The sequence below is a fragment of the Pistacia vera genome, unplaced genomic scaffold, assembly GCF_008641045.1.
Source record: "Pistacia vera cultivar Batoury unplaced genomic scaffold, PisVer_v2 Contig570, whole genome shotgun sequence".
Classification (NCBI taxonomy): domain Eukaryota; kingdom Viridiplantae; phylum Streptophyta; class Magnoliopsida; order Sapindales; family Anacardiaceae; genus Pistacia; species Pistacia vera.
The window spans coordinates 2,094,922-2,167,010 of record NW_022196413.1 but is presented as its reverse complement, the minus strand read 5'-3'; the positions used below and the strand labels follow the sequence as shown (position 1 = coordinate 2,167,010).

General features: G+C 33.8%; 5 protein-coding genes across 7 annotated transcripts in view; 1 reads left to right on the top strand and 4 right to left on the bottom strand.

The window, feature by feature from the left end:
• Positions 1 to 924, bottom strand: part of LOC116108964 (pentatricopeptide repeat-containing protein At3g12770-like) — a 1,884-nt gene extending 960 nt beyond the window's left edge. Inside the window, exon 1 of the mRNA XM_031395200.1 lies at positions 1 to 924. This exon is cut by the window's left edge and continues 960 nt beyond it. Coding sequence (XP_031251060.1) covers positions 1 to 924 — 924 coding nt within the window.
• A 2,213-nt stretch (positions 925 to 3,137) lies between these two features.
• LOC116109018 (myb-related protein 305) lies at positions 3,138 to 4,357 on the bottom strand. Its single transcript, XM_031395273.1, has 3 exons — positions 4,109 to 4,357; positions 3,893 to 4,022; positions 3,138 to 3,809 (listed from the first exon to the last, which is right to left on the bottom strand). Exons 1-3 carry the CDS (start codon positions 4,260 to 4,262, stop codon positions 3,308 to 3,310), a joined length of 786 nt encoding a protein of 261 aa, XP_031251133.1. The 5' UTR covers positions 4,263 to 4,357; the 3' UTR covers positions 3,138 to 3,307.
• A 32,843-nt stretch (positions 4,358 to 37,200) lies between these two features.
• LOC116109074 (membrane protein PM19L) lies at positions 37,201 to 38,281 on the bottom strand. The gene is made up of 3 exons (XM_031395332.1): positions 38,130 to 38,281; positions 37,847 to 38,024; positions 37,201 to 37,619 (listed from the first exon to the last, which is right to left on the bottom strand). The coding sequence occupies exons 1-3, from the start codon at positions 38,257 to 38,259 to the stop codon at positions 37,382 to 37,384; spliced, it is 546 nt and encodes a 181-aa protein (XP_031251192.1). The 5' UTR covers positions 38,260 to 38,281; the 3' UTR covers positions 37,201 to 37,381.
• A 20,946-nt stretch (positions 38,282 to 59,227) lies between these two features.
• On the top strand, positions 59,228 to 65,812 carry LOC116108901 (histone-lysine N-methyltransferase family member SUVH9-like). Of its 3 annotated transcripts, none has more exons than XM_031395148.1 (3): positions 59,228 to 61,123; positions 65,570 to 65,676; positions 65,768 to 65,795. In XM_031395148.1, the coding sequence occupies exons 1-2, from the start codon at positions 59,390 to 59,392 to the stop codon at positions 65,582 to 65,584; spliced, it is 1,749 nt and encodes a 582-aa protein (XP_031251008.1). In that variant the 5' UTR covers positions 59,228 to 59,389; the 3' UTR covers positions 65,585 to 65,676; positions 65,768 to 65,795. The 3 variants fall into 3 exon arrangements, with proteins under 3 accessions (XP_031251008.1, XP_031251007.1, XP_031251006.1); XM_031395147.1 differs by having other exon boundaries at positions 59,228 to 61,459; XM_031395146.1 differs by having other exon boundaries at positions 59,228 to 61,459; positions 65,570 to 65,812.
• Positions 65,813 to 68,148: 2,336 nt separating this feature from the next.
• LOC116109006 lies at positions 68,149 to 71,400 on the bottom strand. The gene is made up of 4 exons (XM_031395260.1): positions 71,100 to 71,400; positions 68,940 to 69,010; positions 68,549 to 68,684; positions 68,149 to 68,425 (listed from the first exon to the last, which is right to left on the bottom strand). Exons 1-4 carry the CDS (start codon positions 71,257 to 71,259, stop codon positions 68,340 to 68,342), a joined length of 453 nt encoding a protein of 150 aa, XP_031251120.1. The 5' UTR covers positions 71,260 to 71,400; the 3' UTR covers positions 68,149 to 68,339.
• Between the last annotated feature and the right edge of the window lie 689 nt (positions 71,401 to 72,089).

The following is a 72,089-nucleotide window of genomic DNA, read 5'->3' as shown; positions in this document are numbered from 1 at the left end:
ACCATTGATCATTGCTGTCCAAATATAAACATTTCTATGCTTCATTCTATCAAATACCCGTCTACCCAGAACAAGATTATTACTTCTCGAGTACATATCAATTAGACAACAGTCCAAGTGAAAATTCCAATCTGAAACGATATCCAATTCATTCCTCATAATATAACAATGAAGCTCCCTACCATAGTCCCACTTCCTAGCAATATCATCTTGACCACCACATAGAGGCAAAAGACTTGAAACGGTAAATGCATCAAATTTTACTCCATCAATCTGCATACACTTAACAATTTCCCACAAATCTTTAGCAAAACTACAATCCCCTGAATTTGCATACCCTGAAATCAGCACATTCCAAGAACTCGAATTTCTTTGCGGCATTTCATCGAACATATTCTTAACTTCACTATATTTTCCACATTTGTTATACATGGCCATAAGAGAATTGGCAAGAACAATATCCAAAACAAACCCAACTTTTATACTCTTCCCGTGAATCAACTTCCCTAAACTCAAGTCCTTAATCTCACCACTAACTTTTGCAATTGTTGCAAGCGTAAAATCATCAGGAGACACATTACTATAACACATATCATTAAATAAATCGAAAGCTTCATCGTAATCATGATTTTTGACATACCCATTTATCAATGAGTTATATAGATACACATTCTTGGGTTTAAAAGAGTTAAAAACGAGTTGTGAGTGAGTTAGATGACCACATAAAGCGTAGGCAGTGATGAGCTTTGTGGCTAAGAAGGAGTTTGAAGTGAGGCCAAAAGAGAGAATTTGAGCCTGGGATTGTCTTGTAAGTGGCAGAGATTTATGGGTGACAGAAAGATTGAGAAATTGAAGCAGAGCGGCAGAATTGTAAGTCCGGGAGAGTACAAGGGTAAATGTGTTGCGTGCAGAGAGGAGGATCATCAGAGAATAAAGTGAAATAAAAATGAAATGTGGGCAGTCAGCATCCACCGAGTTCAGATGTCTTCAGTTCACAACGTTGTATCTCAAATTTTGGTCCGAACTACTGCTTCTCACCTTATGAAAAATGCATACGTCTGGGTTGTGCTATTTCACTGAAGAGCATTAATTCTCATTTGTGCCCTGTTTGGCCGGCTGTTGCAGGGATGGGACTGGATTGAAGTGCAAGAAGGGAGTAGCAACTAGTAAATGGGGCAAAATAAACCCACGCCGCCCCTTCAGTTTATGCCGACGAGGGAGATAAATGGGACAAGACATAAAAAATAATTCTCACTCAATTTTCAAATAATTAACTAATTCATTATTTAATGAAAATTTATATTTAATAATAGCTGTTAGGATACAAATAATTACTTCAATAATTAAATTAATTATAATAAATCAAATTATCATTTAATTATTATCTTATTCACCAAATTATTATTTTTTTTAATATTTGAAATTATATAGTGAATTTTTTTTAATAAAGTGATGCTATTGACCTTTACAATTTATCTATAATTTATCTTAATAAACCCCACTTTTAAGTTCATCCCATTAAAATTTTTAAATATATATATATAATAATACATTTTTTTTTATTTAATAAAATGATGCTATTGACCTTCACAATCTATCTATAATTTATCTTCATAAACCGAATAATGCTATATTTACACCACCTATTACACCATTTTCATTACACCACTTTTAAGTTTATCTCATTAAATTTTATATATATATATATATATATATATATAAAGAAACCCCATCTATTTACAAAATAACCCTTATATTTATATTTTTTATTTTCTCAATCTTTGTTATATATATATAACAAAGATTGAGAAAATAAAATATATCTTTCTTTAACATATCAATCAAGCATATAAACAATTATGCACATGGTTATCACATGTATTTTCTTAAAAAAAGAAAAAAATAATAACAAATCTATAAATTCTGTAAATATGCAAATCAATTGGAACTTAGAAACAATAAAATTTGATAAAATAAACCTTAAGAATTTAATGCATATATGCTACTGATCGAACTAATTTTATCTTGATTATTTCAAAATACAACTAATCCTCCTAAACCCTAGAATTACCAATTAGGTAAGAGTTCTAATGATCATTCCTATTAATAGTTATGTGGATTCGAATTTGAGAAACTAAGTTAGAACATTCTCTTGCTCTTTTACCAACTGGTAGAATCAAACTTAGAAGATCATATTAGATCTTCATTTATTGTCTTACCATTAAGTCATCCAATAATGGTTTTAATACATAAATTTTGCTGTTACAGTGAAGTGATTTTCTACTTTTCTATATGCATATAAATAAAAATAAAAAAAAATTCCCAGCTAGACCGCAATCAAAAAGACTATGATTAAATTATATGGAGGATTTAGGATATTTTTGTTCTTAGATAAGCATGTTTACTAATAGAATGTTATGTTTATACCTTAGCAACGTATTAATTTATAACAAGATTGAGGAAATCACAAAAGATTGCGCATGAGGTTAGTGCAATTAACAGAATCTAGTTCCAATCTTAAAATGGCATCATAGATTGATATAAAAATTATAAAAAATAACTTTATAATATACAACCAAAAACTGTTTATAAAGAATGTGTCGACAAACATGAACTCAAAAAGGTAACCTAGAGTTGTACTAATTTTAAAGTACTCTGTAAACTATGCTTTCATGCTTTTTGGATGATAATTCTTTTGTTCTTGTGCAAGTGCTTAATCCTTAATACCTTTAGTCATCAATTTTAATTGAGTATTTCCTATCAAATCATCTTTTATTTTAGATAACAATACTAATTAATGATCGTTTCGTACCCGACTGATTGACATGGTGTCTTTTTCACTTTACTGTTTTATATATTTTTTAGTGCATATATAAAAGTATATTACAGTTTATAAGAAGGCACGTTACTCTATTAAATAAGTTAATCTTTTGAGTTTGATACCCGATTTTTATAATATCTGATATCAAAACTAAGATCATCGGATCTAGTTTTGATTGATTTAATTAGTAATTTTGTTAATTACTTTATTCCTCCATAGAGTACTACTTGTTTGATTGATACGTTTATGTAACTTGAATCTAATTATTTGTCACGAATCAATTATCAGATGAATTTTAGCAAAATTAGATCATTTTATTAATAAAAATTATACATAAGTTTGGATTGCACTTCTTGCAACCCAAATTTCACACCATCAACATTAATCCAAAGCTCCCGCTTTTGTTAGAGCCATCTCGTTTGATGATGATAAATTACTGAAATTAACTAAGTGGCATGCACTGATTAAGAACACAAAATTTAAAGATTAACAAAAGGGAGAAACTAAATTGTGCAAACTGGCTTTGCCGACCACACCAAAATTGCCATGAAAATCATCCAAGTTCCACAAATTATCCCACAGAAACTCCTCAGTTAAGGGCTCCGTCACAACCGCATTGCCGCCAGGCATGGAGTAGAACCACCCCTGTTGTTGTTCTTCACTAGTATGAGGATATGTTGCCCCAATTTCTTGCCTCGGTTGAGGAACATAAGGAGCTCTGTGCTCATTTTCCTCGAGCAAAAACATAATTTTTTTCATGTCCAATTGATTGAGTTGTTGCATTTGTTGCTGCGGCTGCTGTTGTTCCTGCTGCTGTAGCTGCAGTTGCTGCTGCTGTTGATGAAATTGTTGCCTTTTCAGGAGACGATTCTTGGCCTTATCAGAGTTGTCCGGAGACAGTTTAGCCTTTTTCTTGAAATGGGTTCTCCAGTAGTTCTTGATTTCATTATCAGTCCTCCCCGGCAAGCTTCGCGCAATTGTTGACCACCTAAAGTAATTAAGTTAGCGATCAACTTCTTGTAGTTAATCTACATGAAGCAAACTGTAAAAATTTCTTGATCAAATATTTACCTGTTCCCCCATCGAGCATGTAACTCTACAATTATACTCTCTTCATGTGGGGTTATCTGCCCCCTCTTCAGGTCCGGCCTCAGATAATTCACCCATCTCAATCTGCAACTCTTTCCATTCCTTCTCAATCCTGAACAGCCAAAAACAGATTTTTCACTAAAACTGACGATATTACAACATAATTGATGAAATTGTTTCAGTTAAATATTAAAATACCTGCAAGCCGAGCAACAGAATTCCATCGTCCTTCACCATGCAATCTGACATATTCAATCAACAGTTTATCTTCTTCAGCAGTCCAAGGGCCTTTCCTCCATCCCTCTTCAATGATGCCCCAACCCAAGTGACCAGCCATCACTCCCCAAGACATGAAGGTAAAAGAAAAAGAAGCTTAAAGCCTTTGGTTTGATTTATAATATGCTTGAGCTCCTCAGCTAGCTAAAATGCCTAGGTAAAGTTATTAATGTCTTCCAAATTCTATGGCATTTGAGGTGAGTGTATGTCGCATATTTATATACGCACTAAGGCACCCCCGCTGCTGCCTCTTTCCATCAGTCAATTTAGTGTCCTTTTCAAATCATCTATATCCATTTCACTGTTTAAGCTACTTGTTTATCTGTACAACACCATCATCAATTGTAAAATGACTTGAAAAACCCTTTGTTTTCATCAAGTTCCCATACTAAATTTCCAATCAAACGGCTGTGGTGTGTTTCTGATTAAAGGACCCATTTGGGAAATAAAAAAGAATGTTAAGGCATTGGGTGACATGTTCTAAGAAGGATCAAATCCAAATAGAATACATTTTATTAATGGTAAAGTGAGACAAAAGAGAGACACGAATCTCACGGCCTTAGGCCACGTATAAACTAGGGCTTATGCTTCTAGACAATAAGAATTCATAGCTCTAAAGCACGGTATGAGAAATAAGACATAAAATAAAAGTGGGTGGTGGATTTTTTAGACTGAAAATTACAGGAGGGCGTATGAAATTTCTCCAGGTGTTGAGTTTGTTTTCTTCTTAAGGATATTGATACATGTAATCTCCATTAATTCTTAATAAAATAGAATTTGTTGGATTCCATATTGGGTACTCAGGACATTATTTTATTCATACTATTGATGGTTTTGGTACGTCATTTACAGGACAGGTGTCATATTTCATTACGTTTTTATAAGAGATTTTGTCGACTAGTCATTTGATGGTATGCATTTTCCATACTCATACCTTTCATTAGCCACATGTAACCTACCAGCTTTTTCTGGTTTTTTTTTTTTTTTTCTCCTTCTTCTCTTTTTGTCTAATTTGATTATGTTCCCAACAATACTTCAAAAGGATTTGTATTGTAGCATACATAGAAACAATAACATCTAGAAGGATCAAAGTGTAATACTCAATGAACGAGGAAACTAAAGTATAACATTACATCTATTTAGAAAATTACATTTAAGGGTGTGAAAGGGTAAATTTTAATGTAAAAAATATCAAATTTAAGGCTCAAATCCTACATCTCAAATGGATAAAAGAATGTATTTAACCACTCACTTCTGGTTGGATTGATTGAGGGGAGGTTGTAGGGTTGAAAGGCCAGGGGATCTTAAGTTCGAAGTGTACCAAATAGATGACCAATCAATTAATTTACCTAAAAGAAGGTATTTTTAAATGTGAGATCGATGAAATCGAATCTGAAATGAATATTATGAATAACAATAACGAGTGAGTATACATGTATGTACTTTCTAGGTGATTTCGAACTTTAAACTTGTGATCAGGTTATTGAAGCTTGAGATTATTTGGTTATTAAAATAGATTGGAACTTTGAAATGTGGCATTGTTTAAGATTATATGAAGTAAAAGACAGCATGTTAAAAAAAAAAGGGGATGCCCTGAACCATCCAATAATTTGGTTGTCAGTGGGTGAGGTGCACAAAATCAGATTCAGATTAAAGATAAAAAGACTTTGTAATAGTAGCTTGACCAGTCCATTTTTGCCACCTATAACATCAACCTATTTGTAAAAAATAAAAAAAACCCATACAATTCAAGCAACTGACCATTATTGACCATTTGTCCTTATCTTTTAGCAAACGTGTCACCACCACATCACCCATTTTAGTAGCATGGAAATTGTAAATGTTGCTTAGTCACGACATCAAACTCACATTAATTAATTATAATTAGACACTAAGTAACCATCCTTGTTTTGTACGGATTATTTACTAATAAAAAAAAAAGTGAATCTTAATTAATATAATACTTGTACTGCTTAAACTTTGTTTAACAGCTAAGCATGTGTGTTGATCTCTTTAGTAGTTAATTAATTTTTCTTTGATTAAAGGAGTAAAGGACGGAAGATTTCATATTTCATTTTTTGTATTTATATTTTTGTTTTCTCTTTTGGTTGTCTTTTCAGAGTAGATTAGGATAGAAGTTATGGGATGCTGTGGGGTTACAAGCAAGCATTAATTAAGGTTTTATTTTTTCTTTCTTAATTGGAAGGGAATGTTTTGTGGCATGCCTACGAGTTTCTAGAAACCCTTTTCCCCATTTTTATCATAATAATTTTCACATAAAATCTCAACACACATGCTCCATTAATGACCGATAACTGTGAAACCAGTTATAAGATGAAGATTGTTCGATCAATTCTATTAGAAATCTTAATCCCTTTTAATACAAATATTTATATGGATTAATTTATAGATAATATAACTCATTGATGTATCAAAGTTTTTTTTTTTTTTTTAAATGATAAAGGATGTTCGAACTAATTTATGCGTACCTTAATTAATGTCTCAAGATTTTGAAACTACCGATCGAGTAACAGCTTTGGTGTTTACTCTTATTAACAACCGAAGAAAGACTTGAATTCAGAACTTTTTTAGTAATACACTTAAGAATCTCTATCGAACCACTCGATCATCTAGAGATGGTTCAAAGAGTTTTTCTTGATATAAATAAATGTTATGTTTTCATTTAAAGAAATATTTAAATAGTTTACCATAATTATCCATATTTAAAAAAAAATTATTATGTAAATGTTTATACAATAAGTAAGAACTAAAGATAAATAAAAAACAAAGAATTTATAATAATTGGCATAATTTTATTAAATAATCTTGATTTCTAACTGGTTTCACATTTATCGGTTATTAATGGACCATGTGTGTTGAGAATTTATGTGAAAAATACTTAGAAAATCAAGATTATTCAACAAAAAAAAATTATGTCATATATTAGAAACCCTAATATATTTTAATACAGATATTTATAACATAAAGTTTTACATATATGAATGAATTTATAGGTAATATAACCCATGGATGCAACAAAGAGTCTTTCCGGATTTATACATAAATTAATAATTATTATCTTCTCTATTTAAATAGTATAATACATATAAATATCAAAGACGAAATAATGTAAATGGTTTACAGTAAAAACGAAGGTGATATTAGAATTTCTAGTCAGATTTTCACTTGGAGAGGAGCCAATAATAGCGAAAGATTTAACTTTATGAAGTTGTAGTTTTGATAAGATCATGATCTTTGTGTTTTGATTGCATGAAACCAAAACGAATATTACTTACTGGTATTACTAGTATAATGTGCAGTAGAAGAAGATTTGATCGTCTTGATTTTGATAAGATAATTAAATGGTGGTATATAACTATTTTATGGATGGAAAAGGAAATAATACTAAAGTTAGTATGATCTCAAGATCTTAATTATACAACTTGATTATAATTATGCAGCAGACAATTGGGTTAACATAATTAATTTTATCTTGCTTTACAGTAAGTACAATAAAATAGATGGGATCGGGATCGGGATTCATTCAATTTCAAATTGCCCTCCTGGTACTTTATCGTAGTGGAGATTATATTATATATAAATTTATTTATTTCGTCTCTCTACATTCCATGTACTTTTTGTTTGCTCTTTTTATCAACTTAATTAATTACATTTTCATTAAATAATCAAGTAATTATGCAACTTGCAACTACACTTTTTTACGCAGTTATATATTAAAGATGCTTTTCCGACTATTTTTGATGTAAATAACGTTTATATCACATCATTTAAAGTAAAATATTTTAATATATAAAGTTGGGATAGGGATATATAATATTATTCTTTTTTATAATTGAAAAGTAAATTTTTTTTTTTTTTTTTAACAATTGAAGTTCTAAAATCCATTAAATAGTTGAGAAATGGCTAATGTTGCCGAACTCCCTATGGTTTACCTTATTTTTGAAACGCCTTATATTTTCAAAATTATCACTAATCTGCCCTAAAAGTATTGTCAACCAACCCCTTTTAATGAGTGATAATTCTGAACTATAGCTAATCTTTTAATTATAGTAACTGTTATGCGGTAAATCTGGAGCGAATAATTCCTCTTTTGGCCTGGAGATATCTTGTGATATGGACTTCACAATCAAAGCCAAATACCTCGCTATTGCTTGTTTGAGTTTAATTTTAAATAATCTTATAACAGGTGCTATATAACCCCAATGATAATCTATTTAAGAGGGAGAGGATTCCGGAGAGAGAAACTAAGACAGAGACTAAGAAAAGAGAAAACTCAAGAGGGGAAACTCGTTAAGATAACTCTTTGTAACTCAGAATAACTCTTTATAACTCAATTCGCCAATACACTTAATAATATAATAGTGGATATAGGTTTTGCATGATAAGCAACCGAACCATTTTAAAAATCTTTTCTAATTCCTTATTATTTCATAATTATTAATGTACGCTCATCATCGCATTGCATCCACCATTGATCCATTAGGATCACGCACACATCCTACGTGGTTCTAGCATTGTCAATCATGTACACAAGGTCATCTCAAGAACATTTGTGACCCTAGGCAAAAGTTATTTTGGGGGCCTTTTAATAATATAAGCATATATTCAAAAAATTATTTCAAATTTATTTTTCTTGCCTTTTGAGATTCAAAATCACTAAGAGAGGTGGACAACGACCGACGGGCTAACGGGGTCAAGTTAGTGGGGGGTTTTGGAGAGCAGATGTTGGAGAAGCGATGGGTGGTGAAATGGTTGATTTCCAATGCCAAGATTGACTGGAAAAGACTTGAGAAGTCGCGACCCAAAAGGTATCAGCGGTCGACAATTGGCGAAGTAAACGGATGAGGTATTGGTGAGAAGGCTGAGGGGAGAAAGATGGTGGTGTTGGGGAAGGCCAACGATGCCAAGTACATGTCGAAAAGGCCGAAAATGGATGTCGCACGCAGTGGAGCTAGGTTGCGAGATTCGTAAAAAAATTGGTTAAATCGAGGGATATCAAGGCCAGGAAAATTCTTGGAAAATGATAAAGTGATGGTTCCAATCGATTTTGGTGAGAAAATCGATCGGAATCAACTCCAAACAGCCGACGGCGGAAGAGGGGTGGAGATGATTTATGTGAATGTCAAATTCTGGGATTGAATTGAGGGTGAATAATTTGAGATATATAAATGACCATTTTAGCCTTTCAATGTTAAAAGAAATTTAATGTGTTAATTTAAGGGTATAAATTAGAATATATGAAACTAGAGGTACAAACTTGCTTTTTCGTCAAACTTTGGATGGGAATATAGGACCCACAATCACACGTGGACGCCTTTATGTGGGTGCTTGGCGAGACATCGAAAGACGAACCGGGTCTGCTCTGATACCACTTGTCACAGGTTAGGAGTTTCACACCCAAAAGGCCAACCTATTAAGTGGAGCGACTCAACCCGTTTATAAGCTTAAGACCTCCCTAATACACTTTCGATGTGAGATTCGTTACATTCTGATTGAGTCCCTCCACCTAATAGGTTAGCCTTTTGAGTGAGAAACTCCCAGCCTGTGACATTAAGGCCCCAAAAAATAAGGCATGTGACACTGGGCAGGTGCCTCATCTGCGTACCCCTTGAGCCGGTCTTGCATGTGCATCTAGTTGTTTGAGTTTATTTCCAATTCAATTTTTATCCATACAGGAAATTAGCCTTGTCATGTGTCAAGCCATTTTTAATATAACTATTATACTCAAAAACACATATTGTAGAAGAGCTTGAAAGAATGCATTATACGTTAGTGTTTTCTATTTTTATTGTAAGGTAACAGTGATACGTATGAAATATAAATTAACCAATTATCATCTCTAACTTCTTATATAGTTTCCAAAAAAAAAAAAAAAACACTTAAAGTACCGAGAAATCATCAATAATATCCTTTTAGATTCGAAAGACTAGTCACTTACCTCCCTTTAACCTTGAAATCTAACATTAAAAATTAACAATTTAGGAAGATGTAAGTGAAAATTTTATAAAATATAAGGAGAATTAAGATTCAGAATACCTCTGAGGTCTTACTGATAATTTCTTAAACTCGAGGGAGGTCAAGATAATTTACCAAAAATTAATAAGACGAAACCAACACAAACCACAGCACGTCGCAGGAAGAATTTATAATTTACTGAAAAATATTTTTCACAGTTTTTACTTATCAAATATGAATTAAAAAATACAAATAATATCTAAATTTTAATTCCACTTAAACTAGTAATCTTATTGTTTAATTAAAATAAAATATTAACACTTTCTAATGATATATAATTATTAACATAATAATATTTCTAATAAAATTAATATCTTGATTTAATTTGCATATTCTCATAAAATATATATTTATGTGCAGTGGCAGTGGCAGTAGATATTATAAGGAAATAAGGAATATAAAAGATGAAATTTGATGATATATTAATATATAATTATCAATCAGCTAGCAGTAATGAGTATTCTTTACATATAATATAACATAAAATTGATGACATTAAACTATATTACAATAAATAGTAATTAGTAATATGTTCCATAATTAATGAGATTAATTAAATGATTTAAATATCTAAATTTAACTATTTTCCAGATGTAGATAGCTAAGAGTATCTCCAATAGTGTTTGTTATTTTGAAGAATATCTTTTACATAAATAAAGAACATCTTCATTGATTTTTAAATATAAAGAACAAATTTTTTATTTAAATCCAATAGACTTTTAAATTTTAGGAGAGAGAGTATGTTTCTTTCTAGAAAAAAAGCTTAATAGGAGAGATAAATTATAAATAAAGTGTATAGAAACTTGCAACTTATTATTTAAAATTAGGATAGAGAGTGAAATTTGACTAATGTTTCTATGAATAAACTCTTTATAATAAAGAGTTTGGGTTATATAAAAAGTATTTTGGAGATGCTCTAATCAATAATTAAGTTTATTATATGATACAAAAACAAAATTTTCTTACTGGTTTTCTTTTTAACCCTAGAAAAAGGGTTTGATTATTTTGTTTTGTATGCTAAATAATTATATGAAATTTTACGTTATTGTTGATTTACAGTTTTAAAGTAATGAAAAATTGCTGAATTATCATGCTATCTATGCAATCAATCAATGAATTTAAATGATCATAAATTAAATTATACTATGTATTCCAACAATTTTTAAATTTCATAGTTTTGATTGTATGTGTTATACAAATCATGTGATATTAAATTGTATAGCACACTCTTCTACATCAAATTACAAAAACAAACCATCTATATAAGATATTAACTCTTTGAGGCGATCAATTGATGAGGGATACTTAATGCATAAGTTAGAATTTAAATAAATTATCATGTTAGAATAATGACACAACACAGTGATATATATACAGTATAAAGTCGTATGAATAATTTATATAGTAAATAAATTTAAAAAATCCATTTGTAAATATCTAAATGAAAAGGTCATAACATTAATTATTAGAATGACCATTGTCCAATCCCCATAATGGTTGTCATTGATCCACTGATAATTACTGATGACTATTTATCATAATAATTAGATGATTAAAACGCAAAGAAAAGTCTTTATTTTAAAAAAATAATAATAACTTAGTGTTGGTTCTATAGCAACATAAGTTCTGTTTAATTTATTATTTATTATTATTATTTTTTTTTACCGATAGTATATGAGTCAGCTTATATGCACTTTAACTAATCTTCGAGATCCTGAAATTGTCAATTGAATAAGAATTACAGTGACTACCCCTATTAGCAACTGAGGAAGACAGAAACTCAAGACTTCTTAAGTAATACACCCAGGAGTCCCTATCGAATCATTTGACTACCCAAAGATAGTTAATTCTATCTTGTTTATTTTTATTTTTTATATTTGTGTCTTTAGACCCTATGCTAAGATGTAATTCATTATAATTTTCCAAATTATTTATCATTAAATACATTTGTGGACCAAAATAAAAAAAAATATATATGATATTTATGAAATTATGACCAAGACTGAATGAGAGAGCTCACTGAAGATATTATTCACTTAAATTAATTTAAAGTAATTAATTAGGTAAAGCTGGATATGAATAGGCTGTAGTGCACAACAACAACATTTTGAACTACAAAAATTTGACTTGAAGTCTCAGAGAACGTTGACCGTTGCTATCAAGGCGGGTATAAAGCTTTTAATTTGATAATTAATTAATTAATTAAAGATTAAAAAGATCATTAGTTGATGTCATTCACAAATAAAACTCACGATTGAACACTAACCAATGACCAAATGGGTCAAATTGATTCTCCAAAAACCTTTGACTCTACCTGCCACCATGAACATGGCCAATCGCAGATACTGCTTATTGCTTAATCAATTGGAAGAAGAAGCAATTTTTTATGCTTTTAGCATGTCTTTGCGTTTCATTTTCATCACTTTTTCTTCTATTTCTTAGTTGTGATCCACAAAATTATCCCATTTCGATCACTTCAAACATGAATCATGATATATTCTGCTTACTATTTAGACCTAATTTTCATGATAATCAACTCTTAACCCCATTACCTTTTATTAATTAAGTGTTTAAATTTATAATCATTCATTACTCATAGAGAATCAAAGATTCATATCATTGAATTTTGCATAAAATTAATGATCAAAGTGTGATTAATGAATGGCATATAAAATTTATTAGATTAGATAATTTGGAGTGTTTGACCAAAGTTTTTTTTTTTTTTTTTTTTTTGGTATTTAGGGGTGTCCGAGCCAGCTTGTACACACCTCAATTAGTCTTCCGAGACCCTGAAGTTAACGTCAATGTAAACCTCCAATGACTACTCTTTATTAGTAATTGTAGGGATCCAAACTCAAGATATTTTGAATAATACATCTAAGCATCTCAAACGAACTATCAAACTACCTAGAAGTAGTTTGATTGACCAAAGTTAGTGTCATGTATAATTGCGACTCAACTAATAAAATTTGGCTACTGTCTCCTATGACTTAGACAAAACATGCAACACAATTGCTATCATAACATCTAGAGATTAGGTTAAATAAAATAATAATCAAATACATTAATGTGTTCTTTATCCTAATCTTTCACTTTAAACAAATTCAATTCGACTGCCGATATATCAAGATCAGTACTTTTTGCTATAAATTTGACCCAAGTCCTTAGGCTTTTTTGGGCGCACGAGTGTGTCAACACTTTGCCTTTGTTATTATTGTTAGTCAAAATCTCTTTAGCCTTTCGGTAGGCAAATATTGCCATCATCCTTAATTAATAAATAATCAATTTTCCTGTTGCTTCTTTCTGTGATACCAAGCAAGAAGAGAATACTTTTTTAAAGACTAACTTATTAGGTGGAAGAAATCAACCATTTATAAGACCAGGACCTTCCCATACTATTATACTCAAAAACACATTTTGTAGAAGAGCTTGAAAGATGCATATACGTTAGCGTATTCTTTTTTATTGTAAGGTAATAGTGATACGTATGAAATATAAATTAACCAATTATCATCTCTAACTTCTTTAATGGTTTCAAAAAAAAAAAAAAAAAACACTTAAAGTACCGAGAAATCATCGATAATATCCTTTTAGGTTCGAAAAACTAATCATTACCTCCCTTAACCATGAAATCTAACGTTAAAAATTAACGATTTAGGAAGATGTAAGTGAAAATTTTATAAAATATAAGGAGAACTAAGATTCAGAATACCTCTGAGGTCTTACTGATAATTTCTTAAACTCGAGGGAGGTCAGAGTAGTATACCAAATAGTAAGACGAAACCAACACAAACAGTGAACCACAGCACGTCGCAGGAAGAATTTATAATTTACTGAAAAATATTTTTCACAGTTTTTACTTATTAAATATGAATTAAAAAATACATAATATCTAAATTTAATTCCACTAAACTAGTATCTTATGTTTAATTAAAATAAAATATTAACACTTTCTAATGATATATAATTATTAACATAATAATATTTCTAATAAATTAATATCTTGATTTAATTTGCATATTCTCATAAAATATATATTTATGTGCAGTGGCCAGTAGATATTATAAGGAAATAAGGAATATAAAGATGAAATTTGATGATATATTAATATTTATATCAATCAGCAGCAGTAAGAGTATTCTTTACATATAATATAACATAAAATTGATGACATTAAAATATTACAATAAATAGTAATTAGATGTGTTTATAATTAATGAGATTAATTGATGATTAAATATCTAAATTTAACTATTTTCCAGATGTAGATAGCTAAGAGTATCTCCAATAGTGTTGTTATTTTGAAGAATATCTTTTACATAAATAAAGACATCTTCATTGATTTTTAAATATAAAGAACAAATTTTTTTTTAAATCCAATAGACTTTTAATTTTAGGAGAGAGAGTATGTTTCTTTCTGAAAAAAAGCTTAATGAGAGATAAATTATAAATAAAGTGTATAGAAACTTGCAACTTATTATTTAAATTAGGATAGAGAGAACAAAAAAAAATTATGTCATATATTAGAAACCCTAATATATTTTAATACAGATATTTATAACATAAAGTTTTACATATATGAATGAATTTATAGGTAATATAACCCATGGATGCAACAAAGAGTCTTTCCGGATTTATACATAAATTAATAATTATTATCTTCTCTATTTAAATAGTATAATACATATAAATATCAAAGACGAAATAATGTAAATGGTTTACAGTAAAAACGAAGGTGATATTAGAATTTCTAGTCAGATTTTCACTTGGAGAGGAGCCAATAATAGCGAAAGATTTAACTTTATGAAGTTGTAGTTTTGATAAGATCATGATCTTTGTGTTTTGATTGCATGAAACCAAAACGAATATTACTTACTGGTATTACTAGTATAATGTGCAGTAGAAGAAGATTTGATCGTCTTGATTTTGATAAGATAATTAAATGGTGGTATATAACTATTTTATGGATGGAAAAGGAAATAATACTAAAGTTAGTATGATCTCAAGATCTTAATTATACAACTTGATTATAATTATGCAGCAGACAATTGGGTTAACATAATTAATTTTATCTTGCTTTACAGTAAGTACAATAAAATAGATGGGATCGGGATCGGGATTCATTCAATTTCAAATTGCCCTCCTGGTACTTTATCGTAGTGGAGATTATATTATATATAAATTTATTTATTTCGTCTCTCTACATTCCATGTACTTTTTGTTTGCTCTTTTTATCAACTTAATTAATTACATTTTCATTAAATAATCAAGTAATTATGCAACTTGCAACTAAACTTTTTTACGCAATTATATATTAAAGATGCTTTTCCGACTATTTTTGATGTAAATAACGTTTATATCACATCATTTAAAGTAAAATATTTTAATATATAAAGTTGGGATACGGATATATAATATTATTCTTTTTTATAATTGAAAAGTAAATTTTTTTTTTTTTTTTTAACAATTGAAGTTCTAAAATCCATTAAATAGTTGAGAAATGGTTAATTTTACCGACCTCCCTCTGGTTTACCTTATTGAAACTCCTTATATTTTCAAAATTATCACTAATCTGCTCTAAAAGTATTGTCAACCAACCCCTTTTAATGAGTGATAATTTTGAACAATAGCGAATCTTTTAGTTATAGTAATTGTTGTGCGGTAAATCCGAAGCAAATAGTTCCTCTTTTGGCCTGGAGATATCTTGTGATATGGACTTCACAATCAAAGCCAAACACCTCGCTATTGCTTGTTTGAGTTTATTTTTAAATAATCTTGTAACAGGTGCTATATAAACCCAATGATAATCTGTTTAAGAGGGAGAGGATTCCGGAGAGAGAAACTGAGACAAAGACTAAGAAAAGAGAAAACTCAAGAGGAGAAACTCGTTAAGATAACTCTTTGTAACTCAGAATAACTCTTTATAACTCAATTCACCAATACACTTAATAATATAACAGTGGATATAGGTTTTGCATGATAAGCAACTGAACCATTTTAAAAATCTTTTCTAATTCCTTGTTATTTCATAATTATTACTGTACGCTCATCATTGCATTGCATCCACTGCTGATCCATTAGGATCACGCACGCATCTTACGTGGTTCTAGCATTGTCAATCATGTACACAAGGTTATCTCAAGAATATTTGTGACCCTAGGTAAAAGTTATTTTGGGAGTCTTTTAATAATATAAGCATATATTCAAAAAATTATTTCAAATTTATTTTTCTTGCCTTTTGAGATACAAAATCACTAGGAGAGGTGGACAACGACCGACGGGCTAACGGGGTCAAGTTGGTGGGGGGTTTTGGAGAGTAGATATTGGAGAAGCAATGGGTGGTGAAATGAGTGATTTCCAATGCCAAGATTGACTAGAAAAGACTTGAGAAGTCGCGACCCAAAAGGTATCAGCGGTCGGCGATTGGCGAAGTAAACAGATGAGATATGATATAGGTTTTGGTGAAAAGGCTGAGGGGAGAAAAATGGTGGTGTTGGGGAAGGCCAACGATGCCAGGTACATGCCGAAAATGGCTGTCACATGCAATGGAGCTAGGTTGCGAGATTCACAAAAAAATTGGTCAAATCGAGGGATATCAAGGCTAGAAAAACTCTTGGAAAATGATAAAGTGATGGTTCCAATCGATTTTGGTGAGAAAATCGACCAGAATCAACTCCAAATGGCCGGCAGCGGAAGAGCGGTGGAGCTGATTTATGTGAATGTTGAATTCTATGGTTGAATTGGGGGTGAGTAATTTGAGACATATAAATGACCATTTTAGCCTTTCAATGTTAAAAGAAATTCAATGTGTTAACTTAGGGGTGTAAATTAGAATATATGAAACTAGAGGTACAAACTTGCTATTTCGTCAAACTTTGGATGAGAATATAGGACCCACAATCACACATGGACGCCCTTGTGTGGGTGCTTGGCGAGACATCAAAAGATAAATCGGGTCTGCTCTGATATCACTTGTCACAGGTTAGGAGTTTCACACCCAAAAGACTAACTTATTAGGTGGAAGAAATCAACCCATTTATAAGACCAGGACCTTCCCAATACTATTATACTCAAAAACACATTTTGTAGAAGAGCTTGAAAGAATGCATTATACGTTAGCGTATTCTATTTTTATTGTAAGGTAATAGTGATACGTATGAAATATAAATTAACCAATTATCATCTCTAACTTCTTATATAGTTTCCAAAAAAAAAAAAAAAACACTTAAAGTACCGAGAAATCATCAATAATATCCTTTTAGATTCGAAAGACTAGTCACTTACCTCCCTTTAACCTTGAAATCTAACATTAAAAATTAACAATTTAGGAAGATGTAAGTGAAAATTTTATAAAATATAAGGAGAACTAAGATTCAGAATACCTCTGAGGTCTTACTGATAATTTCTTAAACTCGAGGGAGGTCAAGATAATTTACCAAAAATTAATAAGACGAAACCAACACAAACCACAGCACGTCGCAGGAAGAATTTATAATTTACTGAAAAATATTTTTCACAGTTTTTACTTATCAAATATGAATTAAAAAATACAAATAATATCTAAATTTTAATTCCACTTAAACTAGTAATCTTATTGTTTAATTAAAATAAAATATTAACACTTTCTAATGATATATAATTATTAACATAATAATATTTCTAATAAAATTAATATCTTGATTTAATTTGCATATTCTCATAAAATATATATTTATGTGCAGTGGCAGTGGCAGTAGATATTATAAGGAAATAAGGAATATAAAAGATGAAATTTGATGATATATTAATATATAATTATCAATCAGCTAGCAGTAATGAGTATTCTTTACATATAATATAACATAAAATTGATGACATTAAACTATATTACAATAAATAGTAATTAGTAATATGTTCCATAATTAATGAGATTAATTAAATGATTTAAATATCTAAATTTAACTATTTTCCAGATGTAGATAGCTAAGAGTATCTCCAATAGTGTTTGTTATTTTGAAGAATATCTTTTACATAAATAAAGAACATCTTCATTGATTTTTAAATATAAAGAACAAATTTTTTATTTAAATCCAATAGACTTTTAAATTTTAGGAGAGAGAGTATGTTTCTTTCTAGAAAAAAAGCTTAATAGGAGAGATAAATTATAAATAAAGTGTATAGAAACTTGCAACTTATTATTTAAAATTAGGATAGAGAGTGAAATTTGACTAATGTTTCTATGAATAAACTCTTTATAATAAAGAGTTTGGGTTATATAAAAAGTATTTTGGAGATGCTCTAATCAATAATTAAGTTTATTATATGATACAAAAACAAAATTTTCTTACTGGTTTTCTTTTTAACCCTAGAAAAAGGGTTTGATTATTTTGTTTTGTATGCTAAATAATTATATGAAATTTTACGTTATTGTTGATTTACAGTTTTAAAGTAATGAAAAATTGCTGAATTATCATGCTATCTATGCAATCAATCAATGAATTTAAATGATCATAAATTAAATTATACTATGTATTCCAACAATTTTTAAATTTCATAGTTTTGATTGTATGTGTTATACAAATCATGTGATATTAAATTGTATAGTACACTCTTCTACATCAAATTACAAAAACAAACCATCTATATAAGATATTAACTCTTTGAGGCGATCAATCGATGAGGGATACTTAATACATAAGTTAGAATTTAAATAAATTATCATGTTAGAATAATGATACAACACAGTGATATATATACAGTATAAAGTTGTATGAATAATTTATATAGTAAATAAATTTAAAAAATCCATTTGTAAATATCTAAATGAAAAGGTCATAACATTAATTATTAGAATGACCATTGTCCAATCCCCATAATGGTTGTCATTGATCCACTGATAATTACTGATGACTATTTATCATAATAATTAGATGATTAAAACGCAAAGAAAAGTCTTTATTTTAAAAAAATAATAATAACTTAGTGTTGGTTCTATAGCAACATAAGTTCTGTTTAATTTTTTATTTATTATTTTTTTTTGTTTGACCAACAGTATATGAGTCAACTTACATACACTTTAACTAATCATTGAGACCCTGAAACTACCGATGGGATAAGGACTACAATGACTACCCCTATTAGCAATCGAAAAAGATAAAAACTCAAGACTTCTTGAGTAATACATTTAGGAGTCTCTATCGAATCACTTGATTACCAAAGATAGTTAATTCTATTTTGTTTATTTTTATTTTTTATATTTGTGTCTTTAGACCCTATGCTAACATGTAATTCATTATAATTTTCCAAATTATTTATCATTAAATACATATGTGGACCAAAATAAAAAAAATATATATATATAATATTTATGAAATTATGAGCAAGACTGAATGAGAGAGCTCACTGAAGATATTATTCACTTAAATTAATTTAAAGTAATTAATTAGGTAAAGCTGGATATGCATAGGCTGTAGTGCACAACAACAACAATTTGAACTACAAAAATTTGACTTGAAGTCTCAGAGAACGTTGACCGTTGCTATCAAGGCGGGTATAAAGCTTTTAATTTGATAATTAATTAATTAATTAAAGATTAAAAAGATCATTAGTTGATGTCATTCAGAAATGAAACTCACGATTGAACACTAACCAATGACCAAATGGGTCAAATTGATTCTCCAAAAACCTTTGACTCTACCTGCCACCATGAACATGGCCAATCGCAGATACTGCTTATTGCTTAATCAATTGGAAGAAGAAGCAATTTTTTATGCTTTTAGCATGTCTTTGCGTTTCATTTTCATCACTTTTTCTTCTATTTCTTAGTTGTGATCCACAAAATTATCCCATTTCGATCACTTCAAACATGAATCATGATATATTCTGCTTACTATTTAGACCTAATTTTCATGATAATCAACTCTTAACCCCATTACCTTTTATTAATTAAGTGTTTAAATTTATAATCATTCATTACTCATAGAGAATCAAAGATTCATATCATTGAATTTTGCATAAAATTAATGATCAAAGTGTGATTAATGAATGGCATATAAAATTTATTAGATTAGATAATTTGGAGTGTTTGACCAAAGTTTTTTTTTTTTTTTTTTTTTTGGTATTTAGGGGTGTCCGAGCCAGCTTGTACACACCTCAATTAGTCTTCCGAGACCCTGAAGTTAACGTCAATGTAAACCTCCAATGACTACTCTTTATTAGTAATTGTAGGGATCCAAACTCAAGATATTTTGAATAATACATCTAAGCATCTCAAACGAACTATCAAACTACCTAGAAGTAGTTTGATTGACCAAAGTTAGTGTCATGTATAATTGCGACCCAACTAATAAAATTTGGCTACTGTCTCCTATGACTTAGACAAAACATGCAACACAATTGCTATCATAACATCTAGAGATTAGGTTAAATAAAATAATAATCAAATACATTAATGTGTTCTTTATCCTAATCTTTCACTTTAAACAAATTCAATTCGACTGCCGATATATCAAGCTCAGTACTTTTTGCTATAAATTTGACCCAAGTCCTAGGCTTTTTTGGGCGCACGAGTGTGTCAACACTTTGCCTTTGTTATTATTGTTAGTCAAAATCTCTTTAGCCTTTCGGTAGGCAAATATTGCCATCATCCTTAATTAATAAATAATCAATTTTCCTGTTGCTTCTTTCTGTGATACCAAGCAAGAAGAGAATACTTTTTTTTTCTTCTTCTTTTTCCTTTAATCATTTCCTTTTGAATATTACATGATAAGCATCATCATTTTTTTTTTTTTTTTTTTTCTTTTTTCTATAATTTTTTTATATTTTTTTTTTTTTTTTTATTTTTTATTTTAATTTTTTTTTTTTTTTATATTTTTTATTAAATTAAAAAAAAAAATGACATTTAGTCATGTAACTGTTTATGAGTGGACTCAAATCTCCAAAACAAGTGGCATAAAGTTGTAGTCTAAAAAAAGATGGGGTAGAATAATAATCCACAGTAAGAAATATCGTTTTCGGGACCTTTAAGCATTAGGTAAACAATCACTTTGATTAAATATGATAAATGGAAAGTGGAAGCAAGGTGTAGTGGAATTTGATGCAAGCAAATTAAGATCTTTAATCTTGTCTTTTACTACTTGATTGAGGAGAGACCCTTTGCATTTGGCTTTTGGCCCTTTTTTATTTAATTCAGTGCCTATAAACCGTCCTTGTTTATGCAACAAAGACCAGCCAAACGCGGTTCAGTTGACTAGCTAGTTGGGCTTGATGACTTAGATCTTTGTAATCAATATGATGTCATATATTATCACCAACATTCTTCTTTAATATCAGTTTTTATTTGAATAAATACAAACATTCTAATTACTAATTAATATTTAAAAAAAAAAACATATTATGTAGTTGTTATTAGCAATGTTTTAATAAACCACCCGAGGTGAAATCCAATAAAGTGGCTGGGTTTTAGCTTTATCAGTTGAACCGGTTTGACTGGTGGGTCAAATCGGTGCCCAAATGTTTGAAATTCAACAAAAATACTCTTAAAAATTCTATAAGTTCCTACAAATTTAAAATCTTGCATAAACACCCCAAATAGGGCCTGTTTCTGGCGATGACAACACTTCCCATTACCACGAAAACACTCTCTCAACCTCCTGATCAAAACTCATCTCACCCATAATTATAGGGTATAGGGTGAATAGTTGAAAGTGATAACCCGTCCAACAAGGGTCTCGGTTCAATCGATTCAACCGACCAGGCCGAGCCAGGTATCAAAACACTGGTTATTAGACTATAAATCATAATAAGAATAAATATTTTTCTAAATTCAAGAAAGTTCATACGAGAAAATGTAAATTTATTATCAGAAATTTCTAAGAGTTGACATTCGCTCGACAATAATGGTTAATAATGATAATGATGCTACTATAGAAAGTAATGATAATTTAGAGTTATAATTTCTTTCTCATTATCAATTTCGATTGACTTAGCTTATGAGAATTCATACGCGGCCATGATAGATTCGAAGAATGCTTATCAAAATTGAAAACTTAATCTGTGCAAAGGCTGAGACTGAGAGCAAGTGGCTCTTTGTGTCAAATCATTTATTTTATTATAAATAAGGTTTTGTCAAAGCAATACCACACATCCTAATTTTATAAACATGGAATCAGCTAAAAAAAAGATAAGTTTATTTTGTCACAATAAGATATACATGCTCTCTTCACCGCACATTTATGATTTTAATTAAAGTTCACATCTCTTATACTACCCATCAAATTAATCTAATGAATAAAATTCAATATTGTTGACGCTTGATTTTGGACGCCAACGACTCGCACGTGGGAAATGTTGAGCTGACTTAGGAGACACACGTGAATGAATCCATGAGATTTGAATATGGAGATGAGATTATATATGTTGCAGAAAACATAAATAAAAGATTGGTAAGAGGGGTTTTTAGTGGTTCGGATGCAACAAGCGACTCCTACATCCACTGTTATTTTATTGATCTCTGACTATTTCTATGATTTTTCCCGTAAGGCATACAAAGATGAAGAAACACAGTGTTTAGAGAGAGAGAATGAAATGAAGCTCAAATCTCAACCTAGCCTCCTTCTTCGGGAAGAGGAGTGCCCATTTATACACCTAAACACTCAATGTAATGAGTGTTTTGCAAGTTGTCTTAACATATGGAAGGCTCTCATCCATTCATTTCTTGAAAGGAGATATGGTTGGTGTGAATATCTTTGAGCAGATATGGGCTTGGCAGTACATTTATTAGGCTGACATAAGCGTGACTTTTGAGGCATAACAAAAGCCCCCCAGTTTTTGAAGTGTGTAATCGCGCTTCAGAAACTCAAGTGTTTGATCTGAATGGCTGCAATCTCGAACTGAAGAGCTCAAACTGAAATCTGTTGGGAAAGCGACCTGAAATCTGTTAGGAGAATGACCTGATATCTGTTAGCAGCTCGACCTGAAATCTGTTAGGAAAACGATCTGAAATCTGGTAGGAGCACGACTTGAAAGGTCATAACGAGCTCAATCTGAGCAAAACGAGCTCAACTTGAAAGCAAAATGACCTCGACCTAAGAGGTCAAAACGAGCTCAATGAGAAAAACGACCTCAATCTGAGAGGTCAAAACGACCTCGACCTGAGAAGTCAAAACGACCTCGACCTGAGAGGTTAAAACGACCTCGACCTGAGAGGTTAAAACGACCTCGACCTGAGAGATTAAAACGACCTCGACCTGAGAGGTTAAAACGACCTGAATGAACAAAACGAGCTTAATCTGAGAGGTCAAAACGAGCTTGACCTGAAAAGGTCATAACGAGCTCGACCTGAGAGGTCAAAACGAGCTCAACTTGAGGTCAAAACGACCTCGACCTGAGAGTTCAAAATGACCTCGACCTGAGAGCTCAAAACGACCTCGACCTAAGAGGTCAAAACGACCTCAATGAGTAAAACGACCTCAATCTTAGAGGTCAAAACGAGGTCGACCTGAAAAGGTCATAACGAGCTCGACTTGAGAGATCATAACGAGCTCTACCTAAGAGCACAAGAGATCAGTGATCTCAGCGTGTGATCAGTGATCTGAACACGCGATTTGAAGCTAAAGATCAGCGATCTAAAGCCGAGGATTAAGACGGCATGGGCGCGCAATCTGCGATCTGGCCACGCGATCGGAGAACTCTGATGCGTGCGATCTGCGATCTGGCCACGCGGTTGGAGAATTCTGATGCGTGCGATCTGGCCACGCGATTGGAGAATTCTAACGCGTGCGATCTACGATCTGGCCACGCAATCGGAGAACTCTGACGCGTGCGATCTGGCCACGCGATTGGAGAATTCTAACATGTGCGATCTGCGATCTGGCCACACGATTGGAGAATTCTGACGTAGGTTTGAGATCTGAGCACGCCATCAAGGAATTTGGATGCAGGTTTGAGAATTGGACCTGCATGGGCCACCAAACTGTTGACACTTAATTTTGGACGCCAACGACTCGCACGTGGGAAACGCTGAGCTGACTCAGGAGACACACGTGAATGGATCCATGAGATTTGAATATGGAGCTGAGATTATATATGTTGCAGAAAACATAAATAAAAGATTGGCAAGAGGGGTTTTTATAGTGGTTCGGATGCAACAAGCGACTCCTACATCCACTGTTATTTTATTGATCTCTGACTATTTCTATGATTTTGCCCGTAAGGCATACAAAGATAAAGAAATACAGTGTTTACAAAGAGAGAATGAAATGAAGCTCAAATCTCACCCTAGCGTCCTTTTTCGGGAAGAGGAGTACCCATTTATACACCTAAACACTCAATGTAATGAGTGTTTTGTAAGTTGCCTTGATACATGGAAGACTCTCGTCCATTCATTTCTTGAAAGGAGATATGGTTGGTGTGAATATCTTTGAACAGATATGGGCTTGGCAGCACATTTATTAGGCTGACATAAGCGTGACTTTTGAGACATAACAAATATCTTACAAATATCATAATGCATTAAAATCTTAACTTATCATGTATATATATATGATTCCAGCACTGATTTCTTCTGAGTATTTTTAATGAATGAAAAAGTTATAATCATAACGTTTGAGTGCCCTAGGGTGCAAGCGCTAGAATTATAGGGTATTGGAAAGGTCAAATGTTGTAGAATTAAGCTAATTTCCATGTACTTAAAATTAACAGATTTTTTAGTTGAATTCCACTTAATTTTCAAATTGACTTATCATCGTTATTATTGTTGTTGTTATGCAAATAATCATCATCAAGATTCAAGATTATGGAATTATATGTAATTGTTTTACATTTTGATAATTATTAATTATTTTTGTATATAGTTCTTTTATAATTTTATAATATAATTAATAAAGTTTTTTATATAATAAAACAATGAATTTGGAGAATTTTATTAAAATTTTAATAGTTTTAATAGCGTTTATTAATAAAGCAAAAGATGAAAGTCGAATATAATTTTTCAAGTTAAAAGTTTTAAATCGAACTAGAGCCAGCAGTTTGGTTGAGTTTATGGGCAATCAAATAAACCGAACCCTTCTCGTAATTTTTAAAACCGCTAAGAAGAGAACTAAACCGGTTTTTCAATTTATTTAAAAATATTGAAACGTGTCAGCAATTAAGTGGAAGAATATTCTATTATCATGATCTTGCCCACACCAAATCCAGAATAGTAATCCGAAATCCGAATTTGATCCTTCCTCTGCATCCTACGGCCCGCATCCAACATTCTCAAACTTCTTCACTCGCCAGTGCTGCCGAAACGACTACCGGCGCAGCGACACCGGATACCTGGTTCGGCACTGGCTGCTGGCTCCTTGAAAGGTTCTTTTTTTTTTTTTTTCGGCAATAAAAACTCTCTTATAATTTATTTATAAAAAGATATGTTCTCTTCAAATGTATTATTTTTTTTTTATTTTATGTAATTTTTGTGTGTAGGTTCTGCAAAAATTCTGGTGATAGTAAGTAGTTGGTTGCATTTTTGTGTAATAAAGTTACTTGATTGATTCTTGGATGAATTATATAAAAAATTAACCAGCATTGGAGAATACTATAGACAAGGGTTTAAGAAGAATGGACTTTGAGGTTGAGTGAATATCTTGGCATGATAGATGAAAATAGATTTTAAATGACCACATTTGAAATTATTTTTTTCCATTTCCCATGGGAACTAGATTTTTGTTGAACATATGGAATTTAAATCTGACATTTAATTCTCATAGATAAGGGTTTAGGAATGGCTTAACCTCTATTTCTTTTTTTAATTACTGTTCGGTTGGTTATCTTGTTCTTGTTTTGGTTATGCTTTTTAATTGGTCAATCTTTAATGCAGCTAAACAGGGCTGAACAACTTGTGCATACCCAAGATTTGCCGTAACGATAATTGGTACCTAAAAGGTTTGAAAACGACAAACAGATACCTTNATGAAAGTCGAATATACATTTTCGAGTTAAAAGTTTTAAATCGAACTAGAGCCAGCAGTTTGGTTGAGTTTATGGGCAATCAAATAAACCGAACCCTTCTTGTAATTTTCAAAACCGCTAAGAAGAGAACTAAACCGGTTTTTCGATTTATTTAAAAAATATTGAAACGTGTCAGCAATTAAGTGGAAGAATATTCTATTATCATGATCTTGCCCACACCAAATCCAGAATAGTAATCCGAAATCCGAATTTGATCCTCCCTCTGCATCCTACGGCCCGCATCCAACATTCTCAAACTTCTTCACTCGCCAGTGCTGCCGAAACGACTACCGGCGCAGCGACACCGGATACCTGGTTCGGCACTGGCTGCTGGCTCCGGGAAAGTTTCTTTTTTTGTTTTTTTTTTTCCGGCAATAAAAACTTTCTCTTTTAATTTATTTATAAAAAGATATGTTCTCTTCAAATGTATTATTTTTTTTTTATTTTATGTAATTTTTGTGTGTAGGTTCTGCAAAAATTCTGGTGATAGTAAGTAGTTGGTTGCATTTTTGTGTAATAAAGTTACTTGATTGATTCTTGGATGAATTATATAAAAAATTAACCAGCATTGGAGAATACTATAGACAAGGGTTTAAGAAGAATGGACTTTGAGGTTGAGTGAATATCTTGGCATGATAGATGAAAATAGATTTTAAATGACCACATTTTGAAATTATTTTTTTCCATTTCCCATGGGAACTAGATGTTTGTTGAACATATGGAATTTAAATCTGACATTTAATTCTCATAGATAAGGGTTTAGGAATGGCTTAACCTCTATTTCTTTTTTTAATTACTGTTCGGTTGGTTATCTTGTTCTTGTTTTGGTTATGCTTTTTAATTGGTCAAGTGACTTTTTGATTTCATGGGCACTGTTGTTTTTTATGTTTTTTGGTTAGTCTAATATTATGTTGTATAGTAACTTCCACAGTGTTTATAATTTTTTTTAATGTTCTTTGGTATATTTACCTGTAGAGAATAATATCGTACCCCATTGTTAGAACCACAAGTCCATATTATCAGTATTGTGTAGGATATAAGACTAGAGCAATTGTTAGGCATTCAATATATTTTCTTTGTCATTTCCTTTGATGTACTACTTGAGTGATTTAATCGTGGGCTAGGTAGTTGTTTAGGAGTCAAAAAGCTTTGCTGTCTACTTTTGAAGCTCAGAAATTGGATGAAAGTAGGAGGGAACTTTATTTTTTGTGGGTTTCTTCATCTATGATAAGCAGTGGACCTAATTCGAGATATAAAAAGTGGGAAAGTAAATTTTCTACTATATGTGACTTAAAAGCAATATTTTTAACGGAAGGCCATTATATTTACAATACTTGAACTATTAAATATGTCTTTGTCTGATCTAAGCGACTATTCGTTTCCTGCATTTTTCTGTTCTTTTTTGTTATTCTAGTACTCATTCTTGATCTGATGTTAATATACACGATGCTTAAGAAACTAGGTGTTACTGCATCTTTTTTACTGATTGTTCCTTATCTTTATTCCCTATTTCGACTCTCTTTGCAGATTGGAAAAGAAAAGCAAAATCGTATTAATGAAGCCAGTCTCAATGCTCATTTTAAAATCTATCAGCAACATGATTATTGTTTAACAAGTTATTTGAGCTCCTCCTGTAAAGTTCTATAGTACCTCCTGATGATGTGGTAGACTTGGTCTTAAGACATTAGCAATTATGAAAAAGGTTTTGCAAAGAAAGTAGTAAGAGAAATATCAGGAAGGCTCTAAGTGACCAATTAGAACCTGAGAAGTCTAAGAGAACAGCACTTGATTTGTTGAAGCAAAACTTATTAAAGGAATAATCAAATGAGGATCACAATGAAACAATAGAGGTTAAGCCTGTGGTGTCTGGTCTCGAAAGTTATGATGGATCAGTTACAAATGAAGAGCTCCAGCAATGACTTGCCACAACATTGAGGAGGTTCTTGGTTGGTCGATATGAAAATTACCTGATTAAACAAAGTTAGAAGCCCGGTGCTGAAGAAAAGTACAGCATGGTTTGGTTTCCTCTTGCATTTCATGTATTTTCGTAACTACCAACCAAGACCCTTTACAAGGAATCAAACGTCATCTTCCAACCAAGACCCCCGAAGTAATCCAGCAACTACGCACATCATTATCAACTGCCTTCCTTTTGTCTGAATCAAGTAAGAACAGGTAAAATAATTATTGAAGACTCATCTTCATGTCATCCTCATCATTCTCATGTATTTTCTAAAAATAGGTATACATTCTACCAAAGCACAAGGGATTTTTTTTTTTTGGGTGAAAGCCTCGAGATGCCTCACACCCGAAGGCATGAGAGTAATTCCCAATCAATAATATTATACTTACAAAGAAATTTTACAAATATTTTCATACAAAGTGAGGTGGCAAAAAATGAATGGAAGAATGAAACAAAAAGTCAAACTCATTAAATTCACTCTTTTATTTATTTTTTGTCACATCACTTTGTATGGAGATCTTTATAAAATTTCTTTTTAAGTGTAGTATTACTCATTCCCAATTTGGGCTCTGGCAAATGCCTCTGGCCACAAACTGCTTCCAGTGAGATTCAAACCCCTAACATTGCAGGTAAAGTTCACTCACTGGGAGTTTAGTTATTGATACGCCATCCATTACTAAAAGATATCAGAGGCAAGGGAGAAGGACCAAGGGCATGACTAGAGGCCATGGGAAGGGCGTGACTAGAGGCCATGGGAATTAGTTAGGATTTTGTACACGTGTCTTAGTTTAGTAGGTTGCTTTGGGAAAATTCACGTGTGCATATAAAAAGGGGAGTCTCGCTCGTAAAAGGGCAGATTGTATTTTTGTAAAAGGAATCCTGTGGGAGGTCACTAACTCCTCGAATTGTTAGCAACTATATTTTCTAATTTTGTGTTTCAATTCTGCATTACTGTTATTCATTTCAAGAACATTGTATCAATATAATATTTAATTGAGTGTTTCATGTTGATTCTGTGTGTTGAGATCGCTGGATTGTTTGAATTGTGTTGCTGGAATTATTACTTGAGTTGAGGTCTATATCAAATTGGTATCAGAGCTAGTGTTTTGGGGAATGGTTAAATCGAAAATGGAAAATAGAATGGAAGGAATGAAGAAGGAGATGGGAACGGTGAGGGGAGATCTGGTAAGTTTGAAGGAAGACATGGGTAATCTTAGGACTATCTCCTGGAACTCAGGGAATGGATGAGGATAAAAGATGAAAAAGAGGCTAGCCATAGTAGTGAGAAGAGTAAGGTGACAAGAACGGAAAACTCTAATGGTGAAGGTAATGGAGGACATACACACTTGGAGGAAGGAGAAAGTAACGGAGGCGATAGGAGAAGTAAGAAGTTGGACTTACCAGTATTTAATAGAGAAGATCCATACGGTTGGACTTTCAGGGCTGATAGGTATTTCACTATTAACCGATATGCTGAAAAGGAGAAAATGGAGGCTGCTGCCGTATGTATGGAGGGTTGGGCTTTGAATTGGTACCAGTGGATGGATGCCCGAACGCTAGTGAGAAACTGGGCAAACTTCAAATCCGCTTTGATTGATCGGTTTCGACCATCATTCAAGGGGACTGCTTGTGTGTAATGCTTTCTTTCTAGCTAGTATACTCGTAAAATAATCACTAAAACTCATTAAAAATATATATAAGAAAATACACATATATATACGAGTAATAAAGTCTGGGCCCATATTTAATTTTTCTTTATATACAAATATTTACAAAATGTTCTCAAAAATAGCAACTTGAAAGTGTAGCCCGACCCTTTCACTATGTGACGTTTCGAGTGACTGCAACTCACCTATTTCCTTCAAAACATTAAAAACAACGTAGTGAGCACTAATGGCTTAGTAAGTAAACCCACTATACTACCCTTCTCTCTCTCCGTTGCTTAAAATTCCAAATTTTCTTTCCTTACATCACATTTCCCGATTATTCTCTATTCTTTCCCTATTCTTCTCTCTATTCTTTCTCTATTCTTTCTCGGTTTTTCTCTCTGTTTTTCTCTTTGTTTTCTAAATTTTTCTCTACCCATGATAATGAGCATGGTATTATGCATATTCATGATGCAAATGCACAAATTATGCATTTTTTTTTTTCTATTTTTCTTTCTTAGTCTTTCTTTCTATTCTTTCTTTCTATTTTTTTTTTCTTTTTTTTTTCTATTTTTTCTTTCTTTTCTATTCTTGCTGATCGGACTCGGTTGAGGTATGGCTTTGGAGCCTTGGCCGTGTGAGTGAATTCTCTAATTCTGGGTACAGTCCTCATCCACACACACTTCTAACGGACTGTACATTTCTTCTTTCTGAATTCTGAGGCTGCTCACTAAAGGCAGCGTGCATGTGGGACTATGTCACTCACGGCTCCCCATCGCAACAACCTTCTCTTCTTTTTATCTTTTTTACACTTCTTTAAGAAAAAAATTCAGATTTAAATATCTTTAATATTCTCATTTCTTTCTATTTTCTCTTTAACATATTTTAGTGCATTTTCATGCTCTTATGAATATGTATGCTTGTAGATGATTTCATGCTTATAATTCTTTCTAACTTCACATATTTAAATGCAATTATGCATTATGGAATGCAAACATGTCCTTCTCTACCATCTACAAACACATCCCAAGGTAACACATAATCATACTCATACATGCACTTCTCCTTGGCATTTCATCAAACAATTCATGTGCACAAATCAACACTAATTTGGCTACACTTTTATCTCTATTTTAGGCCACCAAAAATTTGGAATAAACTCCTCCATAATTAACACCAAATCTGCCCAAAATACACACTTCAAAATTTTCACTTCAATTCTTCCAAATATAATCCAAAATTCATCCAAATAACAACTACACCAACACAACTCTCATGGATAGGTTCTAATCATTATTCAACACCAAATCCATCAACAATTCTACATATACACAATATATGCATAAAAAAAGTCTACACAACATAACTTAAATCATACTTAGGGTAGGATTTACTTACCTTTGATATGAGCAAATTCAACCCTTAAGAATCTCCTTTGATCAAACTCTCTTCCTCTTAAATCCTATGAGCATAAACCAAAACAACACTTTAAAACTAAAATTCACTTCTTAGTGCAAGGATCTTACCTATAGAAGCTAAGATTGAAAATCCACTCAAAAACACCAAAACCTTTGAATTTCCTTTGAAGAAGAATTGAAGAATTTAGAGAATATGGAGGTGAAAGTGGCTGCAAATGGTAGAGTGGCTAGGGTTTCACTCTTCAATTTGATATAACATAAAAATTATATATAGTTTCCCATTTTGCCCTTGCACTTTCTTTAAAATTTTATCTATCCCTTAGTCAATTACCATAATGCCCTCATTTTTATTGTATTCTCATGAAATTTCATCTCTTTTACTCCCACAATTTCAACTAATTTTGAGTGGAAAAGACCATTTTACCCTTAATCAAGTTTAAGGCATTTTCTTCACATTTTCTTAAAATAACCTTAGCAAAAATCAACTAAAGGCATAAGAACATAAATTAAATTACGTACTCCATGTGGGCGTTACATTGTGAGGCTTTGATCCCACTAAAACAAGAGGGAACCGTGACTGAATATCGTGAACAATTCGAAGCTCACTCAGCGCCACTTACAGAGGTAGGAGAAGAAGTGCTAGTGGGCAGCTTTGTAAATGGGCTTAAAGAGGAATCAAGGCTGAGTTAGTTGAGTAAGCCCAAAAGTTGTATGAAGTAATGGATTGGCCCATAGTAGAGGAAAAGAATTGGGTCTTGGAAAGGCTCAGGGAAAAATTAACAAAAATCAGAATGCAAGGCTGGACACTTATTCCGGGTTAGCCCAAGCCCAGACATCCAACCCAACAATTTTTTTCGACCAATATGGGAACCAACCTTAATCGACAGCCAGATTTGGGCAAAACACAATCAGTCCAATTCGATGAAGGGAGAATCAACGGAATCATCGGCAACCAACTTTCGAGGGGACAATTTCCGGCGGTTGAAGAGCAGAAATACAATTGAAAAGGGAGAGAGGACGTGTTTTAGGTGTGATAAAAATTCAGCCAAATCATCGTGCAAAAGAAAGACTCTACAGATTTTGCTCGCATGGGAGGAGATGTGATTGACAAAGGGAACCCACACCTGTTACCGAAGAAGAACCGTCATGGAAGGTAATCCCTTAGCTTTCTCAATGCATTCAATTGTGGTATTACTTCGGATAAAACGTTGAAAATTAGAGGTCACATTGGAAAGGAAAGGTAATGTGGTTGGTTGATAGCGGAGCGTTACATAATTTATCTCATGAGCTGGTGCAAAAATTGGGGATACGGTGGAAGGAGGGAAAATTTTCGGCGTAATGGTAGGTAACGGGGTACGGTGAGAAGGAAAGGATATGTGAGGAGTGCACATGCAAATACGGGGGTGAGGGTTACAAGATTATTTTCCTTTTGATTTAATGGAGCTGATGTGGTGTTAGGGGTATCGTGGTTGAGTTCTCTGGGTGACGTATGTGTGATATGGAGGAACTTAACCATGATTTGAGTGGATGGGAAACGGTGTTATTGAAGGAAATCCCTCTTGGTAAAAACTGTAGTCTTCTTAAGCCATGCTCGGGTCGGTGCAAACAACAGGGCTGGTTATTTGGTGGAGTTCTACTCATTGAAAAATAACCAGAATTAAGAGGAAGTGGACCCTAGGGTATTGGAAAAGTTTGAACACTTGTTTGACCAACCAACTGGGGTACCTCCTAAAAGGAGGATGATCATCAAGTCTTAAGGAAGGATCTCAACCCCCAACATTAGAACCTAAGGCCTTATTTCAAAGAACGAGATTGAGAAGTTGGTAGGAGAAATGCTAGTGCTGGAATCATCCAACCCAGCACCACCCGCACCAACCCCGCTGCAGCTGTGTTATTGGTTAAAAAAAAGATGATAGCGGAGGTTTTGTGTGACTATAGAGCCCTTAATAGCATCACCATACCCTACAAATTCATCCTTACCATTGATGAGCTCCAAGATGAGTTAATCGGGGCAACAACTTTCTCCAAACTTGATTTTAAGTCTAGATACCACCAGATTAGAGTCAATGATGAAGATATACCCAAAACAGCCTTTAGGACACATGAGGGCCATTATGAATTTTTATGATGCCTTTTGGCTAACCAATGCCCCATCCACCTTCCAAGCACTTATGAACACTATTTTCAAATCCCTCAGAAAATTTGTCCTAGTCTTCTTTACGACATCTTAATTTAACAGTCCAACTGAACACCCATATACTTCACCTCTCCAAGCCTTTAAAATTTTGCAAGAACATAGTTGGGGTTAATCACAAGAAATGTTTTTGGTTAGGGGAAAACTGGAATATGGGTCATTAGTGTCGCCAAAGGAGTTGAGGTGGCCCTCAAAAGATCGAGGCAATGGTGACGTGGCCAGTTCCGACTAGTGTGAAAGCTAAGGGGATTGGGTCTCACTGTTACTATATGGAGGTTCGTGAAAGGGTATGGAACCATCGCAAAACCATTAACTCAGCTTCTTAGAAAAGATTTAGTTGGATGAAAAGGCCACAAGCCTTGAACACTAAAAACTCCATGATTACTCCCAGTTCTGGTCACTCCTAATTTTGCTATTCCATTTGAGGTCCAGACAGATGCATGGGCAAAGACTTGGGTGAGGGTGGGCCAACAATCTTGGCCAATTGCATACTTAAGCAAGCTTGTTCTCCCCAATCCAAGCAAAAGTCAGTTTATGAAAGGGAGCTCATGCCATAGTCTTGCAGTGCACAAGTGGAGCCATTACCTTTGGGTAACAAGTTCATAATTAAGACTGACCAAAGGAGCCTCCAGTTCCTACTGGACCACGTATGAAAACACCAGAACAGCAAAAATGGATCTCAAACTCATGGGATTTACCTTCGAGATCCTGTACTACCGTGCATACTAATAAGGTGGCTGATGCCTTATCTTTGGGAAGAAGAGGTGAATAAGCCATCACAATGGTACAGTTCACAGATTATGAAGACCTTACCTCCGAGGCACACATGACCCCAAGTTGCAAACCATCATCCAAGACTTGTTATTTGACCCAAGTTGCAAGCCTCATTATCAACTCCACAGAGGCTGCCTGCTGTACAAAAGCAGGTTGGTTTATTCCAAAATTGTTAGAGGAGTTTCATTTTAGCCTTGGTGGTGGTCATTCGGGTTCTTTAGGACCATAAGAAAGTGGCGGGTATTGCTTATTGGGAAGGCATAAAAAGGGATGTCCAGAATTATGTCAAAAATGTCCATTTGCCAAACAAACAAGCACTCTCTTGAAACCTGGAGGTTTGCTACACCTTACCTATTCCCAATCAAGTCTTTGAAGACATCACTAGGAGTTTCATTAGGGGATGCCGAGATCCAAAGGTTTTGACATTTTTGGTCGTTGACAGGCTAACTAAATATAGGCACTTTATTTTGCTGTCTCATCCCTATAATGCTAAGGAGTGGCTGCATTTTTGTGAAGGAGTCGTAAAACTGCATGGTTTCCGCACTTAATTTTAGATAGTGACAGGTTGTTTATGAGTCAGTTTAGCAAGAATTATTCAAGCCAAGCACAACTCTAAAGTTCAGTTTCCCTACCATCCTCAGACAGAGGGACAACCGAGGTAGTTAACCGTTGTTGAAACTTATCTTAGGTGTGTTTGCAGTTCAAAACTCGATAGTGGCCTAAATGGCTACCCTGGGTGAATTCTGGTACAACACTACATACCACAGTCCACCAAGATGATCCCTTCAAAACTCTCTATGCAGGGAACCACCATCTACTAAAATATACTGAAGCCCTTCTTCAGTGGAAGATGTTAACAGGCAATTGTTGGAGAGAAATGCATCCTTAATGACCTTAAGAGTAATTTATCGGTAGCCCAAGGACACATGAAGCAGGCTGCTGATGCCCACAGAAGAGACTTACATTCCAAGTAGGGGACTTTGTTTACTTAAAGTTGTAGCCATCAAGTTCAAGTCCTTGGCAAGAAGTAAATGAGAAACTGAGTCCTAGATTCTATGGCCCTTTTAGGGGGGTAGCAAAAATTGGCCAAGTGGCCTACAAATAGCACTACCAGCTACTCGCACGCATATACACCAGTTTTCCACGTCTCCCAACTCAAAAGAAGTCTACACAGTTCAATTCCCACTCAACCTGTACCCCCTTTCTCATGAAGATTTGGAACTTGTAGTGCAGCCAAACAGTGCTCTCTTCTCGCACTGTCGATGGGTCCAAGGAGGTCCTAATTCAATGGAAGGACCTTCCTCCTTTTGAAACCACTTGGAGTCTTATGATGATATTGTCCACCAATTTCCTCAATTCTCCTTGAGGACAAGGTGGCACTTCAAGAGGGGGTGGGGTTGGTATATTGATGATACACCACCCATTACTAAAGATATCAGAGGCAAGGGAGAGGACCAGAGGCCACGGGAAGGGCGTGACTAGAGCCATGGAATTAGTTAGGATCTATACAAGTGTCTTAGTTTAGTAGGTTGCTTTTGGGAAATTCATGTGTGCATATAAAAAGGGGAGTCTCGCTCGTAAAAGGGCAGATTGTATTTTTGTAAAAGGAATCCTATGGGAGGTCGCTAACTCCTCGAATTGTTAGCAACTCTATTTTCTAATTTTGTCCTTCAATTCTGCATTACTGTTATTCATTTCAAGAACGTTGAATCAATATAATCTTTAATTGAGTGTTTCATGTTGATTCTGTGTATTGAGATCGCTGGATTGTTTGAATTGAGTTGCTGGAATTATTACTTGAGTTGAGGTCTGTATCAGTTACCAGTTAGACCACAACTCATAGTTCAAGGGACTATTCTCTAAGTGCCCTCATTTCTGTATCTCTTTCCAAGCTGGTGATATCGTTCAGCAGTTGATTTTTCATTTCATCTACAGCAAATGTTTATGTGATGGACCATCTGTGCATTCTGGAGCTAATCTTGTACCAATTATATTTATTTTCATGCAGCAAGTCATCCTATGCTTTGCAATCTCAGGAAAACATTGGTACTTGAAATGCATGTATTGAAGCGGATGAAATGTTATATATAGATTCATCGGAATTCACAATGTACAAGTTCTTGTAGCAAAAGAATTTTTTTTTTTTTTTTTTTTTTTTATCTCATGTTTCAAGATCATAAACAACAATCCCTGAGAAAAATTTGTAAACTTTTCGAGTACATGAAGGATCACTTGTAAAATTTTCCGTATGCCATGTCCTGATAAATCATATGGCAGGGTGAATGTGACTCTCCCACTTCTATTAATGTGCTTTGACACTTGATAGTTTTCGTACTCACTGTAATGTGGAAAATTTAAGGATATGAGGATCCATCTGTTTGTTTTGGGTGTGTGAAATTAATGGGGTAAAACCCTTCAACTTTATAGTACATTTATGCAAATTTCAGTGACTGAAGTAAGCGACAATGTTGGCGTATAAGAAGAAAAGTCTAAACTGGAGTTTGTGTGGTTTGATGTATAAATGGCCAACAGTTAGAGCTTCATTATGGGCTGTGGTATTCCTCTTGTAGTTATATGGGTTGCCAGTCATTGTTTTATCAATAACAATCTCGGCCAGGCCTTTCAAAAGAAAATATATGTCTCTTTAAGAAGAAGAGTTTATGTTTGCCTGCAAAATAGTTGGACCACTTTTAACTCTCTTTCTTTCGTCATGAATCTTTGATTATCTGGGTTGAGTTTTCACTTTTAAGACAACTCTTAGGTAACAGTTTATCAAATTTTAAATTTTAAATTTCAAGTAATTCTCTTCAAAAGTCTAATTCTTATTTTTTTTTTTTAAATCAGAAAAGAACAGAATTTAAGATTAATTAAACCCAGCCTGAAAAATGTCCTGGCTGCTTCATTATACTTGTAATTAGAGAAAAATATGCAACATCAACACTAGAACACGAATTAAACAAAGACAGCAAAGCCAAATTCATTAAAAATATTCCAGTGATACAACACAGAAAAAAAAAAAAAAAAAAAAAAAAAAACTAAAAAACACTACTTACAGACACCAAAAGTGGAATAGAAATAAAAAGGATGAGTCCAAACGAAAGAGACGTAATCAGCTAGCAATAACTGTTTTGGATAATGCAGATGATGATACATAAAACCATCAACCCCTACATTTCATTACACTGTTTTCTGAATTCAAACCCTAGAGCCAGCCACTGCACCACCTCCCTTGTGCCCTGCTGGGCCCGCACCGGCCGCCCCCACGCCGTAGTCGGTGTCTCTGTACCCGGGTCCATACCTGCTGCTAAACATTCCAGCATGAAGCAACAAGAGATAGAGAAATTGAGTGAATGTTAGGATTATGATAAATGCCTCAAGAATCCTCAGTCTCCACCCTCTGTGCCCTCCTACGTTTATCTCCTTGCACGCCAACCTGCACAAATTGCAAACATTCAAACATTTTAATTGCTTGAAATTCTATGTTGTATGAATAACTCATCGATGCAATCACAATACGCTGACGCCATCATGCGTCGGCGTATGAATTTAATATGTTGACGCAGATGGCATTGGAGTGATGGTATTCGAAACAGACTACAGAAATTTGTCAATACGCCGACACCTTGAAAAGATTAAGATGAAGTAAAAAGATTAAAATACCCAAAAGCTAGAGCAGTGAAGGCCCATGCCACTAACGAAGACGATCCTGCTGAAGCTAGACTATCATTTCTCCAAGCTCTGATGTGGTTGGCTCCCACCAGCTTTGAAGCTACCCCAGTAACAGCGGCTAATATGGAAAAGATCAGAAAGAACATTGTTGCACCATTTCCTACAAAACCTGAAAATTAAATGTATTTTTGGTCAGTACAAATAATTAAGTTCAAAACGAAAACAAACACACACACACAAAAGGATATATCATAAATATAATCTGAAAACTTACTAGGGTGATGAGTTTGGCCATTGATGAACCTGTTGAGACACCAGCTAGAAAACCCGAGAACGATAAGATACATAATCAGGTTGAGAAACAACAATGGAGCCGCTATGTTTCTTCCCACAGTCTGAGCCATTTTGATTCAGTTTCTTCAAACTTCAAACTTCAAACCGACAAGAAAATTTCAACGTCGTTGTTTACTTTTTGCAAGCCTGCAAATTCTTGACTACACCTCTTCAAGTCTTTCTTTGTGCTTTCGGTAAGGCTGAAGATCCTGGTCGCTATGTTAATATAGAGGTGCTAAGTGTATGGAGAAGTGATACGTGGACGGCAATTAGGGTTTGTATGCTTGCTTCTGGGTACAGGTGGTGGGACATGTGTCAAAATGGGTCTGACGTTTCCCATGAAGCTGTCTTTCTTGGGAATCTCGAAGTTTATTTAGGAACGGTGCATATCCATAACCAAAATGGATGTTGTCTCCAACTTTTCTTGTCGGTAAATATGATTGTCAGATGATCAACGGCCTTGATTAATCTTAGTTGGTGAAAGACAAGTTATTACTGGAATATTCAATCATATATGAACTGCCATAATGAATGAAATGCATTGAAGAGATTTGGATTTACATCAACCTTTTGATATTTTCTTTTGCAATATATGTTTACAAGTGTATAACAGTATAAGATATAAAGAGAAGCTTATGGTAAGGATTAATGTGTTACATCAAACTATTACATTTTGTAAACTTTTATAACAACGAAACACTAATAGTTTCTAAATACAAAAAATAAAAAAGCAAAAAGCAAAAAAGTTGAAAGGAAAATAATTGTCTACCTTTTCCTTTCACATCTGTTAAATATAAAGCGAGAAAAAGAGGGAAAACCCTATTTCCTAGCATTCCTCCATATTTTTTTTTAAATAAAACTTATTTATTAAATAAAATTTAAAGTTATACCACTTACTGTTGGGCCCATCTCAAGTCATTGGGCCTCTTAGGCTGTATTTTTATATATTTTTACTTAATATAACGTGAGATATGATATACAATAAGGTCAATCCAAATATATAATGTCATTCATTTTAGATCTCAAGAATTTAAGTTATGATTAAAAAGTACTCTTACATATTCGTCTTTGCCTAATTTTTTTTCAATAATTAAAAAATTATTCCAAAATTCATCGTTTAATTTCATAATCTACTTAATTTTATATTGGCTGGGGCTTTTTTTTTGTTTTTTTGGGCTATATATATATTCTCCCTTATAACAATGCGTTTTATATCTTCAATTTTTTTATTTAATGTTTTCCTACTTTAGGATTAATTGATTATCATCGAGATAGGATTCTTAAAAAACAAAAAAAACTTTTGGACCAGATAAGTAAAGATATATTACACTAGTCTAATTTTTCAATGTTTAATAGCTAACACTATGTTATACTCTTATGAATACTGGTTTAATGTAAAAGTTATATATATTTAAAATAAAAAGAAATTTAACTAGTGAGGATGATGAATATAAAGAAAAAAAATTCTAGAAATGTCTTTTGTCTACACTTTGATTTTTAATTGGGGTGATTTTCATTGCATTTTTATCATGATATGCTAAGAAATATATTGTTGCGCACAATTAAAGTAATCTGATTGACCTTGACGGAATCGAAACCGATAAATGGGTGATTAATTAAAATCAACAAGAAAATTAAGTAAAAGGACAATAACGTTTTTTAAAGTGGTTTGACGAGATATCTCTCAAGCATACATCTATTGTTCTTGTATTAGATATAAAAGATTACAAGAATAAACTCTTTGTTCTCTTTCTAAGATTGCTAACCCATCACAGTGAATTTTTTTGTGGTTATATATACATGAATTTGATAACGGTAAATGGGAGATTTTAGGGATTGTGGCTTAAACATAGGAAGTTAATCCCATGATTAGCTCAATCGCGCTAAATCTATGATTACGTGATCTGATGCTAAACTTATCTCCTTGATTATATGGGATAAGACTTATCTGTGATCTATGAGACAACTGTCTAGATAGCTCGCTTTGTTTGTTGCACTGAGCTTCATTTTCTCCGAGTAATCTTTAATTTTGAGCTTGTCGTAAACTCTCACACAACATTTGCTCCTACTTTTTGGAGGTCGTGTCAAGCTTCGAAAACTACGAGTTCTTAGAGACATGTTGTCAGGGTGCAAGTTGTTGATGGATCAAGCTGACTTGTGTGTTAGGCCTTGATAAGCTTTGCTAAGCTTACGGGTGCAGGCTTCTTGGCGACCTATTGATGGTCAACAGATGACCCAGGACGAGCTTTGACTTGTTACGATCATGCTCTGTCTAGCGATGTAACCAAGACTTGAGAAATAACACCTAGTTGGCTTTAATTTGAATTTGGCTCTTGAGGGCAAAAATGTAATTTTTGTATGGCCACATCATGCATTTAATGCGCCAACAGGTGAGCAGTCACCCTGATTGCACATTTAATGTGGTAGCAGGAACATGCGCATGCCAATTGAAATAATGGGTTACGACATTTCTCTTTTCAAAACAGTAGTTATGCTATCATTGTAGATCGCTACCACATGGCCCAAATAAACGGATGAGATCGTTGAAGAGATTGAAGGGTTAAGATCTTTTGCGAGAATGAACGATCACAATCATGTCCCGCTTAAGGTGACTTGCTATAAAATGAACTCTTAGCCAAAATTAGAAAAGCCCTTGCAAAATCTCCCTTTTTTTTTTAACTAGAAAAATTGGTCTCGATCTCGATTGCGCAAATTCTGATTTCATGGTGATTTTCCAACGACTCTTCCTAGTTTCTATTCTTAAGTGAGTTTTTGTTCTTCACTACTTCTTTCATTCTTGTTTTTGCTTGGCATTGTTGTGGTTGCTATGTTTGTGATGAAATGGATTGAACGGAAGTTCTCTTTGATGAGTCTTACATCAGGAAAGTTGTGTAGGGTAGTCAGAGTCTAGGCTAGTTGTAGTAGCTCATCATTTGGGACTGTAGGCAAGTGTAGGTAGGTTAACTATCTCGGCTTAGATAGCTCATAACACTTATCCTTTTCAGGTATCTAAAGACAAACTTATCAACATGGAATCCATGGACCAAAGCATTGAGAGGTTTTTCGATGAAACCTCCACAATAGTTCGAACTGAAATCAAGGAAAGAGTTCAAAATAAACTCGTTGCCAAAGTCTTGGATAGGAGTTAGTCTAGTGGGGTAGAGCTCGATTTTGATGTAAATTCTGATGAAGATTCTGTCAAGGTAGTTGAACCTGAGGACGTCGTGCCTCTAACGGTCATCCGAGTAGAGAAGAGTTCGGTCTCCATGGTAACCTTAGAAGAATTAAATGAATCAAAGACGAGTATGGGATTTCTATTCTGCTTCGCTACTCCAGCGGCTACTCGTCGAGGGATTCGCCCATGGGTTAGGTTGCAATCTCCAAGGTTATATTGAAGTGCGAAATGTCAGTCTCACCCACCCTTTCATTGCCAATGTGCTAAAGCAATTCAACGTCAACCTATTTCAACTAACAGCGAATTCGTGCATAATTATGATGAAAATGTACCTCGCTTCCAGGAAAGGTGGATTGGACGAGCTATTTGTTGAGAAGCTCGTACATGTATGCTACCTTAAGAAAAAGAAAGGTGGGACTTACTACCTCACCAAAGCCAAAAAGAGCTTGATAAATGGACTGGTCGATATCCTGAATAAAATAGGGAATTGGGACACCGACCACTTTTTCTTTTACTATGACTCCTTAATGGAGGAAGCCTATATGTGATCATTGATGCTAATTTTCAAATTCATAATTCGTTATTTTTTACTTCTAACAATCTATCTTTCCTGTCTCTAACAGTTTACCGTGATCAAAATTTCCTTCCTCATCCTCTCAAGCCCGAATTCTTCAATTGAGCGGGTTATTCGAAGACTATGCACTGAGGAATCTTATTACGCTTAAGAATTTAATCAAGAGCGGATTCTTTCCCCCTTGCACATTTCAAGCCAACTTTTCCTAAAAAGAAAAAGAGTTAATGTTTTTTACCTTGCTTTCCGTTTGGTAGTTTTCTATCTTTTCTAACCTTGGCTCACATGCCGATCTTACAGAGATGCTTGCCCCCAAAACAAAGTCATACCAAAAGGGTAGGGCCCTTACTTCATCAAGCGCAAGGAGACCTACCTCAGAGCCCAGGGATTCATGGAGACAAGACTTGGAGCAAGGGCGTCAAAGAGGATCGAGCCTGCAAAAGAAAGACTATGTTGTTATGAGCTCTCAGACGGGCTTAAAAAAACCTTCGTCCAAGCTTTATGAAAGCTTGAAAAAATTGGCTGAAAGGCCTAAAGAGATGGAAAGAAGCTTGTCATCGATGAAGAAAGTTAGGGTGGATTATTCGTCACTCTCCACCCAAAAGCCATCAATTGAGCAGGCTACAACTTCAAAGGCCAAAGGGAAGAGCATGGAAACTGATGAGCTAATTGTCTAGTTGCCTACTCACATTTCCTCGGGGGGCGTACACATTGCACGAGACTCTTCCTGAGAATCTCTAAAGTTCAAGAACTTGCCTCCTCATCGTAAATTGCAACAGGGCAACATAATGCTTGCTAAGGTAAACTTGGTTCCTTCTCCTTTGCTTATTCCTTGTTTGATCAACATTTATTTTCTCTCCACTCTAACTATGCCTTTTTGTCCTTTTTGGGGTACAAACCTATAGCATTTTTAATCTACTATATCATGAGAGTTATGCCACACTCGAGCAGTCTGATCAGGTCTACGAGGAAGCTGAGTTGATCAAGAAATCTTCTGAGGAGAAGATTAAAAAATTGAAGAAGGAAATCGATGTCTTAAAAGTTGAGCTCACCAAGCAGCTCGAGGTATCAAGGGCCCAGGCAGTCGAAAAGAGGAGCTTACGGCCTAGTTGCACAAGAAGGTGTCTAAGAGTGGCCACCTCCATGATGAAAGGGAGAAGCTTATTGGCTTGAGTGCCAAGCCTTACGAAAAGTCCAAGGGCATACAATTCGACCTAGAGGATACGCAAAAAGAGCTTAATACGCTTAAGGTCGAGTTGTTGTAGGTTCTAGAGACTTGTGCTGAGCTTAAAGCTGATGTCGTGAGGTTGGGGGGTGACCTCAAAGTCGAGGAAGTAAAGGCTTGGGAAATGTTAGTAAATCTTTTGGAGCTTGTATGAAAGAACAATCCCGACCTTGACTACTCATTCTTAAATAAGGATTATGTGCCAGAGGTAGTCAAATTCAAGCCTGAGGCCACTGGGAATACTTTGCCCAAGGACCCTTCCATTGAGCTGAAAGATGTTTCGGTTGACGACATCGAAACAAGTATTGCTATAGAGGTCATCGCTGACAAGCTCAAAACTGGTCCTATTGTCAAGGTCACGCCTGTCAACGAGGCTGCTGATGAGCAACTCGCTCCTAGGGACTATTTTGTTCCAACTCCTCCAACACCTTTAAAAGCTTAAGTCTACAGTAGCTTGATTTATATGCTTGTGTTGGTTTTTTTTTATAATGATATAATCGAGTGACGTACTAGAACTTTTACATCAATAAAGAGAATATTTTTTGTCGAAGTAGATGGATGTACTTTTCCTTTTATTATGTTATTGCTTGTCTGTGTCATTTCGAGCTCCATTTAACTTGAATTGTTCCGAGTTTCATTTAACTCTTTTTTTTTTTTTTTTTGGTCATGAGATGTTGGCTTCTTCGAAGTCATTCCTCTAACTTGTTTACAAGTTGCGAGTTGTTTACGTGAGCATTGTAACTTGGACCTCGAGCTATGATGATGATCTTTTTCTCAAGGAAGCGGTTGCAAGGATTCCATCTCAAGACGACATCGAGTTACAGGAACTTGTCTCGAGTCCCTATTGTCAAGGAATATTTGAATCCTCCTCGATGTGTCGACTTCGATTTTTATTTGAGTCATGCGGGATGCCCTCTGAGCTTGAGTTCTAGCAACGTTGCATTTCCTAAAGGATTCTTTAAGTTACAAATGGATCGCCTTCTTAAGCTGAAAACTGCAATTTTTCACAACACCTTCTCCATCCTCGAAGCGCAAGCATTTTAAGATTTCACATTTCTTCTAATGGATGTACACACAATTTACAGCAAACAAAATTTGAACTTAATGATGACTTGTAACAAATTTTATTATAAATTAGCAAAGACCAAGCTCAGCCTTACAAATCAAATTAAAACTATAAAGTACATCAGGAAATACAAATTTTACAAAGACAAAATGTCAAATTTACTATCGATAGTACCTTCGAAGATGTTCGGCATCCCAAGCTTGCAAGACTACTGAGCCATTCAAATCAAGGTTTTAAAATCCGACCTTGGTTGGGTCCCAAGTTGGCCGATCGAATCAGTCCGACTGGCAGGTCGAACCATGACGTCATCATAATGACGTCAATAAAGATATATATATGCACATGAATTGCATTGCACCTGCAATGTGCATTTTCATGCACTGCAGTATTCATTTTCGCACACTGTAGTATGTAATTTTGCACCCTACAGTGTGCATTTTCTCATACTGGGAGGAACATCAAAACTCACAACAAATTCACATGAAAACTCATCTATATTCACATGAAAACCCACGAATTCTTCACATTTGCCATAAAATATTTCATATAAATAAAATACTCCACAAAATCTTCACATGAAAATTGAAAACCCTAATTGACATACAACAAGTGTCAATCAAATTCTTCACACAAAAGATTTAAGAAGAAGAAGTTGAAATTGAAATTGAAGATTAAAGAAGATGGTAGGTTCAAGAAGCCGAATATTTGAGGGTTGGTGTCAATTTTGTGAATGAAATTGAAATGGAAATAGGGATTCATGGTTTTTGATTTTAGGGAATGAAGTTGAAAACCCTAGAAATTGACATCCAACTAGTGTTAATCAAATTCTTCACATGGAAGATTTAAGAAGAAGAAGCTGAAATTGAAGATTCAAGAAGATGGTAGATTCAAGAAGCTGAATAGAGGATTGGTGTTGATTTTGTAAATGAAATTGAAATGGGAATAGTGATTCACGGTTTCTATTTGAGGAAATGAAGTTGAACTAGTTTTGTGCCAAAACTGATTGAATCGGCAGTTTTTTAGAGAAAAACCTATTCAACCACAGGTTAAAACGGTTTAATTTCATTAACCTTTTTTTATCGAACTAACCCAGCTTGGAAGCCGGTTCTCAGTTTAACTGGTTCAATCGGTCAGGCCAGGTCGAGTTTTAAAACCTTGATTCAAATACTCCAAATGGAAGGTTCCTGGCGCAAGCTTTTTAGATATCTGGATCACTTTAGTCCAAGTGCCCTTGCGTTTGCATCTTTTGCACCAGGCACAACTTTCCTTAAAACTAGATCCCCCACTTTGAAATCTCGGTTTCTTAGTTTTGAAGTAAAATACTGTTTAGCTCGTTACTGGTATGTGGCTACTCTCAACTAAGCTTTATTCTGGTGCTCTTAGATTAGATCCAACCTCAAGCACATAAGCGTTTCATTCAGATCCTCGCTAAGGACTTCCACTCAGAATGAACCATTTTCGACCTCTAAGCAGGCCATAGCTTCACACCCATAAGCTTGTGAAAATGGAGTCTCTCTAATGGTAGTTCTTATTGTTGTTCTATACAACCATAGCACTTATGGAAGCTCATTTGCCCAACTTCCTTTGAGGGCGTTAAGCTTCACTTTGAGAGTGTGTTTGATAACCTCATTCACTACTTCGGCCTATCTGTTAGCTTGAGGCTGATAAACTACTGAGAAACTTTTCTTGAGCCTATCACATAATGTTTTAAAGTCGTCATTATCAAATTGCTTTCTATTGTCTATGATGATTGTATGTGGGATACCAAACCTGCAGACAATGTTCTTGTAAATGAAGTCTTTGAGCTTATTTGTTGTTATTGTTGCTAACGGCTAGGCTTCAGCCAATTTAATGAGATAATTTACCGTAACTGCAGCAAACTTCACCCTGCCTTTTCCTTGAGGCAAAAGGCCAATTTGGTCGAATCCCCAAATAGCAAATGAACATGGGCTGGTCAGAGTAGTTAGCTCATGATGAAGGGCTCGTGGAATATCCATGAACCTTTGGCATTTATCACATTTTCAAGAAAAAGTGGTTGCATCTTCATTAAAAGTCGGTCAATAATATCCCTAACAAAGTACTTTATGAGCTAAAGATCACCCTCTAGCATGATTTCCACAGATTCCGTTATAAATCTCCCCTCAGAATGTAATCAGCCTCTTTGTCTGTAACATGTCGCAATAGTGGGGTGCTAAAGCCTCGCTTATACAACTTGTCATTGATTAAAGTGTAGTGAGCTGACTTAGTACGAAAGGTCCTGGCTTCCAACTTATCCTTAGGCAAGATCCCATCTTTCAGATAAGCAATGATAGGATCCATCCACGTCTGTTGTTGATCTGTTGACATCGTTGGTTGCTCAGATGCATCCATGTCGGCTATTGATCTGTGGCCGTTAAAGGCCATGGATCTAGCTAGAAATGCTTAGATCCGTTAATATGGATTTAGCTGTTTCCATCCAGATCCATGGTTGTTAATGGTCGTGTGCCCTTTAGGCCACTATCGGCCAAGACTGGCGGCCGACAGTGGCTTGGGTGGGTGGGTGGATGGGTAGGGGTGGTTTTGTTGAATTTAAACTTTTATTGCAAATAGTGTTTACTGTTGGTAATATGGGGGGTAATTCAATACCCTTCCCCACTCTTGGGATTAAAACATTACTGGGGTAATCTGATTTCTATACCTTGATTAAATACCATTTCGGACATAATTGTCCTCAAATGTCTACCAAATAACAATTACCCAGCCCCCTACATTTGAGAAATCAGCTAAAATACCCCAACACGAAAAAGTTTAAAAGTTAACAAAATATCCCCAGCCACCCAAGACCACTGCTAGCCATTACTCACCAGCCGCTGGTGTTAGTCACCATAATAGTGCACGACTGGTGGGATTTGGCCGGTCATGCACCGGTAAAGCCTTTTTTGGCCATGGATCACAGATCCATTGCTAGAAATGACTAGACATGGCATTTCACAGCCAGATCTATGGCTATGAAATGGCAATAGATCTGGGTGTGAAACGGCCATGGATTTGTGATCCATGGCTAGAAATGGCTTTATCAGCGCACGGTCGGCCATATACGGCCAGTCGTGTGCCATTCCGTCAACTGTCAGCAGCGTCAGCAGTGTTGGTTGGTTGTTGATAGTGGCTTGGGGGTGGGTGAGGGTGATTTTGCTATAAATTAAAGTTTTATATGGCCGTGGTGTTTTAGCATAATTTCAAATGTAAGGGGTTAAAAAAATTATTCAAATAATAATAATCAATAAAATTTTATTAATATTTAAAAAGAAGAACAATTTAGTAATCTATATAATATACCCACCCATTTATCCTTCCAACCAAACATATTATTCACCAATTTGTTTGAACCAGCCAAACACATTTTCTAAACATTTCTAGTAATCTTCAAAGTGATCTATCTTTCCGTTAATATATCATTCCCCTATAATAAAACATTATATAATCCAAATGCTTCCTCCTAGTAATATAATATTCCTTGAACCAAATGCCCTCTAAATCTATCAAGGGCCCATGGTGAGAGCATCTCCAAATGACTCTTTATATGACTCAAACTCTTTATTATAAAGAGTTTATTCATAAACATAAGAGTCTAACATATTCTTTAAATATAAATTAAAGAGTAAGTTTGACTCTCCACATCTAGAGAGTCAAATTTCACTCTCCATCATAATTTTAATTAATAAATTACAAGTTCTTTATGCATTTTATTTATTAATTCTCTCTCATATTAAGTCTCTTTCTTTAAAAAAACGTTTTTCCTCCCCACAACAGTCTTTTGAGTTGTCTATACATTCATGCCCTGTTTTCTTTTCTCTAAAACATGAATTTTCAAGTTGGTAGTGATGGAAATTTGTATATAGGTTCCATTGAAAATACTCAATTTTCAACCTAACTTTCAAACTTTGACAATATATCTATTTTCACCGATCATAAAAATAACATTGACTAAGCTAGTAGAAAGCATGGCATAATAGAAAGCAAAAGAGGTGGAAAGATTGTGCAAGAAAAGATGGAATTGAATATAAAAGGAACGGCTTAACTTATAAAGAAAAATGGAGGGAAAGTAATGAAATATAAAAAGGGAAATTTAGAAAAAAGAACAGGAGGGAAAAAAATATAAAATCATAAATGGTTTGTGGGAAAATGTAAAATGAAAAACTAAAATTTAAAGAATATATTATATTTAAATAAAACTTCTTTTTTTTTATATTCAAAAATTAATGAAGATACTCTTTATTTATATGAAAGATGCTCTTTAAACTAAATAACACAATTAGATATATTTTGAATACCCAATAATTCAATGGTCCATTGAAGTTGATGCAACATAAAAAAAAAAAAAAAAAAAAAAAAGTGTGTACAGAATCAACTTTTGAATTTCAAAATTTGTGTAGTAAAACATCAACAAAATATGTTGGGAGACCAGGTATAGATAGACCCACCCTATTCTTGGTTTCTCAACCATAAAGAATGGACCAAAAGTAAAAATGAAAATTACTAAAAAGAACCTTTATTGATTCTAATAATTAGCAATAATAATTACTTTTTTAATTAATTATAAATCTTTTTTATGGGTCATAGTATGGAGTTGTTATGTTTCGTTTAAAGTTGACTAAATACATTTATGATGGATACCAAAATAATTAATGAGGGTTATATTTGGCATTTAAAATGGTGCTTAAAGCAAATTATTAATTTTTATAATAAGTGCATATAGATCTAGAGGCAAGAGTGGGATTATTTGCACTTAAATACCATATTATTAAAATTTTAGAAACCAATTTTTTTTCATCAATTTGGACCAAAATTTTGTTTTAATTGTGTGTATATATATATATATATATTAGTCTATTGACTCTGTACTGAAATAATAACAATATGTGAAACAAAAAGTTAAGGTTTTAAATATTGATGATAGGGATAATTAAAAATTAGTTGATGAGAACATTTCAATCAAAAGGAAAGGATAAAAAGGAAATTGTAAATGTGGAAAGCCCTTTAAAAATGAAAACACCATAACCAATTTTTGCATTTTCCTTGAAAATTTATCCTTAGGTGCTCGAGGAATTGCATGGATAGAGATTAAAAATAGAATCAATCTAATTCAAGTCATAATCTATTATAATGTAGAAAATCGGTTGTGAAGAATTGAAAAATTACATATGAATGTATAAAATGAATTTATTTGTGTGAATCTAAAACTAAATATTGCTATTACAATTATTTCAAATTCTTATGTACTTCTATTCTTGTAGAATTTATAGTGGCAAAATTAAAAAATAGATTTTCTTTTCATAAAACAATGAAAAAAGCTGTTAATAGGACAAAATATTGATTATTTTGATACATTTTATTTATAGAAAGACAAAGAAAATATTCTTTCAATTTATCGATACAATAAATATAAATATATTGTCCGTTTACATAAGACAACCTTATATTATATTGGTTGGTCTTGGCGTTGGAGGGGATTAGTTTGTGGCAAACAACAGGCCGGCAGCCCTATTTATATATTTATTTTGCTTTGGTTTACTCATGATTGATGTATAATTAAAATAAATTGTGAAATACTATAAAACTTATATTATAATATGAACAAAAATTTGGGGTGGCGAGAGGGCTACTAGCCCAAGTTGGTTTTTAGATTTTTTTTTTTTTTTTTTTAATGTATAGTTTTTTATGAAAACAAATCAAATTCAATATTCTTTCATGTGTGACTTCTTAAGTAGATCTACAGAGCTTAGACAAAGAACATTTACCTTTAATCTGAATTATTACCTAGATTAAAAAGTTTAAAGTTCTTCAAACATATTTCAAAGAATGATGCATACTACCTTATAACAGTTTTTTTTTTTTTATCAAGATGAAGACACTAGGAATATTTTTATTTTTTTCATTGTAGTTATTATATAACAATTTTTTTTTATCTTTATTAGAACTATTATATATTATTAAATTAGATTATTGTTATTTAGTTTGATTAGATTTATCTTGTTAGTATGGAGACCCTAGAACTACCGTCAGGTAAGAGCTCCAATTGTTTCCCCTATTAACAACTAGTGACTTAAACTCATGACTTCTTGAATAATATACCCAAAAGTCTTTATCGAATCACTCGACCACTCAGATGTAGTTAAAATATATTTAGATACATTAGAAAAATAATATTAAATTGTGGCTAGTATGACACCAGGGTAAGACCACAAGATTTGGTGCATAGAAAATCTTATAATTATAATTATAAATCTCTTGCTCAAATGTGTCGTACACTATGGGCCCGTTTGGATGGGGTTAATATTACATAATTGGGGTAATATTTTTTAAATTGAGCGGATGACGATGTTTGGTTGGTTTGTAAAAAATTATTCCCGAAATCTTTTATGAAAAACAGTGGCATTCGGGGGTGAATTGCCAGGAATATTAATACCTTTTCTCTTTATTTCTTTTAGTCGAGATTGGGTTTTCCTCGGTGAGGTATATTAGTAACAGAGAGTGGCTCATTCATGATACCATTAAAGCCGGAAGAGGATGCAGAGTGGTTCGAAGACGTAGGCAATCATCGCTTTCATACAATACATGATGGGACTTTCACTAGCTAGCCCCTGACTCCATCAATATCGATGAATTCACTTACCTTAATCCATATCTCGATCGAACAAGTATTCACGCAAGATGATGATATCTAACTCGCTGCTCTACCAATGATTGGGGGCACCCCATCGAGGTTGTCCCAGAGGAGATAATTGAGTAGATAGCCGCTTTGCACTCAATCCATCTCGATCTTCCTTATCTAACAATGATTCACTTAATACAAGACTTAAGAGCAGCGTTACTCAATCCATATCTCTGAAATCACGTATGTTGAATCGGTTCATAGCTCTTGTCAATGCCTTCCTTCTCTCTATTGACAGATGACCATCTTTGATAATTGAGTTGGCATAGCCGTCTTCTAAACAAATGGTTAGGAAATACACATACCTGAGTAGATGGTAACGTTGGCTGCCAGATGGCCCATATTCGCATTCTATGAAAAAAGATTTTCCACCACCCTACACTACACGAGGAGTACCGTCTTCGATCCAATCAGAGCTATCATAGCGATTTGCCTCCGAGCTCACTGCCTTGGATTACTTTCTAAAATAGGGGAATAGTGAATTGAATCTTTTTCTCTAAAGCACCGTGCCCTTGGTGTGAGGAAGCTTGGCACGCACCGACCAAGAAAGGACTAAAGCTAGACGTAGGCCCTAAAACACTCTCTCAAAAACAGTTCTTTCCTTCTTTCCTGCCTTCAACTCTAAGTTGAAGTTCAATTCCACAACTGAATGTTGACTGACTTCTTGGCTTCTAGAAGTGAATGCAACATCTTATCTTGCCTTGTTGAATTTGTCTTTGATTCGATAATATAGCGCGGCTAGGCTGGTTGTTATTAAAACTTACCCAAGGTAATCTAATTTTGTTTCCCATATTGCCCCTAAACAATTGAGCATTTGGTCCAAATTAGTCTTATATTTGTTAAGATTTAAAAACACCCAATTCACTCATGTAGACCCTTTTTGTCCTTACTTTTTAAATTTTTTGGACGACATTGCCTTTTTTATTGTCATTATTTACAGAAATGTCATTGTACCCAGAATAGCCACCACCGCTAGCCATCGTGGACCGCTGCCAGAGGCTACCAAAAGTCACCATAATGGCGTACGACTGGCCGTATGTAGCCAACCGTGCGTCGATGAAGCTTTTTTCGACCATGGATCACATATCCATGGTCGGAAACTGCCAGACTGTGGCCGTTTCATGACCACATCTTTGGCCTTGATACGGCCATGGCTAAGTCTATGGCATTACTGGCATCAAGGCCAGATCTGTGGCACTGTTGGCGGTCGCCAACAGTGGCTTGGGGTGGGTTTATTAAGTTTAAAACGTTTTTGGTTGCTAGAGTGTTTTTGCTAAATCTAAAAAGTAGAGGGTTAAAAGAATTATTCAAAAATATAAAAAAATATTTAAAAATGAGAGCAATTTAGTAATCTATATAACATACCCACTCATTTATCCCCACAACCAAACATATTATTCACTAATTTATACGAACCAACCAAATACATTTTCTAAACATTTCCAATAATCTTTAAAGTGATTTTTTATTCCGTTAATATAATATTCCCCTATAATAAAACATTATATGATTCAAATGCCCCTATAAGTATTACTTTAGTATCAGGTGCTTTGCAAATTGCATTCACATCATAAATGATCTTAAAATACTTAGGAAAGATACGTAAAAAAAGAATTGAGTATAAAATTAGTATATATTATGAAATAGGTTGGGATCTTTTAACTTTAATTATTGATTTAATTTTTTTATATAAATTTTCAGTTGTAAATTCAATACAATACGATGGTGTAAGAACTGTTGAAGTTATAAGGAAAATAACTATTTTCAAAATCCACTTTCACATCCGTTTGGATATCAAAATATTCAGGGTAAAAAAATTATGCTTTAATTTAAATTAAAAGATCTCATCCCCAAATAAAATTTGGTTAGAAGTATATTTTTAATGTGTCAATCAGAATAGATTAGTAAAATAATTAGATTGATGGCTAACTATTAAAACATATTAGAAAGATACTTTATTTCATGCTAATTAATAGTCATTATGCTAATTGATAAATTTTTTTTATTTCTAAAAAATACAATATTATTATTTATTAATTACATTCTTTTAATAACTCCTAAAAGAGAAGTCCTTTAATAAAGAATATTGAAAATCTTAATATATAAACGAAATATATTGTGCGTTTATATATTTTAGACTATATTTTTTTAATTTATATCAACAAAAATATTGTTGATAATATTTAAGAAAACAATTTTTATCAAATCTCTACAATAATTTTAAAAAATAAAAATAAATTGTATTTAAATTTTATATTATTTCGTAGAATTTAACATTAGATATTTGAACAATTCAAAATAGAAAGATACAAATCGTTGTAACTTAACACATAATCACTTATTCCTTAAGCTATCATCCAAATATAGTCACTTATTTCCTGTGACGGACCTAACCAATTGCATGAGTTATTAATGTTTTAATATTATTATTTAATTTTTTTAAGATATTTCTGCAATTTTAAAGATATATATATGTATAAATAAGAAAAACAAATATATAATAGTTATATTAAGTAGTCTTTGTTAATAATTTACTAAACTAAAATCATTTTATACGAAAAATAAATTTCCATGTCTTATAGGGTCAAAACAACTAAACTTATTTGAAAACCTTTTATATAGAAAAATATTTATTGGCCAGGGCTCTATGCTTATGCTTATTTTTTAAGCTATCAACCAAAAAGCGGTTGGTAAATCAATTTAAAAGTGATTATTATGTCCCACACTGATTATGGAATAATTTATTTTATCAAAATTTTGAAAAATAAGTTAGTGACCTTAAAGGTGACTTTTAGAAAATAAAAACTACTTATTATGTGTCAATTACCAAATTATCCCTAATATTAACAAAAATTGTAATTTTTAAAATAATCATTTGATTAAATAAATAATTAATAACTTTAAAATTGAAAATTGTCTAGCACCATTGGCATTGTTGTAAGGCTATATATCCGACGATATTGGCATGGCAATCGCTAGATGTGTTGTTTAGTTGTAACGGGCCAATAAAGTTGGTGTCAAACTTTTACTTACTAGTTGCAACCGAACAATGTATTTGGCAACTTTTGTACTGATATTATTAGAGAGATCATCTTTTTTTATTAATTTTAAAAATTTTTAAAATTATCTTGATAATGTAACAAAAAATTACTAGAAAAAAACCCAATGTTTTTCATTTTACATGTGATATACTATTCTAAGAGTAAGAAAAAAAATTTATAACAATATATTTAAAATTTTATTATTTGAAAATTTGATAAAAAGGAAGTTATAACAATAGCAAATCTTCGCAACACTAATTACATGCGTGACACTCTATGTTATTGACGTGGCATTGGTTAATAGGGTAATGAAATGAAGACCCCACATGCATCACAGTTGACGTCATGACACAGTGTGAGCAGGGGTGGGCAAAACTGAGTACCCGACCCAAACGTGCCCTTTCACTACCCGACTCAAATATTCGGGTAGTGTAAAAATAGTATCTAGTAATCGAACCAGCAATACCTGAATATGTGGGTACCTGAAATTTTGGTTCAGTTACCGAGTATCCGAATGTAGACCCGAATTTCTTGCAATATTTCTTCCAAACAAAAATTGCAATATTTCTTTCAAACTTTCTCAAATTTTAATCAAACAAAAAATGTTTTACACACACCAAACATAAAATGTTTTACACAAACCAAACATAAAATGTTTTACACCCACTCCAAATATCCAATAAGAACATCTTTCACCATCCAAATCCAAATATCCAATAGCAATCTGTAGTAGATTTCTTCATCCAAAAATTTGTGGTAGAAGTCTAAAAAAACAGCGTAGTGCAATGAGATAATGGTTGTAATAATTTAAAAAATCCAAATATTCAATGAACTGATGCGAGTGAAATCAGTGGAGAGAACAAAACTAATGTGAGCGAAATGGAGAAATGAAGAAGAAGATGAGAGCGAAATCAGTGGACTAGTGGAGAGAATAGAGAAATCGAGAAATTAGTGGAGATAAATGGAGAAATGAAAAAGAATATGGGAAGTTTGCGAACTGGAGAAATTGAGAGAAATGGAGAAACGGAAAAATGAAGAAGGTTATTAGGATTTAGGATAAATCGATTTGAGATTTTACTTTTAAGTTTTTTTTAACCAGGTTTTGGGTAACTGATTTATATTTTAAATATAACCCTGTACTCGAATCGAAAAACTAGGCACCTAATTAAATACTATCCGAAGCAACTCGGTTTTTTGGGTACTCGAAAAATTCGGTTTGGGTTACGAGTATTTTTGTCCACCCCTTAGTGTGGGCATTTGAGCTACATCACATCACTTTTTCTACCTGATCACTTTCTCTCTTATTTAACTAATGACCATCCAACTAGAGCAGGCAAGGGCATTTAAGTCATTGACTCATAAATGATAATTAATTCCCATTTTCTCTTTTGTTTCGAGAACAAGGAATGAAGTTATATTTGTTTCAAAAAATTTATAATTTAATTTAATTTAATTTTTTTTTATGATTGGGGGTGTTTGAGACAGCTTACACGCACCTAAACTAATATCCTAAGACCCCAAAACTACCGGCTAGGTAAAAGCTATAATGACTACCCTTATTAGCAACCGAGGAAGGACTTGAACTCAAGACCTCTTGAGTAATATACCCAAGAGTACTTATCGAATTACTCGACCACCCAGAGATAGTTTTTATAATCTAATTAATTGTATGCAAAACTTTGGTTTATTTGGTCCAAAATTCAAATATCCTAAAAATATCTCAATTATGTTATCAAAAAGTAATGCCTCAATCGTTCGTCCAAAGACACCACAAATTGTGATCTAGTTTCTTTTCAAATGATCACTTTGATCACAATTTGAGTAAATAACAAATAACATAATAATTTTATATAAAAAATTTATATGCATAATTGTATATTATATAGTTTATACCATTACAATATGTTGAACCCTCATGTTTTGATGTGCTAAAACTAATCAAAAGAATGTTTAAAGACTACCAAATGTGTGAAGGTATGACATAAGACATAACCAAAAATGAAAATACAGTTTTCCAGGTGGAACAACTGTTCACACAGATTGAACGCCCATTCCAATCAATTATTTATAAATAACTCCCAATCAAACCATTCCAAGTTGGAACGACATCATTCTATGATGCCGTTTATCATTCTGCCCAAAATGACCTAATCTTCCAGTCAAGTCGTTCCAAGTTGAACGATTGTCTAGTCAAGCCATTCCAAACATATTTAAAGACTTAGACGAAAAGGCTGAAACACACATCTGAAGAAGGAACAACTAAATAGAACGGTCGTTCTTCAAGAACGTTCCACATGAACAACGTAGTTCCATCACATTGTTCATCGTCATGGAATCTTGACACAATTCTTCAATCCGAAGAGGAACACCCGTTCCATAAGAAAAATGCACGTTCTAGATCAAGTAAAGACTTTTGACTTATAAGATTCGAGCTCAAGTCAAGGTTTTGGAAAAGTAAAGTGTCAGACCCGAACGACCTCGACGAACGCTCGTTCCCAAAGTTGATCAAGCCATTCCAAGAAATCGTTCAACGTTTTGGAATTTCTGGACTTTAAGAGATCTAAGATGGAACGCCCATTTGCGATAGGAGAATGCTCATTCGTGATAGGGAAACAACCATTCCAAGTAGGGGAATGACCATTTCAAATCCTAAAATTTAAAGAAAAGTGATCATTCTTGTCAAGAATGCCCGTTCTCGATAATCGAACGCCCGTTCCACTGGGTTCTGTAGTTTTGCAGAAAGCTACAGCAATGCATTAAATGAAGCAACAACTCTAATTTATTTTAGAGGTTGGTGAAGACATAATAGAGAGAGTTATTGCAAAAGAAAGAGAGAGAGAATAGTACAATAATCCATCATCATTCTTGCAAGTCGTCGAGCTCAATCCAAACATACTTTACTCTCTCATTTGTACTCAAACTCATATCCTTAGAGAGAAACTCAAAACCCATTTGTATGTATCAGCCTAGCTTAGAGACAATCATTCACAAAAATATTTGATTTATCTTTGTGAGTGAAATCCTTTAAAACTAAATGCGAAATCCTATCAAACTATTCTAAAGGTGAAATCTTATCAAACTATTGTAAATGCGAAATCTGAGTCTAGTGAAACTTCAAGGAGATTGTCTTGAAGAAGTAGATATAGGAGGATCTTGATCAAAGCTCCGAACCACTATTAATCTCTAAGCATTTCTCTTCTCTCAACTCATTTGTTACTTACCGCACATTTATTGCTCATATTTATTGTTATTGATTGTTCATATTATTTGGGTAATTGAGAAATTTATTATTCCACATTAATTTGTATTAACTCCTATTCACCCGCCTTCTAGGAGTTTTCATCATATTAGGGTTTTACACATTATAATAAATAAATAAAAATTACTTATCAAAATTGTTTAAAGTATTTTTGTTTTTTTAACTAAGAGAAAATATAAAAAAAAAAGTGATTTTTTTTTTTTTTTTTTGGTGAAACATTCGTTTGAATGATTATTTATGTTCCAATAATGTTAGATGTCCAAAACGTCATCCCAAAATTTTCATCTCAAATGATATGAAGTCCTACGTGGTATTGATACGATTATAGACATTCCAAAAGTTATCTTGGAATTATTATCCCAAGTGATGTATAATCCTATGTGCAGTTGAGATGTAAATGAAGCGATGGTTGGTGAATGACATGAGAATGTCAAATAAGATGACACATTATTTTGCATATGAATTTTGAAATATATTTTGGGATGTGTAGTAACACAAAATACCAAATAAGATAAGATTGATGCCAATTTTGCATATATTTTGGGACGATAATACTACTTTTTCCTAAACTGACAGTAAATTTCATAGGTTGCAATGAAATATAAATAAAGTGGTGATTGTATTAAATGATATGACATTGTCAATATAGTGACAAAAATATGAAATTTGAGATAAATGTTTAGGATGAATAATATTACTTATTTTGTGATGTGTAGTATTACACTTTTCATTAAAACCCAAAATTGACTATTTCTTGATGGAAAAGTCTAGTTTCTAAAGTATAACTACATCGATATTGACATCGGCATCGACATTAACAGTATATTAATCACTTATAGGATATCGAGTGGTTAGATAAAAACTTTCGACATTAACAGTATATTAACCACTTATAAGATATCAAGTGGTTAGATAAAAACTTTTACGTATATTATTTAAGAATTCATAGGTTTGAATCATTTCTAAAACTTTGAAAATGACTTTTCTTTTATGGAAGTATCTAGACTATAATGACGACATCAGTATTAATAATTAATAATAAGATGACACATCATTTAAAATATGAAATTCAAATATATTTCTGAGATGTATAACATATAATTTTATAAAAACCAAAAATAACTTTTTCTTGATGGAAGAGTCTAGAATACAATGATGACATTAGCATAGCAATATAAATAAGTCAATATATTAATTTAATTTTTTTTTCTAACTGAAAAACTTAAAGTTTAGTCTTATAAGTTATGAATATTAAATATACTTTTTGACTTTTATTTTGAATTACTTAATTAAAGTAAATGAGAAGCTTAAGAATTTGATTAAAAAAAATTAAAATATCTTTATTTCTTAATAATATTTATTTATTTAAATTTTCTTTAATCTAACGGTCATGAATAAGTAATTATAAATGATTATTTATATGCCACCTCGTTAGTTTTTAATTCATCCATAAATAATTATTAATTAGTATTTCAAATTAAGTTAAATATATAATTTACTATGGCCTGACTTTATTTTTGTATATATTTCGAATTAATAAATTTGTTAGAATGGTTGGTAAGTCTAAAAAAAATTTAAAATTACATATTAGAGGTTAATTATAATATGAGTAATATTATACCTATAACTTATTCGCACTAACTTTTTTTTTACAACTTCGGTAATTGGTTAACCATAATTTATTAGGTGGGATTCAAGTGGATCTCATTACGAGCTGATATAACTCTGATGTGACAGTTTATAATTGATCAATCGTAATTTATTAAATGAGACTTATTATAATAAACTGTCACGCGTAAATTGTGAGAAAAAATTTATAAGAAAATGGGTAGTGTTTAATATTTTCCTTATAATATATTTAACTGAAATATATAATAAGGTAAAAATTAAGCGAGTTGCAGTTGTGAGAGTGAGGCCTAACTGGTCTCTTTTTATGAACGAAAATTAGCTATTTTTTTGGTTAAAAAAGAATAACCATTTTTGTTTTTTTTTTTTTTTTGTTTTTCTGACTTTGAAAGTTTGAAACACACTTGTCTTTCTTTGTTCTTCAGAAGATCAGAACAACCACCACCATGAAAGTTCCTTGAATCTTTGATTCTTTGCAAAACCCTAACTGAACCCATTTTCCCATGCAATTTCCCTCACTCAACTCAACTTCCTCTCTTTCTCAAAAATGGGTTCTCTTGTTCCATTTCAAGACCTCAATCTCTTACCGTCGCCAGTTACTGCCGCCACTGCCACCACCTCTACCGCCGCCGCTTCTGCGCTCTTAACCCCCAAAATCGAACCCAAAACCGAACCATTGGACGAACCCATCCAGATTCATCAACTTGAATGCCCACAAAATCACCCTGAACCATTCTTTTCCAGTTCTACCCCTACATTTTTGGCTAATTCCGAAAATACCCCAGCCTCTCAGTCTTCCGATCAAGACAACGTCTACACCGAGTTCTTCCGAATCTCCGAGCTCTTCCGTTCAGCTTTCAATAAAAGGTTAGAGCAATCCGGCGACGTCGAGGTCTTGGACCCTGATTCTCGCGCTATTGTGCCTGTAAACCAAGAAAACCAGCTGTCAAACGCGGTCGTTTCGCCGCGTCCGAGACCTCCGAGACGATCTTCGGAGCTCGTCCGTGTTACGGATTTGAACCTCGAAGATGAGAGGTACTTTCGTGATGTTGTAAGAAGAACAAGAATGGTTTATGATTCTTTGCGCATTTTCGCTGTTGATGAAGACGAGAAAAGAAGAGGAGAAGGTCACGTGAAGCGGGCACGTGGCGATTTAACCGCTTCTTCAGTGATGAAAGATCGCGGCTTGTGGCTTAATCGCGATAAAAGAATCGTGGGGTCGATCCCTGGTGTTCAAATTGGTGACTTGTTCTTCTTTAGAATGGAGTTGTGTGTTGTTGGATTACATGGTCAGCCTCAAGCTGGGATTGATTACCTGCCCGGAAGTCAGAGCTCGAATGGAGAGCCTATCGCGACGAGTGTCATCGTTTCCGGCGGTTATGAGGACGACGAAGATGCAGGGGATCTTATAATTTACACTGGACATGGTGGACAAGATAAATTTAATAAGCAGTGTGAACATCAGAAGTTGGAAGGAGGGAATCTTGCTTTGGAGAGGAGTATGCATTATGGGATTGAGGTAAGAGTCATAAGAGGCATTAAATATGAACGTAGTTTGAGTAGTAAAGTGTATGTTTATGATGGCTTGTATAAGATTCTTGATTGTTGGTTTGATGTGGGTAAGTCTGGTTTTGGTGTTTACAAGTATAAACTAGTAAGAATTGAAGGGCAACCGGAAATGGGTAGTTCGATTTTGAGGTTTGCTGAGACTCTTAGGAGTAAGCCATTATCAGTGAGGCCAATGGGTTATCTTAGTCTGGACATATCGAATAAGAAGGAGAATGTGCCGGTTCTTTTGTTTAATGATATTGATAAGGATCATGATCCTTTGTATTATGAGTATCTCGCGAAGACTGTGTTTCCTCCATTTGTGTTTAATCAAGGGAGTAACGGTTCTGGATGTGATTGCATTTTGGGTTGTACTGATGGTTGCTTTTGTGCTTTGAAGAATGGAGGTGAGTTTGCTTATAATGGTAATGGTAGTCTCTTGAGAGGGAAGCCGGTAATATTTGAATGTGGAGCGTTTTGTAAGTGTCCGCCAAGTTGTCGAAACCGTGTTTCTCAAAGAGGGTTGAGAAATAGATTGGAAGTGTTTAGGTCTAGGGAGACAGGTTGGGGAGTCAGGTCTTTGGACTTGATACATGCTGGTGCTTTTATATGTGAATATACTGGGGTTGTTCTAACGATGGAGCAAGCACAGATTATTGCTATGAATGGTGATAGTTTGATTTATCCGAATCGCTTTTCTGCAAGGTGGACAGAGTGGGGGGATTTGTCTCAGGTATTTTCTGATTATATGCGCCCGTCTTATCCCTCTATACCACCTCTCGATTTTGCAATGGATGTATCAAGAATGCGAAATGTTGCTTGTTATATTAGTCACAGTCCAACTCCAAATGTGATGATTCAGTTTGTGTTGTATGATCACAATAACTTGATGTTCCCCCACCTTATGCTTTTTGCAATGGAGAACATCCCTCCTTTGAGGGAGCTAAGTCTTGATTATGGGGTGGCCGATGAGTGGACAGGGAAACTTTCTATTTGCAACTGAATCGTTTGTAGAGATGTTACCATTTTTGTTTGTCACAGCTCAACATTGAGGACATGATGCATTGAGGTAAAATTCAATTTAGTATCTCTGCAATTGTCAGTAGTTATATTTTAGATTGCACCGAATTTTCATTTTGTTTAAACATTCATTGATGTCTTTCTGATGTTTTGTTGTAATCTTAGTGAAATGTCAACTTTGTCACCTATAATGAGGTGCTAGGAGTGTTATTCCTTATGCAACTTCATACATAGTCATCAAACAGTTGATCGATTTTCAAAGATGGAACCTTCAGAAATAGAGAAGCTTATAAATGATGTAGACTATTTGATATTTATTTTTATGTACTTGTTTTTGGTCATTGTTTAAGTGAGTTAGATGAAACCCTTATGGCATCTCTTTTTTAACAAATATTGCTACTTGCATTTTCAGCCATTGGATCAGTTAAGACCAACTATTGAGAAGCTTAAACTATTAAATAAGAGTCCAACTTTAATTTTTAAGCTCTAAATTGTCCTCTTGCATGTAACATGGACTAGACCAAACAGAATCTATATACGGGCAAAACAAAATTATCAGATGCTAATATGTAACACAAACGGTATTTGTTTTCAGGTCTTTTACTTTAATATTATGTTTTCTGACCATTTGACCTAAACGGTTAAACTATTAAGTGCCCAGAATTAATATTTAATTCTAATAGATTCTCTCTTGTGAAACACTGATCCGTTCATAAGGTTCAGTGGATCCCTTGAGACAAGTCTCCATCAGTATTTATAATGAAATTTGAGGTTGTATATTTGTCTTTGATTGATGATGACCTAATAATGGACTTTCTTGCCTTTTGATTGGACTTTGTGGCCTTTCATAGATATCACGGATAATGGTTTTGTTACACTTTTTGCTTGTTGTAGGCATTCTCCACATAAATTCTATGTGCTTGTATGTTGGTGTAGCCTCTTAAGTTTTCTTGTTTGGCTCTTTTGATTCAATATTACATGCATGTATTAATTTTAGCAAGACTCTTTGTTTGTGATTTTTTAGCATGACCACTGTAGTAGGGTTCAGTCCCAATAATTTTGGTTGGGTTGAATTTTTTTGCTGTTGGTCCATAGTAGATCATCATAAATTGGTTTGCTATGATTCATGCTTTTGGAAGAGCAGGAAGCCAGAGCTAAACTTTATCTGTTTCACATTTATGTGTGAAATAATTCAAAGGTTAAGTAAAACACAGGTAGATATATTAGTAGTTATTAAAATTGAGCTGCTTAAAGTTATATTTATCTGCGATTACTTTTCATTGGTAGGCCTAAATTGGCATCTATTTTCTCTATTGTCCTTTATTATTCTCGTGGTCATGTGGACTCAGGTGAAATGATATTCCTGGATTGCATTTGAGGTACTCATGTTAGGCATAAGAATTAAGGGCTCATAGACATACTCATCCCTCTAAATTTATCTAGCCATACATTGTGAATGGCTACTGTAGCGAGCAAAACCATTAAATAAAACCTATAATTTCCATTAGGGATATATTTGGGTTCAACCAAGTAACACCCAAATTTTGAAAGTTTTCTTGCTATTGAATTGCATTTTATACTTTATATAGGCTTATATCTTCGAAAAGAGTTGGGAGGCATCCTCTTTTACAAAGATGGTTGAGAGTCAGCTATTCAGAAATCTCTGTGGTCCATGTAGTCTTAATTCATTGGTTATGCTATTTTCAAACCTTTTTGTAGTCTTAATCCACACAGACATTCTTCACTTCCTCTAATATTGGTACCCTGAGCTATGCCTGATCTGTACTTGTGATAGTGCAGGCCAGCTGTAGCCCCGGCAAATGACAGTTTTTTTGGCCAACTTTGGGTAGATAAATTACAGATCAACAAATTGCCCTATAATATAAGATACTCATTTGAAGCTTCAAGTTAAGTGCCAGATCCGCTTTTGCTGCAGAAAATGCATGTAATGTCATGAGAGAGTTCATTTTACATGGTATTTAAATCTATTATTGGGATTATGGAAAGTCTTTAATGCTTTTCAATTGAGCTTGGGGTTTTTAAGGCATTAGATTCTCTAGTGCTAGAGGCAGTTGCATCAATTTTGATACCTATTCCCATCTTAGTTGTATTTCATGATAATGGATTGGATATTTTTATAAAGAGAAGTCTATGCAAATTTTATGGCCAGTGAGAGGGAACTTTGGTGGATAAGAAGTTATAATAGAGCAAAAAACAACTAAATGTACTTTGGTTAAAGTGATGTCGAAGAATTTAATACTCCTAGGCTATATAATTGTAGGACATAGAATGTGCGAATGAGATTGCAGCTGCTTCAGTGGTGATGGTTAGAGAGTCCCCAGTAGATGACTATTGAATTGCTTTTTTATATAGAGATTTCTTGCTTTTAATTGAGAGAATCACCATTCTAAACAAATGAGGGTTGTACATGTGCTCATATTAGTGCTGATTTGGTATATCAAGTTGAATAATTGACTTCTGTTAATATCTATGTAGTGCTAGGAATAGTGATAAATGGTAAGTGATAGCTATGCTAGTTGCCTGTATAACTTAACATTAATGCTAAATCATGGAAAAACAACAATCAAGAATATCGAATGCATTGATGCTAATTTACTTTAGGACTAGATCAAAAATTCTTTCAACTTCCAATTACACTTTCAATTCTGTGTGTCGTGTATATAAGGTCATTGAATAAGCAAATATTAAGATGTTTAGCCTCCATATATATAAGAAATTGTATAAAAAGCTTGTTATGCTACTAATCTTCTAGTTTTCTGTTTAACTTAAAGGTTGTGGAGAGAAAGAGAAAGCGAACATATGGTTAGTGAATTTCAAATTGTAACCTTTTCATGTTTAAAGGATAGAAGGCTTGTTATATTGCTTATGTGTTAATTTGCCTTTATATTTCCAGTTAACTGCCCTAGTTTCCTCTTTAATTTCTGTAAATATGGAAGAAAATATTATTCAGAAATTTCCATTAACTTACCATAAGTGTAGGAAGAAAGTGAATGAGAAAAGGCATACATTTGATGCCAATGTTATGGCATAGTTTGGCCTTTTATATCATACATGTGGAGAAATAAAAATTAGTTGGATTCCGTCTTTGAATCTGTGTTGTCACATTTTATGATGTTTGGTTATATGTAAGTGTAATAGCTCACTGAAACCTTACTAGATATGGTAGAGCCTGTTTTTATTCTTTTTATTTATCATGTTTCCTCTTCGGGATCAGTTCTTCAAAATCCTGTAGCTTAAAGCGGAATAAATGCATGAGATTGTCCAGAAGCCATGGCAAAGGCAAACTATAGGATTTTTGGTTAAAGGCACTTAATGTGATGGGGACAAGTCAAGGAATTTCATGGTGGTTTTTTTTCTAGGCCATTTTGGATTTCTTTTAATGTGCCAAAACTTTTGAATGTGTATGTAGTTCTCTTCTCGGTGAAAGTGCCTTGTGGGTTCACAGTTGTTTGTCCTGAATAATGTGGCACTGCACGCAACCATTTCTATGCTTGAATCCAGTTGCACAGGTTTTGGATTTAGGAAACTGAACTTGTAGTTCAAAAAGTGTGCAGTTCAATAAATCTGAAAGGGCAGGTGTGATTAGTTGAGTCTGCTCCACTAAGTTGAGCAATTAGAGTTGAGACATTTTCAGTGCTTTTAGTTATTTATAGGCTTATTTTTTAGGTGGGATCTGAAAGCTACCTGTTGGCTTGGTAATTACTTTGCTTCTGCTGTCGGTTCAGCTATAAATTGATGCGTTTGTGCTATTGTATTCATACTTGCTTATCTTAAGTTTCTGCATGACATTTTGTAATAATTTATACTTATTGATCTAGTGATTATGGTTGGATGCTGGATTTGTCTGTTAACTTTATCTGTTAGTTGGTGACTACATGAGTAGAGTTGTTTCTGAACTAAAGTTGGATGTTGGATTTTTTTTTTATAAGCTTAGGTTTTGGTGGGTTACTACGTGCATATATATTTCAGTTGCTTTTGTATCGTTTATATATTTAGAAATCATGATAGTTACTGACCATTAATTCATTGCGTATTATGCTACAATTGTTATTTGTTATAGATTATGACCCAGTGAAAATTTGAATCTATGAATATGATAAAATGTGTTGACGTGACGTACTACAATTATCTTCTGCAGATGGAAACCGGATAATACAAGTACAAAAGCTTTTGCAGCATGTTACTGCGAAATTTTTGGGTCCTTATCTTTTTTCTTGGAAAGTGGCGCTTTGGCTGTGGTATTAGGTTATCTTATAGCTTTGACTCATCATCTATACTGCTGCATCTCTTCATTCTCTTGCCATGAGTTCATTGTACTAAAGATTCATTGTTGCAGGAAAAGAATGATTGCAACTCCTGGCAAGAAAAAAAAAAAAAAAAAAGTAAAGATCGGTATCTGAATTTGCTCTGATAAGCAATGGGTCCTACTGCACTGACTTCTGCTGACTGTTTGACATTATAACCATTTCTGGACTTATGGAATGAAGTCTGTTTTTGCTATCCCACTGGTTTAGTCATCCTGAGGTTTTGCAATTTTTATTGTCATGAACTTGTACTAATATTCTGTACATATTTGATCAAACTCATAAACTTGTACATAACTTGTATTAGTGCATGTATAAATGGATGGAGTAAATCCATGTCAATTATTGTTCTTCTAATTTCTTTATTCTAGTCGCTGTTTTTGGAGGTTGATACACGGAAAAAAGCCCTTGGAAGACGGATTATCAAGTCATCTTGAGGCCGGAAATATGTAAAGAGGCTGCAGCTGGCCATGGTGAGTTGATGCTTTGTAATTGTTAGGCATGATATAATGCTGCTTTAGAATGTGCACCTGTTATGTATTAGATGTACACAAATTGCATTCCAAGATATAATATTCCATAAGCTAAATGTTTTCATTTTTCCCCGTTCGTGCAAAGCCATTATGTGGAAAGTATTTGGTAGTTTTTGTTTAACAAAGAAGCATAACGCGAAAATTATAATTTGCAGGACCATTCCACTACTAATCAATGTTTTAAAACCCAACCCGGGATGAAATCCGGCAACATTGTCAAGTCTTGGGTTGACCGGTTTAATCGGTTTGACCACTGATCAAACCTGTTGACAAAAAGTTTTAAAATTTAGCAAATACACCAATGAAAATCACAGTTAAGTTCCTATAGGTTTGAAATTTAGCAAATAAATCCCAAATGCAAATCGGTTGGCGACATCCAAAATGGAACCCCAATCGTTTGAGTCCCTATAGGCATGTATAGGTTTGAGTCCATTCCCCTGAAAATCTATTCAAGATCTGGTTGATATTGGTTCAATTTCAGCCAAATCACATCGACGCCAACGTCGGCATTTCAAGCTAGATCTCATTGATATCGGCGTTGACAACCCTCTTCAGTACCCCAAAAATACTTCCCTCTTCCTTCCGACAAAAACCTACCTCACCCCACTCCCGTTAGCCTCGCTAATTGCCAACAAAAGCTAGTTGTTTCTGTCGTTAGTGTTTTTCGATTTTCGGTCGATTTGCTCATTGGAAATAAATTTCGTCCACACCATTACATTCACCAACACTTTTTCTTAAAAAGCCTCAACATCCCAACCTTCAATTGTTCGTCGATCATTATCCCAAATTCTAAGGTTTTGGGTGAATAAGAATAATATGTAAACCCGACTCGAAGAGGCTTCCATGTCCCGATTAAACTGGTTAAATCGGTCGGGTCGGGCCGAGTTTTGAAATAGCGCTACTAATCTAGTTTTTATTTTTTGAGTAAACATGTTCCCCACCCAAGAATTGGCGAAATGGTAAGTTTCTACCATTGGTTTCATAAATTCCAAATTCCTACCCTTAAACTATCTCCGTTAATTATTTTTAGGTTCTGACATAGTGTAAAGAGTGTTATTATCATATTGCTCTTGACATAGTGTATTTTAACAGGAAGCAACGCATGTTAACAAACGTCGCCACCTGCTTTTTTCAACAACAGCTTTCCCGGTCACCACCAAACTTCTCTCCAAGCCTCACACACCAAAACCCCACTTAACCCTTTCCTGCTAACCTTGCCCATCATTGGATTCCGATCGATTCGTGATTCGCACATCCATCCCTCTTGTTTTGACCAATCTTGACCACCAAAATCCACCCTCTCACCACCTTTAGACTAACTGACCTCTCCTCTTCAAAAACCCCAACAACCCTCTCCGATTGTCGATGACCTCCTCTAGGGTTTCTTGTGGGTTTTTGTTAATTTGGGTTTACATTGGATTTTTTTGGAGTTAATTGGGTGAGTTGGTTGTCTTTGGAGTGGGTGATTATTTTGAAGTGTTTTGTGATGTTTGAGTGTTTTTTTTTTTTTTTTTGCCAATTTCCTCCTATTGACAACTCACCATCCCCTTCCCTTTCGTGTACACCATGTGTTCGAGGATTTGCCTCAACGAACATCTAATCACTATTTTTTCCACCGTTTTCCAACGACGGAGGCTTTCCCCCTCACCACCAAACTTCTCCCTTACCTCACACACCAACACGCCACTTACCCTTACTACCCAACCCCATCGATTGTTGGTTTCCGGTCAATTTGTAATTTAATGTAGTGCAAATGACCACGTTACCCTTTGACAATTATATTAAATGATTTTCTATTAATTTAAAGGTGAGAATCTGAGATTTATGAAACTAGGGGTGGAAGCTTGCCGTTTCACCAAACCTTGGGTGCGAACATGTTGTTTACTCATATTTGTTTTTATTACTGTAGTTAAATTATAACTGTTATATTTTCAGGAAAAAGCAAAAAGGGCCTTTGTAAGCATTACATATACATGTAAATGAGAACTTTCAAGATTACTCAAGAAGTCTTCTCAATGTTTGATGCTATAATATTTAACAGCATCACTAATCTAGGCTTTTAGAATGTAACTCATGCTTGAGAAGTGGTAGTTCCATTTTTTTCCAGTTGACGTTGCCTGGCTCGTTCCATTTTTCGTTTCCGCCATTCTTCTAAAGCTGATGAAGGTACTAAGTATCAGTAAAATAACCTTTTGACCACATTTTCCATCCTAAACAATGTATCACAAAAGAAAAATATGAAATGCAGAAATTCTAAAGCGCAATAGAAGAGTAAGGCACCTTTTAAGTTGGCAGCATCATTGGCGGAGTGTAGATCCTTTAACCTTTTCGAAAGATCAACTGCTGCTGTCTGCTTTGCATCTTTCTGTTGCACATTTTCGGGTTCTGCATTTACTTCTTGCTGAATTTCCCTCACCTGAAAATATGGAAAAAGAATTAAGCCGTATGCGAAGATGTATCATCTACCAGTAACAATATTTCAACTTGAATGTAAAAAGATATTGGACACTTTAATGAAGAATGATCAAGTAGCCAGCAAAAATTAAAAAGAAATCTTAAACCCATGTACTTGTCGAACTACTACGAATCACTTGTTTTTATATACTGTATCTATATTTGTTAGACGTTCAGCCAAATTGACAATTAAAATCAAGGAGCCAAATCATCTTACTCTTTTTATAAGCTCCAGTGGTTGCATAGCGAGGCGAATCTCTTCAGATTCTTTGATGTACTTGAGCTGAACTGCATTCAAATAGTGATACACAACTTTCAATGAATGGGTAAGGCCAGTAACAATCAATCAATATATATGAGATAGCAAACAAGGTAGAAAAAGAAAGACCTACAAAATGTAAATAACTTTCAACATATAACACTTTATGAATGAAATGGCAATAAGATATGATGATGGAGAAATAATATTTAGACAAAAGAAAAACCCAATCAAATTATACCTTTGGTCTTTTGGACTGCATGAATATGGGAAAGACGAAGAATATATAACATTCACAGAAAGCACATAATCAAATCATGATATCTGGCCTTTGGACTGCAAGCACGGGAAAGACAAGTGATAAATTTCATTACAGAGAATATATACAGATTGATGACAATTTTGCGCTCTACACCTGAAACTCATTAACAAGAATCAATCTAACAGAATAGATTCACTTAAGACATAACCCTAAAATTGACCCTTACATGTTAGACTAAACTACAACAGAATCCAAAATATTTTAATCTTGGAACCAAACCAAACAAATTGGATTCAACTAAAATTTAGTATGTCAGAAATTGAATAGCTTACCTTCTTAAATCCCACCAGATAACCGATTAACCCCATTGACTACGAGACACACGTATAGAAAACTATGTATACTTCAGGAACAATGAAAAGGGAGATAGTGCTACGAAGAAAACTACGTATACTTCAGGAACAATGAAAAGGGAGATAGTGCTACGAAGAAATTTGGGAACCACCCCCATAAACAACAATCTTTTAGGGCCATGCAACTGATAAAAATGATTGAGTAGAATGGTATTTCTATGTACTTTTTACCTTTAGCAAAGAAAGTAAATAGAATTTTGAATAATTTTAATTTGAATTTTAATGCAGACAAAATACCTTTATTTAATCTGTGTTAAAATCACCAAATTATAGCATTTCATATTGGATACAGAAAAAAAGTGTTTCTCGATCCTTAATTTATCATCAACTTAAGACTACTAAAAAACCACAATTAGTTTAGAGGTATATGCTTCTTGGTATTTAGATAAGGCCATCCTCAGTCATCGGTCTTGTTTGAGAAGGATTCCAAGAAAAGAGATCTTAAATCAGAAAATAGAAAAAAATTACTTCACTTGTCGGTTTTAATTTTTGCCATACACAAATCAAGCAGACAGCAATGACAAAAAGAGAAACAAACTGACCAATAAGGAAAAAAATTCTAACAAAAGCATGAACTCTTAAATAGTACTGGGAAAGACTTTGGAGGGCACAAATTTGGAAAATAAAAATCCAAACTTTCAAAGATTAGTCAATTCTTGAAAACAAACTTAAATGAAATGACATATAGGGGTAAATATCAGCTTCAAGGTTTAAAAGAAACTACTTAAAAGAATTCTATGTAAGTTAACCATAGAGAACAACTGAACATAATTCCTGGAAAAATCCAAGAACAGAGGCTTAAGTGGTTAAAAGCCTCTATATTAATAAGCCTCTATATTAATAACAGTTTCTTCAGTCTCCAAATTCATCAACCATAGATCAACACTAAACCCATCCTCGAAGACCTATCGCCATGAAAGAATTCCCCTATAGCAGCATTGCATTAACAGGATCATAAATTGTTGATACCACTCAACACACACAAAAAAAATAAAAATAAAATAAAAATAAAAAAACCCATCTAACCCAAAACAAACATGCTCACCCATTTCACCATCAGTTCTACCATAAACCACCAATCTAATTCAATTCAAACAATATCCATAATCTAACCCAGATAAAGATAAGAAAAAGTAGATAAATTAAACAAAAAATTTCATCATACCCAACATAACTATGCAATACACATAAATCCAAAACATCCCAGCTTAAATGAAAAGTAAATCACCCCATCTCACCAACAACAGAACCATCAACCATAGACAAATTAATGAACTTCTTCAATAAACAAAAACCCCGATAATAAAAAAAAAAAAAAAAAAAAAAAGAAACAAATAATAGTTGCAACATAACCAGCAAAATTATCCAACACCTACATGATGTTCAAAGTTATGTTAGCAAAAGGATGATAGAGGTAGAAGAGATAAGAAGGAAAAGAGAGACCTGAAGTGAGTTGATCAGAGGAGAGCTTGTTACGCGAAGAGATAGAAGAAGACAGAAAGCAGTGAAGCATGAAAAGAGCAGCGATGACATTCAAAACGGTAATGAAAATAGTAGCGTTCTTGAAGGATAATCTCAATCGCCATGAAAGTTGAGTCTCCATAGATTGCTCGAGTCAGAGTGATTTGTGTGATTACAGGAAAAAGAAACAACTTAAAGTAGAAGAGATGTGGTTGATGGAAGAAAATATTGTCATCGCTTGGACTTCTATACAACAAACAAGTCAACAACCAGAGGCGTGTTTATGTGGAGGAAATTTAACTGGCCAAACCTCCCTAGTTTAATTTAAAAAAAGAGTAAACGATCCCATCCAAGGTTTGGCAACCCAGCAAGTTTTCACCCCTCGTTTCATACATTGCAGATTCCCACCCTTCAATTAACGCTGATATTTTTTTTCTTAAAATAACCTCTATATATCAAATTTTCTCAAATAACCCCCAGAGGATCCTAGCCAAGCTAAGAATTCGGCCTGATTCTAGCACCATTGGACCTCCCCGACACCACCATCAACATCCCTTTATCCTCCTCATCAAAACCCCTAACTTTTCCACCCGATTGCACATCGGCGAGGTACCGAAATTTGGCTGAAAAGGGGTGAAAAATGCAAAAACCTAAGGGAGAGGCGACGGCGATTGGTGGGCAATTGCAGTTGGCAATGTTGGGGGTTTTGGTGGGGGGAAGCTGGTGATGCTATTGGTGGTCTTGGGGGTGGTTTTTGGTGTCGGGACTTGCCAGAATTTGGATGAAACACCGATTGACACTAAAAGCGACGACCGATGATTAGGGGATTCAATCAGGCGGGGAGGTTAGGGGTTTTGATGTGGGGGTTGAGGGGATTGTAATGGTCGTATCAGGAGGGATTGATTGTGCCGGAAACATGCCCAAATGGCCTGAAATCGCCGGTGGGGTGAATTAGAGAAGTGAAGGATTATT

What these genes read in the sequence shown, in the direction of transcription:
- LOC116109074 (XM_031395332.1), bottom strand. Translation starts at nt 38,259, where the DNA reads ATGGCTCAGACTGTGGGAAGAAACATAGCGGCTCCATTGTTGTTTCTC. An exon ending in TGGCCAAACTCATCACCCTA is followed by an intron (nt 38,025 to 38,129) that starts GTAAGTTTTCAG and finishes TTTAATTTTCAG; the next exon opens with GTTTTGTAGGAAATGGTGCA. An exon ending in TTCACTGCTCTAGCTTTTGG is followed by an intron (nt 37,620 to 37,846) that starts GTATTTTAATCT and finishes CAATTTGTGCAG; the next exon opens with GTTGGCGTGCAAGGAGATAA.
- LOC116109018 (XM_031395273.1), bottom strand. Translation starts at nt 4,262, where the DNA reads ATGTCTTGGGGAGTGATGGCTGGTCACTTGGGTTGGGGCATCATTGAA. An exon ending in TTCTGTTGCTCGGCTTGCAG is followed by an intron (nt 4,023 to 4,108) that starts GTATTTTAATAT and finishes TTGGCTGTTCAG; the next exon opens with GATTGAGAAGGAATGGAAAG. An exon ending in CATGCTCGATGGGGGAACAG is followed by an intron (nt 3,810 to 3,892) that starts GTAAATATTTGA and finishes TAATTACTTTAG; the next exon opens with GTGGTCAACAATTGCGCGAA.
- LOC116108901 (XM_031395146.1), top strand. Translation starts at nt 59,390, where the DNA reads ATGGGTTCTCTTGTTCCATTTCAAGACCTCAATCTCTTACCGTCGCCA.
- LOC116109006 (XM_031395260.1), bottom strand. Translation starts at nt 71,259, where the DNA reads ATGGAGACTCAACTTTCATGGCGATTGAGATTATCCTTCAAGAACGCT. An exon ending in CACTGGAGCTTATAAAAAGA is followed by an intron (nt 68,685 to 68,939) that starts GTAAGATGATTT and finishes CCATATTTTCAG; the next exon opens with GTGAGGGAAATTCAGCAAGA. An exon ending in TGATGCTGCCAACTTAAAAG is followed by an intron (nt 68,426 to 68,548) that starts GTGCCTTACTCT and finishes TACCTTCATCAG; the next exon opens with CTTTAGAAGAATGGCGGAAA.